The 72089-nt window shown below is 36.8% G+C and overlaps 1 protein-coding gene across 1 annotated transcript; it reads left to right on the top strand.

Annotated features, from left to right (window-relative positions):
• The first annotated feature begins 13530 nt into the window (after positions 1-13530).
• On the top strand, positions 13531-71304 carry CYLC1 (cylicin 1). The gene is made up of 6 exons (XM_043896473.1): positions 13531-13571; positions 33514-33567; positions 37880-37920; positions 39439-39557; positions 40827-42581; positions 71151-71304. The coding sequence occupies exons 1-6, from the start codon at positions 13555-13557 to the stop codon at positions 71181-71183; spliced, it is 2019 nt and encodes a 672-aa protein (XP_043752408.1). The 5' UTR covers positions 13531-13554; the 3' UTR covers positions 71184-71304.
• Positions 71305-72089: the final 785 nt, after the last annotated feature.

Genomic DNA, 72089 nt, shown 5'->3' with positions numbered 1-72089 from the left:
TTTCTAAAATGTGAAAATGCCTTAGTTCTAGATTTTTTGCTATATGTGAAAAATAAACTACAAGTATTTTTAGCTATGCTTACTTAGGTATTCTGTTCTAGCAGTTAGTTCAGTTCAGTTCAGTCTCTCAGTCATGCCTGACTCTTTGCGACCCCATGAATCACAGCATACCAGGCCTCCCTGTCCATCACCAACTCCTGGAGTTTACCCAAACTCATGTCCATTGAGTTGCTGATGCCATCCAGCCATCTCATCCTCTGTCATCCCCTTCTCCTCCTTCACCCAATACCTCCCAGCATCAGGGTTTTTTCCAAGGAGTCAACTCTTCGCATGAGGTGGCCAAAGTATTGGAGTTTCAGCCTCAGCATCAGTCCTTCCAATGAACACCCAGGACTGATCTCCTTTAGGATGGACTGGTTGGATCTCCTTGCAGTCCAAGGGACTCTCACGAATCTTCTCCAACACCACAGTTCAAAAGCATCAATTTTTTGGCGTTCAGCTTTCTTTATAGTCCAACTCTCACATCCATACATGACCACTGGAAAAACCATAGCCTTGATTAGATGGACCTTTGTTAAAGTAATGTCTCTGCTTTTTAATATGCTCTCTAGGTTGGTCATAACTTTCCTTCCAAGGAGTAAGTGTCTTTTAATTTCATGGCTGCAATCACCATCTGCAGTGATTTTGGAGCCCAAAAATAAAAAGTCTGACTCTGCTTCCACTGTTTCCCCATCTATTTGCCATGAAGTAATGGGACCAGATGCCTTGATCTTAGTTTTCTGAATGTTGAGCTTTAAGCCAACTTTTTCACTCTCTTCTTTCACTTTCATCAAGAGGCTTTTTAGTTCCTCTTCACTTTCTGCCATAAGGGTGATATCATCTGCACATCAAAATTCCCCAAGCCAGGCTTCAGCAATACGTGAACCATGAACTTCCAGATGCTCAAGCTGGTTTTAGAAAAGGCAGAGGAACCAGAGATCAAATTGCCAACATCTGCTGGATCATCAAAAAAGCAAGAGAGTTCCAGAAAAACATCTATTTCTGCTTTATTGACTAAGCCAAAGCCTTTGACTGTGTGGATCTAGCTGTTAAAGACATCATAATTCATGTGCTACACCAAGAAAGTTTCTGGGAGATTAAGTATAAGCATGAAAAATGTTTCTCATGTGCTTAGAATGTAGGAAATGCTTAGCATAATTCAACTATTACTATAAATGTGTGTAATTAGTGTTGCTGTTGTTCAGTCACTAAGCCATGTCCTACTGAAAGGTTGCTGCTACAAGCCATGAATGATGACAGGATTTTTGGCCTCTAGAGAAGAGGAATTTGATCTGGGGCCAGTGATAAGGCTTGATCACTCTGAGCTTTTTATGTAATAAAGCTTTGTTAAAGTATAAATGAGATAGAGAAAGCTTCTGACATAGACATCAGAAGGGGACAGAAAGAGTGCTCCCTGGCTAGTTTTCAGCAAGAAGCTATATACCTATTAGAACGCTGCTAGAGAAAGGAAGCACCTCAAAACTGAGAGAGCTGCACTAAGCCCCTCACCCACAACATGAAGTTGGAGATAGCAGCACAAGGTGAGTTATCCTGGGCCATAAAACAATTGACATGAATCTTGAAGAAAGGCAGATTTCCATGCAAATATATAATTCATCATCATGAGAAAAATGCATTGGTTAGCTCAAGGTTTGAGATAAATTTAAGTTCAGGTGGAACCAGGTGTCATCATGACACCAAATTTTAAAAGAAAAGAAAAAAAAGTCTGCCATTTGCAGTTTTATTTCCTCCTGCTACTTGGGGACCTCTGGCTTCCCTACCAAGGATATTAACACTCTCATTCCCCCCTTTCATTTAGGAGAATTATGTTGTCAAGGGAAAGGGGCAGCGTTCTCATTCCATTACTGCTTCTGAGCTGGTCAGGGGCATCATCCCTAAATTTTTGAGGCAGCATATTCTCCTTACCCTCATCTTGAGGGTCTCTGATCCAAGACCCCCAAGTAGTAGTTGGAGGAGGGTGTGGTACTCACAGGAGCCTGAACAACCATTTGTAACTTAAAAGCCTTCATGTGGCTAAAAATAAATCCAGGTACACAATTACAGATGCAGAGAAAAAACAGCAAAAACAGAACAATTAGCAAAGATAAAAGTCACATTATGTCCATAGATAAGGTATAAAGTGTTACAGTCCATTTTGGGATTGTTAGATGTCATCACATTAAGAAGAGGCATCATGTATGATTGTTGTTGGTGAAGGTAGTCGCAGAATTGGAAAAAGTCCTTTCCTTGAAGTGGAGACACCCACCTGCTGAGTCCCGGCAATTAATCCTATTGTGGAATGCAGCATAGGAATGAGTCCGGGAAAGAAAGTCGTTGTCTCAAGGGTCAAACAGCAGACTCAGGACTTTAGGAGTCAATAGAAGCAAGCCCACATAGATTATCAGGCCTAACTGAAAAGTAAAAAGTAAAAGCATAGAGAATACAGACATAAAATGGCATCCCTTAGTTTGAGTCAGGATGCACCCAGCAATCAATTTCTGGCACCCTGACAGTTGTGGGAGAAGAAAGAATAACCTGGTAGGTGCCTTCCCAGAGGGGCCCAAGAGATTGCCTCCCAGATCCCAATGTCTTTAGTAGGACCTTGGTTCCTGGCTCAAACAGCAATTTGTTTGACTCAGAGGCTGGGTCAGAAGTCACCTCCCTGAATTTCTGTAATGTCCCTGTTGAAAAGCTAAAAGTTGAGTTACATAGTTGGTCAATTCCAAGGATTTAGGAAAACACTGGTGTAAATCTTCAAGAATTTTTCATTGAGCATTTTCAGGAATTATCAATCAGCTGTTCTCAGACTGTAACTATCCTTTATCAGTAATCTTTGCTCCTCTTTTCTATATCTTTTTAATTTTTCCTCAGTATATTGTGATTTCTCCTGCTTCTGTTTTAAACTTTCTTTCCATATTATAGAATGAGCATATAAAGTCAAATAAGCGTATTTAGAATCAGCATAGATATTTATTCACTGCCCTTTGCTTAACTCTAGAGCTTGGGTCAGATTCACACGCTCCAATAGCTGAACATTCATTCCTGAGGTGAGAGACTTTGTTCCTGAAACCTGTCCAGCCATCACCACAGCATAACCAGTTTTCCATTTCCCATCCCAAACAAAAGAACTGCCATCTGTAAATATGTCAGAATTGTCTAATGGGGTATCCATTAAATCTATCTTCATTGCATAGTTTAAGGTTAGAAATTGAGAACAATCATGATAGGGTGTTTTATTTTCCCTCTCAGGAAGTAAAGTGGCAGGGTTTATTATTTTGGCAGGATTTAAATTTCCACAAACTTTTAGCTTAGTTATTGGTCCTTCTAACAACAATGACTAATATTTAAAAAGCTGACTGTCATCCAAATATTAACCTTAGAATATAAGATTTTATTCACATAATGAGAAGTCAGTACAGAAAGATTCCACCCATTAGTAAACTTAAGAGCTTTAGGCATTAGCAAAACAATAATAGCAATTACCCTTAAGGAATGTGGCAATGGCCATTTTTTTCACCCAGTAACAAACTAAACTCTGATCCTGTGGGCAAGCTCAAAGTGGGAGCCTACAAGAGAGCAATTTGAAGAGCCTTAACAGCCTTTTGAGTATCTGGAGACCAAACCAGGTTGTTGGTTTGGGCCTGCAGAGTTTCAGTCATAAGTTTATATAAAGGCCGAGCAAGTTCCCCATAGGAATCCGAATGTGGCAATAGCCTGTGATGCCCCCCAATCCTCTCAACTGTCTTAAAGTCATAGGTAGGGGATAATTTAGCGTAGGGTTAATTCTCTCAGGGCCTATGGCCCTCCTCCCTTCTAGAAAAGAAAGCAAATCAATGACTGAAAGTCAAATCAATGACTGAAATAATATTTGGCTTGTTCAGAAATTTCAGACAACAGAGTACAAGGATTAAGCGCCATGGGGTGTAAAGGAACCACTGCCTCATTTATTATTTGTAAATCTTGAACTAGTCTTCATTTATCATTTAACTTTTTTACACCCAAAATAGGAGTGCTGCATGGACTGTTAGAGGGAATCAATAGCCCTTGCTCCTTTAAATTCTCAATGGTGGGTTTTAATCCTTTCTTAACCTCTAGTTTCAGTGGATACTCCTTTTGATGTGGAAATAGGTGAGGGTCTTTGAGTTTAACAACAACATGAATAGCATTTGTGCTCAACCCAGTTTTTTCCATCAGCCCACACTCTAGGATTTATGTTTTGTTCAATTAATCAGAGAGACAGAGAGGGCTCCATGTTCATGAAAACAGAGGCATGGACCTTGCTCAGTATATCCCTCCCCAAAGGGGTGAAGGGGACTCTGGCATGATCAGAAACTCGTGTGAAAACAGCAAAGTCCTGGTTGCAGCTTAAAGGACAACTGAAATAATAACGTTTGGTTCATCCAGACAGTCCCATTACAGAAGTGTATCAGGGAGAAAGTGGACCAGGGGCTTCAGCAAGCATAGAGTAAGTTGCCCTGCTGTCTGAAAGGAAATTGACTGATTGGTCCCCAAAGTTATCAATATCCAGGGTTCCTCAGGTGTACTTAGGACAGGAGCTTATGTGGGGAGCCCCGGGCACCTTCAGTCCTGATTGTCTTGATAGTCCAACCCCCGGGGCCTACACCTTGGAGGGCAGTTTCCTCTCCAGTGTGGTCCTTTGCAGACCTGACATGGAGCTGGGGGGAGGCTTAGACACCTGAGAGCAATCCTGCTTGAGGTGCCCCTCCTTTCCACAGTAATAGCAAGTCCATCTCTTTTCACCTGGGTCCCTCTGGGCAGTTTTTCTGGCAGTTTCAAAGAAGATTTGAAAGTCATTGTTAGGGCTTTAGTCTTTCCTGGTCTTTTTCTGCCTTTTCTCCTCTTCCTTCCCTCCATAATAAACTGTCTGAGCCACTTGTAGTAGGTTATCTAAGACTGATTTGGTGCACATGTCTGTTAGCTTACAGTGGATATCTGGAGTCGACTGAGTGAGAAATCGATATTTTAAGATCATTCCTCCTTCTGCATTTTAGGGATCAATTTCAGTGACTCTGTGAAGGGCTTCTTGTAGTCTATCTAGGAATTTACCAGGAGCTTCCTTCTCTCCCTTTTGTTCTGTTTGTCAACTTGGCATAGCTTAAAGTTTTAGCATGCACCCGCTTGAGTCCTTCAAGAACACATCTGACAAAATGACCCTGGTCCCCATTTTCTTTTAGTCCCTGTCTGACTCTGCTGTAGGGACTGTCTGATTCCCAGAAGGGAAGGTGGCTATCTCACCCTCCCCCTTTTCTGCTGATTCATTACCAAGCTGTTCATCTTCAAAGGCAACAGTTTTTCCTCAAAACTCGAGTTTTTGAGTCAGGAGTTAGTGTCTATCTCAAGGCATACATTACATCTCTCCAAGTAAGGTCATAATGTAAAGTTAGTCATGTAAAGGCTTCTGTGTGCTTTTTGGGTCCTCTAAATAGTCTTGATTGCAATTGGGACTGTTTGAGTTTCTACCAAGACTGAGGCAATCCCTCCTGGAAATGTGGCCTGATTCTCAACCTGTTCAGTTGGGAGCCCTGGGTACAGGGGCATAGTAAGAGGACAGGAGGCAGCTGAAGATTTTGCACTCAAATATGAACCCTTAGGACATAAGTCTGGCATGTCTCAGAGAAAGAAAAAGAGTAGCATATGTGGCATTTCTACCCATTTCCCTTGTTTTCTACAGAACCAATCTAATTGTAAAACAGTATTATAATTAAGAGACATTTTAACTGTCCAGCATTCCTCATCTTCCAAAGGATACCATGGCCACTCAGTATCACAGAAAAAGATCAGGCATGTCTTTTTTAAACTCTGGAGATCAAAATTGTCCCTTTTTTTTTTTTTTAATACATCTATCTTAAAGGTAGTGGAACTGCTAGCTCCCATCTATAAGACAGAAAAAATGTGGCATGTATAGTCATGGATTTTTTTCTACCATAGGCATCTCTCCCAGCTCTAGATGGGGGTGGAGTTAGACCCTCTTTCCAGGTAACTTGCCCCGGAGGCAGGCAGCCAAGAGAGTGGCCTCTGGCCTGAGAGACATTCCTGGAGCTCCTAAACATGCTCTTGTAACTTTCAGTTCCTAGCAAGGTTCAGTTCAGTTCAGTTCAGCCACTCAGTCTTGTCTGATTCTTTACCACTGCATGAATCACAGCACGCCAGGCCTCCCTGTCCATCACAAACTCCCGGAGTTTATTCAAACTCATGTCCATCGGGTTGCTGATGCCAACCAGCCATCTCATCCTCTGTCGTCCCCTTCTGCTCCTGGCCCCAATCCCTCCCAGCATCAGGGTCTTTACCAATAAGTCAATTCTTCGCATGAGGTGGCCAAAGTACTGGAGTTTCAGCTTCAGCATCAGTCCTTCCAATGAACACCCAGGACTGACCTCCTTTAGGATGGACTGGTTGGATCTCCTTGCAGTCCAAGGGACTCTCAAGAGTCTTCTCAAACAGCACACTTCAAAAGCATCAATTCTTCAGTGCTCAGCTTTCTTCGCAGTCCAGCTCTCACATCCATACATGACCACTGGAAAAACCATAGCCTTGACTAGATGGACCTTTGTTGGCAAAGTAATGTCTCTGCTTTTTAATATGGTATCTAGGTTGGTCATAACTTTCCTTCCAAGGAACAAGTGTCTTTTAATTTCATGGCTGCAATCACCATCTGTAGTGGTTTTGCAGCCCCCCCCCCAAAAAAAAAATAAAGTCAGCCACTGTTTCTACTGTTTCCCCATCTATTTCCCATGAAGTGATGGGACCAGATGCCATGATCTTAGTTTTCTGAATGTTAAGCTTTAAGCCAACTTTTCCACTCTCCTCTTTCACTTTCATCAAGAGGCTTCTAAGTTCCTCTTCACTTTCTGCCATAAGGGTGGTGTCATCTGCATATCTGAGGTTATTGAGATTTCTCCTGGCAATCTTGATTCCAGCTTGTGCTTCTTCCAGCTCAGCGTTTCTCATGATGTACTCTACATATATGTTAAATAAGCAGGGTGACAATATATAGCCTTGACGTACTCCTTTTCCTATTTGGAACCAGTCTGTGGTTCCATGTCCAGTTCTAACTGTTGCTTCCTGACCTGCATACAGGTTTCTCAAGAGGCAAGTCAGGTGATCTGGTACTCCCATCTCTTTCAGAATTTTCCACAGTTTATTGTGATCCACACAGTGGAAGGCTTTGGCATAGTCAATAAAGCAGAAATAGATGTTTTTCTGGAACTCTCTTGCTTTTTCGATGATCCAACAGATGTTGACAATTTGATCTCTGGTTCCTCTGCTTTTTCTAAAACCAGCTTGAACATCTGGAAGTTCACAGTTCACATATTTCTGAAGCCTGGCTTGGAGAATTTTGAGCATTACTTTACTAGTGTGTGAGATGAGTGCAATTGAGCAGTAGTTTGAGCATTCTTTGGGATTGCTTTTCTTAGGGATTGGAATGAAAACGAACCTTTTCCAGTCCTGTGGCCACTGCTGGGTTTTCCAAATTTGCTGGCATATTGAGTGCAGCACTTTCACAGCTTCATCTTTCAGGATTTGAAATAACTCAACTGGAATTCCATCACCTCCACTAGCTTTGTTCGTAGTGATGCTTCCTGATGCCCACTTGACCTCACATTCCAGGATGTCTGGCTCTAGGTGAGTGATCACACCATCGTGATTATCTGGGTCGTGAAGATATTTTTTGTATAGTTCTTCTATGTATTCTTGCCACCTCTTCTTTATATCTTCTGCTTCTGTTAGGTCCATACCATTTTTGTCCTTTATCAAGCCCATCTTTGCATGAAATACCCCTTGGTATCTCTAATGCTTCACAAGACTAGCAGAAACTTTCTGTAAAAAATATGTGTTTGATTGCATGTATTCCTCTTCACAAAAACCACATATATACTGATATTCCCCTTTGCCTCTTTGGAGCAGTTTCTCAGAGTTATCTGAAGTGCTGTCCCCAGAGTTGCAGTCTTCATTTTATCTCCAATAAAACATAACTTTCAGCTCTCACATTGTGTATTTTTGACACTGGAAGAATTTATAAACTAGCATGGACTGTTAGAGCAGTTATTATTACATTCTGAAAAAAAGAAGGGGTAAAGTGGATAGGCAACCTATAAAGTCTATCACAGCATTTTTCAGTGGGGGAATAGATATCAAGGATATGAGAGGACTAGCAGAAAAATGTTTGAATGAATAGTTTGCATACACATACTCACCTACTGAAATATGGGAATTTCATATTTAGCATTTGTATTGATAAGAATAGCCATAAAAAGTAGTGCCTGGATATTGCCTTTTAAATTTTCTGATTCTGTTGCCTTTTTGATATGTCTCCATTTGAAAAATCACAATAAGTATGTAATGAATTTTGTCAATGATATTCAGTTGTCTTCTTAAAATTTAAACCCATTTTGTTGTTTGGGGTCTTACATATAAATATAACATTTAGTAAAGTTTTCTCATCAGCTTTTAGAAAATTGCCTTTTTTGAATAAGTTCTTCTGATTCTGTGATTCACAATTGTGTCTGTGGATGCATGTGTTTATAGTACTTTGAAAATGAGAATTTCTGAGCACATGTTTCAAATAAGACTATCTAAAGCTATAGAAGACCACAATAATTGCAACACAAACCTACTTTAGCTTCCCTGATAGCTCAGTTGGTAAAGAATCCACCTGCAATGCAGGAGATCCTGGCTCAATTCCTGGGTAAGGAAGATCCCCTGGAGAAGGCATAAGCCACCCACTCTAGTATTCTTGGGCTTCCCTTATGGCTTCAGCTGGTAAAGAATCCACCTGCAATGTGGAAGACCTGGGTTTGATCCCTGGGTTGGAAAAATCCCCTGGAGAAGGGAACGGCTACCCACTCCAGTATTCTGGCCTGGGGAATTCCATGGAATGTATAGTCCATGAGATGGCAGAGTCAGACACGACTGAAAGACTCACTTTCACCTACTTTAGTATTAAATGTCACTCAGGAGCTATAAAAATATCCACTTTTGTACTATTTAAGTTGTAACCTTTCAGCCCTTTACTTTACTAAACTCTTTCCTCCTCATACAGTCTCTTACACATCTATGCATTCAACAAATCTTTGGTGATCATCTACTCTGAAGCAACACTCTGCTAGGCACAGGCGATTAAATTATGAACAACAACAATAGCAAAAAAAAAAACAAAACAGACATAGCCAAAACTTAATGTAAGGCTTGGACTTCCCAGGTGGTGCTAGTGGTAAAGAACCTGCCTGGCAGTGCAGAAGGCACTGCAGGTTAGACCCTGGGTCCAGAAGATACCCTGGAGTAGGAAATGGCAACCCACTCCAGTATTTTTGCCTGGACGATTTCATGGACAGGGGAGCTTGGCAGGGTATAGTCTATGGGGTCACAAAGAGTCTGACACAACTGGACGCATGCATGCACACACACACACATATAGGCTTGCTTTTCATGTTTCAGGAAACATAAGATTGTTGGCTCATTTCACATAACACTTTACCCCTTTTAATTTGCTCCAAGTTTATTCAGATTATTGATTCACCTCAAGGTTTATTTTGATAAACCTTTAAGCGTTCATCTTCACTTGTAACATCCATGAGTAATTAAAATACAAGAGTTGATGGAAATATATCCAACTCTTTTTAACCTACTGGAGCTTCCTGGGTATGATAAGAATAGGTGGAAGAGACATTTCAGATTTTATTTTTTACCTTTAAGTTATAGTATTAACATTTATCTTCATTACATAGGTTTGCCAATCAGAATGTCTCATCAATATGAAATAGAGATATTACCTTATTGGGCTAATATTTTATATGCAAAGCATTCAAATTTCTTTGTTTTACATAGGATTTATCAACACAAGATTCAAACTAATTCCATTTTTGAAATGTGGAATATAGCTCTGGATGACTCTATTACTACCTTCCTACATCCTTAGTATTCTATGTCATGCCAGGTAAACCAGTTATTTGGTCCATCCCTATTACACATTGAGACCCTAGAGGAAATTTAATTAGCTTGTCCAAGGCTACCATATTAGTGACAAAGACCACCATTTGAACACTGGTCTCCTGAATCCCAATTTAATTTTTTTTTTTTTTTTAACTTCCGAGTTCTTGTGTGCAAAATCACTTCAGTTTTGTTTTACTTTATACGACCCTATGGGCTTCAACTTGCCAGGCTCTTCTGTCCATGGAATTCTCCAGGCAAGAATACTGGAGTGATTTGCTGTCCCCTCCTCCAGGAGATCATCCTGACCCAAGGGTTGAACCCACGTCTACCTGCATTGGTAGATGCGTTCTTTTCCATTTAAGCCACCTGGGAAGCTTTCATGTGTGTGCATGTGTGTATGCTCAGTTGTGTCCAACTCTTTGTGACCCCATAGACTGTAGTCCACCAGGTTCCTCTATCCATGGGATTTTCCAGGCAAGAATACTGGAGTGGGTTGCTGCTTCCCTCTCCAGGGGCTCCCAAGTACACCTCTTCAAAACATTTCCATCTTCATCACCAGGGTCAGCTGGAGATCCGTGCAAAGTGAAAATGCAGCATAGTCATAAATTCTGGCTCAAAATAAATGGCCAGCTTGGTGTATAAGTAGTAGATAACAGAACCTATGTTTACAGAACTTGAACATTTCAGTCTCAGCTTTTAAGTGACTCAGACTTTAATGATGCTTCCATAGTGAAAGAAAGCAACTGAGAGAGCCAACATTTCCTTACATAATAATAGTTCAAATTGTAGCATTCATTTTTTCATTCAATAAAAAATTTTGCATGCCATCACTGTGCTAGGCACTGGGGATACATAAGTAAATAAAATAGACAAAAAATCACTGTCTTCATGGACCTTATATTCTAGTGGTTGGAGATAAGCAATAAATAAGTTATAAAGAAGGTAATAAGTGCTATGGGAAAAAATAAGGAAATAGGGTGACAGGAAGGGTCAGAATAGAGGAGAAGGTAGATGAGATCTTTAGGTTCAGCTGAAGATGTGATCTCCTGACATTCTGCCTGTGAATGTTGTTAAAGAAAGAAACTGATAACTGAACAGGGTGGAGATTCCTTAAAAAACTGGAAACAGTACTGCCATATGACCCAGCAATCCCACTGCTGGGCATACACACTGAGGAAACCAAAAATGAAAGAGACACATGTAACCCATTCATCACAGCACTGTTTAAAATAGCTAGCACATGGAAGCAACATAGATGTCCATCAGCAGATGAATGGATAAGAAACTTGGGGTATAGATACACAATGGAATATTACTAAGCTTTTAAAAGAATGTGTTTGAATCAGTCCTAATGTGGTGGGTGAAACTGGAGTCTATTGTACAGAATGAAGTAAGTCAGTAAGGAAAACACCAATACAGTATATTAATGCATATATATGGAATTTAGAAAGATGGTAATGATGACCCTATGTTCGAGACAGCAAAAGAGACACAGATGTAAAGAACAGAATTTTGGACTCTGTTGGAGAAGATGAGGGTGGGATGATTTTAGAGAAAAACACTGAAACATTTATAGTACCATACGTGAAATAGATCGCCAGTCCAGGTTCGATGCGTGAGACAGGGTGCTCAGGACTGGTGCACTGGGATGACCCTGATGGATGTGATGGGGAGGGAGGTGGGAGGGGCTTTGGGGATGGGCGACACAATTACTCCCATGGCTTATTCATGTCAATGTTGGGCAAAAACCACTACAATATTATAAAGTAATTAGCCTCCAATTAAAATGAGGGGAAAAAAAATGTTTTTCATACTCTTTGGTACTATTTTAATAGGCATTTTACCTTTGCTTAATTTAAATATCTAAGAATAAACTATATTCAAGTATTTTTTTAGGATAATCTCTGCAAGCATATATATAGTTTTGGAGGAAAAGGAGCCTAAACATGCAGAAAATGTACACATTACAGTTGCTCTTTAGAGAGGAATATTCTTCTATTTTCCTTTCGGCCCATATATCTCTCATGCACACATACGTATACAGGTACACAGATTTGTGTGGACATATACATATTCAAAACTCATGTTAAAATAAACTGATATCAAGCAATTAGTTGTTTCTTAAGCAATCAGATTTATTTCTAGTTTAAATAATCTCCATACTGTTCTGCATAATGGTTCTATCAGTTTACATTCTCACCTAATGTGTAGGAGGGTTCCCTTTTCTGCCTATCCTTTCCAGCATTTATTGTTTGTAGATTTTTTTGATGACGGCCATTCTGACTGGTGTGAGGTGATACCTCACTGTAATTTTTATTTGCATTTCTTTAGTAATTAGTGAGGTTTAGCATCTTTTCATGTGTTTATTGGTCGTCTGTATGTCTTCTTTGGAGAAATGTGTGCCTAGATCTTTTGCCCACTTTTTGATTGAGCTGGTTTCTTTTCTTTCTGATTTTGGGTTGTTTGAGCTGCTTGTATATTTTGGAGATGAATCACTTGTCAGTTGTTCCATTTACAATTATTTTCTCCTATTCTAAGGATTGTCTTTTAATCTTGTTTGTCATTTCCTTTGCTGTGCAAAAACATTTCAGTTTAATTAGATTCCATTTGTTTGTTTTATTTTTATTTCCATTACTCTATGAGATGGGTCAAAGAATAAATCTGCCATATGACCCAGCAGTCCCACTACAGGGACTATACTCTGAGAAGGTCACAATTCTGAAAGACACAAGTACCCCGATATTCATTGCATCACCATTTACAGTAGCCAGAACATGAAAACAACCTAGATATCCATCTACAGATGAATGGATAAAGCAGAAGTGGTATATATATATATATATATGTATATATATATATATATATATATATGTATATATACAATGCAATATTATTCAACCATAAAAAATAATGAATTTGAGTCAGTTCCAGTGAGATGGATGAACCTAGAGCCTGTTATACAGAGTGAAGTCAGTCAGAAAGAGAAAAACAAATATTGTATATTAACACATGTATATGGAATTTCAGAAAATGTTATTGATGAACTTATTTGCAGGGAAGGAATGGAGACATAGATTTAGAGAATGCATCTGTTGATACAGTCGGGGAAGGAGAGAGTGGAACAAATGGAGAAAGTAGCACTGACATATATACACTACATGGAGCCCAGCCTGGAGTTCTGTGATGGCCTAGAGGGGTGGGATAGGGAGAAGTTTGGGAGGTTCAAGATGGAGGTGATATATGTATAATTATGGCTGATTTGTGTTGTTGTAGGGCAGAAATCAACACAAAACTGTAAAGCAATTTTACTCTAATTAAAAAAAAATAAAAATAGATTCAATCAATGAAAAACTGATTCTCTCAGTTCAAACTGTGAAACATTGTGTGTGAACACATCTAAAGTTATTGAATAGATTTCAGAAGTGCTTATGCACTGTAAAATGTAATTACTGTGTCTTATCCCTTTAAGTTCCTGCTGTTTACAATCTCTTTATGATGTCATCACTCAGCATTACCAGTTTGAACTTACAGTGCTAAAGTCCTGGCAACCTATAGGCAGGGGAAATGTCTCTTCCAAGACTGTAAGTCCTCTTTTCAATCATTTTTAGCATTTTTAACGGTTAGTATGCTCAATTTAGCTTCATATTTATATTTTAATATAAATAATGTTCCTCTAGTAGTAGCTATTTATAGATTAAAAGTTGTATTTTATTAGCATCATGCTCTAACCAACTGAGCTAACTGTCCATGACTGAAAGTTGTATTTTAAACAGAGGTACAAAATTTTCATTGACATCTTAAGTGTTTTACTTTGAAATTTAGCTAGTTCAGGCTCTTTCACAAAATACCTGCATGGCCTTGAGTATTTTAATCACTCTGAGTGTGTGTATATGTGTACTTATAACCATATCTTATTTTAGGGAGAAGGGAAGTAATTACTGTGTGTGAAGGCACTTTAAAATGAAAAGCAGAATAAAACATAATAAGACTCTATTATGGTACTCTGGTATACTTAATTTTATATGTAAAGAAGATTAGCCCATCCTGTTTTTCTGATAAAAAGGAAGACTTTATATTATTGCCAATTAAGACATTATAGTGAGTTGATTTAAACAAAAGCATTTCTTTAGGATTTAGTGGCTACATCATTCAGTGTTAGTCTATATTTTAAAAGCCAATCTCCTTTAAAAGAGTATTACTGACAGTAATACAAAAAATTATGATGATGTAAGCCATATTGACAGAGCTAACAGCTAATATCCATATGTATTAAGTTGAACCATATAAAACTATCAATATTCAGTCATTTTGACTTACAAAAATGGAAAATTCTGTGACACAACCTAATTTTAAAAGCATGTAAAAATCAGTAAGAAAGCTATAGTTAAGATGGAATAGGTAATTTGTAGGAAAAAAAAAGTCAAAGATCAGTAAAAATATGAAAAACTGCACAATTTCAACAATGAAAATAAAGTTTATAAAACCTTTGACTCAGAAATTCAAATTCTAAAAACTTAGAGATCTATTCCCTTTTAAAATGATGCATTTCTATAATGTTTGGATTTTTTTCAAAAAGTATGTATTACTTTTAGAATCAGAAAATGCAACATAGTTTGGGAAAAAAAAAAAAAAGGAAAAAAATGATTTTATCTAGAAATCAACGATTTAGTTCCCTAGTGCTTTTAAAATGTATTTCTAGTTTGATGTTGCCTCTTACATCACAAAGGGCTCAGATTATGTCACTACTGGACATTATTATCTCTTTTAAACACAGTGTTATAAGTAAATCCCTCTCTAGTGAGAAGTATTTTCTCCCATAACCCCTCATAAAACAGAACTCAGAGGTACTGTAGGTTTGTTTCCTCAATGCCATTTCCAAATATTTTCTTTTCTCTATTCCTTAAAACAAGCTAGCTTGGAATCTCATGCCATCAGATCATGTCACCTGATAGCTTTCCCTACTATATTCATCTGCTGATTCCATTATTGCTCCACTTCATTTTGCCATGATTTTCTTATGTGGCCTACTATCATGCTGTATAGTACTATAAACTGTACTCTTGTCAATTCCTTGTGATTTATCTGTTGTTGTTCAGCCACTCAGTCATGACTGACTCTTTGTGACACCATGAACTGCAGCACATCAGGCTTCCCTGTCCTTCAACATATCCCAGAGCTTGCTCAAACTCATGTCCATTGAATCGGTGATATCATACAACCATTTCAACCTCTGTCATCCCCTTCTACTTCTGCCTTCAATCTCTCCCAGCATTAGGGTCTTTTCCAATGAGTCAGTCCTCCACATCACGTGGCCAAGGTATTGGAGTTTTAGCTTCAGTATCAGTCCTTCCAATGAATATTCAGGATTGATTTCTTTTAGAATTGAGTGATTTGATCTTGGAGTCTAAGGGACTCTCAAGAGTCTTCTCCAACACCACAGTTCAGAGGCATCAATTCTTCCATGCTCAGCCTTCTTTATGGTCCAAATCTCACATCTGTGCATGACTACTGGAAAAACCATAGCTTTGACTAGATGGATCTTTGTCATCAAAGTAATGCCCCTGCTTTTTAATATGCTGTCTAGGTTTTCAATGATTTTTTTTTTTCTCCAAGGAGCAAGTGTCTTTTAATTTCATGGCTGCAGTCACCATCTGCAGTTATTTTGGTGCCCAAGAAAATAAAGTATGGCACTATTTCCAATGCTTCTCCATTTATTTGTCATGAAGTGATGATACTGGATGCTATTATCTTCATTTTTTTGAATGTTGAGTTTTCAGCCAGCTTTTGCACTCTCCATTTTCACTTTCATTAAGAGACTCTTTAGTTCCCCTTCACTTTCTGCCATAAGGCTGGTGACATCTGCATATCTGAGGTTACTGAAATTTCTCCCAGCAATCTTGATTCCAGCTTGTGCTTCATTTAGCCTGACATTTCACTTGATGTACTTAGCATATAGTTGGCAATTTGATCTCTGGTCTAAAACCAGCTTGAACATCTGGAAGTTCTTGGCTTTTATATACTGTTGAAGCCTAGCTTGGAGAATTTTGAGCATTAATTTGCTAGTGTGTGAAATGAGAGTGATTGTGGGGTAGCTTGAACATTCTTTGTCATTGCCTTTGTTTGGATTGGAGTAAAAACTGACCTTTTCCAGTCTTGTGATCACTGCTGAGTTTTCCATATTTGCTGGCATATTGAGTGCAGCACTTTCACAGCATCATCTTTGAGGATTTCACATAGATCACCTGGCATTTCACCGACTCCACTAGCTTTGTTTGTAGTGATGCTTCTTAAGGCCCACTTGACTGTGGACTCCAGGATGTCTGGCTCTAGGTGAGTGATCACACCATTGTGATTATCTGGGTCATGAAGATCTTTTTTGTACAGTTGTTCTGTGTATTCTTGCCACCACTTCTTGATATCTTCTGCTTCTGTTAGGCCCATACTGTTTCTGTATTTTATTGTGCCTTTCTTTGTTTGAAATGCTTCCTTGTTATCTCTAGTTTTCTTGAGGACATCTCTAGTCTTTCCACTCTTTTGTTTTCCTCTATTTCTTTCCATTGTTCACTTAAAAAGGCTTTTTACAACCCCCATGTATATGTGTCCTTTTCTCCTTTGCCTTTTGCTTCTTTTCTTTTCTCAGCTATTTGTAAGGGCATCCTAAGACAACCATTTTGCCTTTTTGCATTTCTTTCTTGGGGATGGTTTTGATCACTGCCTCCTACAATGTTACAAGCCTCCATCCATAGCTTTTCAAGCTCTCTGTCTATCAGGTCTAATCCCTTGAATCTATATGTAACTTCCACTGTTTAATCATATGGAACTTGTTTTAGGTCATACCTGAATGACCTATTGTTTTTTTTCCTACTTTCTTCAATTGAAATCTGATTTTGATACTAAGGAGTTCATGATCTGAGCCACAGTCAGCTCCCAGTCTTTTTGCAGACTGTATAGAACTTCTCCATCTTTGGCTGCAAAGAATATAGTCAATCTGATTTTGGTATTGACCATCTGGTGATGTCCATGTGTAGAGTCGTCTCTTGTGTTATTGGAAGAGGGTGTTTGCTATGACCAGTGTGTTCTCTTGGCAAAACTCTGTTAGCCTTTGCCCTGCTTCATTTTGTACTCCAAGGCCAAACTTGCTCATTACTCCAGGTATCTCTTGACTTCCTACTTTTGCATTCCAGTCAGCTATGATGAAAATTACATCTTTTTTTGGTGTTAGTTCTAGAAGGTCTTGTAGGTCTTCATAGAACCATTTAACTTGAGCTTCTTTGGCATTAGTGGTCGGGGCAAAGACTTGGATTACTATGATATTGAATGGTTTGCCTTAGAAACAGAGATCATTCTGTTGTTTTTGACATTGCTCCCAAGTATTACATTTTTGACTCTTTTGTTGACTATGAGGTCTACTGCATTTCTTCTAAGGGATTCTTTTCCACAGTAGTAGATGTAAAGGTCATCTGAATTAAATTCATGCATCCCAGCCCACTTTAGTTCACTGATTCCTAAAATGTCAACATTCACTTTTGCCATCTCCTGTTTGACCACCTCCAATTTACCTTGACTCATGGACTTAACATTCCAGGTTTCTATGCATTATTGTTCTTACAGCCTTGGACTTTACTTTCACTACCAGACACATCCACAACTGGGCATTGTTTCCACTTTGACTCAGCCTATTCATTCCTTCTGTAGCTATTTCTCCACTCTTCTCCAGTAGCATATTGGGCACGTACCAATCTGAGGAGTTTGAAATGCTTGAGGCCCACTTGACTGTGGACTCCAGGATGTCTGGCTCTAGGTGAGTGATCACACCATCGTGATTATCTGGGTCATGAAGATCTTTTTTGTACAGTTGTTCTGTGTATTCTTGCCACCACTTCTTGATATCTTCTGCTTCTGTTAGGCCCATACTGTTTCTGTATTTTATTTACAGAACAAAACATTGTATTTACAAAACATCTGTATTTACAAAACATCTTTCAGTTTTGTATCCTTTTGATTTTTCATACTGTTCAGGGGGTTCTCAAGGCAAGAATGTTGAAGTGGTTTGCCATTCCTTTCTCCAGTGGACCATTTTTTGTTAGAACTCTCCATCATGACTCATCTGTCTTAGGTAGCCCTGCACGCCATGGCTCATAGTTTCATTGCGTCATACAAGGCTGTGATGCATGTGATCAGTTTGGTTGGTTTTCTGTAATTGTCCTATTCATTCTGTTTGTCCTATGATGGATAAGGATAAGAAGCTTGTGGAAGCTTCCTGATGCTAGGTACTGGCTGTGGGCAAACTGGGTTTTGCTCTGATAGGTGGGGCCTTGCTCAGTAAATCTTTAATCCAATTATCTACTGATGTGGTGCTGTGTTCCCTCCCTGTACTTTGGCCTGAGGCAAAACTATGGCAGGAGTAATGGCAGTAATGGTGACCTCTTTCAAAGGACTTATGCCAGCACCCTGTGGCTCCCAGGACTGTTGAAGTCAGTGCCCCTAACCCTGCAGCATGCCACTGTTGAGCCCTGCCTTCACCAGAGACTCCTGGACACTCACAGGGAAGTCTGTCTCAGTCTCTTGTGGGGTCACTGCTCCTTTCTCCTGGGTCCTGGTGTGCACAAGATTTTGTGCCATCCAAAAATTTGTTTCCCCAATCCTGTGGACGTTCTGTAGTCAAATCCCACTGGCCTTCAAATTCCCTGGGAGTTCACAGTCCCTTCGCCAGATCTCCAGGTTGGGAAATCTGTTGTGGGCCACAGAACTTTTGCAACACTGCAAGAATTTCTTTGGTATTACTTTTCTCCAGCTTGTGAGTCCTCTGCTCTGTGGCTCTATGATGGGGCTAATGGCGACCTCCTCCAAGAGGAGCCCAGGTCTGCTGCAGTCAGAGACCCTGTCCCTGTGGCAGGCCACTACTGACCCGTGCCTCTGCAGGAAACACTCAAACACTCAAAGGCAGGTCTGGCTCAGTCTCCCGTGGGGTCCCTGGGTCCTGTGCACACAAGGCTTTATTTGCACCCTTCAAGCATCTCTGGCCTGTATAAGGTTTGATTCTAAATTAAATTTTGCCCTCCTACCATCTTGTTCGGGCTTCTTCTTTGCCCTTGGATGTGGGATATCATATTTTGGTTGGATCTAACTTTTTCCTGACCATGGTTGTTCAGCAGCTAATTTCAATTTTGGAGTTCTCCCAGGAAAAGGTGAGTGCACATCCTTCTTCTCTGCCATCTTTAATGTCCAATTATCTTGCCTTTCATCTAATTTCAGTGGCTCACTTCCATACATATCCCACCAAAACCTCACTTTCTAGCATTTCACTCTTCGACCACTGCCTCGGGTAACTTTAATAACCCCACTCCAACAATGTTTCCACCCCTCCAAAACCTACCATTGATTTACAGTCTTTGAACTGTCACTCATCAATCCCTTCTCCATGGCTTTACTAATATTCTTACCCATTATAAATTCTTACCTATCTTAGATTCTTACAAGCTCATGGTGAATCAGCACAAATGTTTCCCTGCATAAATCCTCAATTCCATTTCCCCACTCTCCTTTAGACATCTCTTCCAGCAAAAACCCTAATTTTAGTTAAATCTGATTCTCCTATTACTCCATAATGGTTGGTGGCGCTTTTGCAACTGAACATGACTAAGGAAAAACATGTAGCCATGATGATTGGCTTCAATTCATGTTTATGATGACGAACTGCAAGTGTACTGTTAATGGTACCTGGCAATAATATTAAACTTCTATCATCTATTCATAGCTCTCATATTCTTGAAGATGAGTGTTCCCCACTTTTCCCTCTCTTCTCAAATCTATAATAGCTACACTCTACCCTGCTCTCAGCTAGGGGAAAATTTCACCATCATCACTACTGAATATACTAATCTACAGTCATCTTACAACCCTATTTTCTGCCTTCTCTTCTATTATAGCAAATGCCCTTTTCTTGCTCATGCCTGAGTATAATTTGAAGTGTGACAATTTCTTAGGGCAGTCAAAACAAATTACCACAAATCAAGTGGCTTAATTGTCTCACACTTCTGGAAGCTTTAAGTCCAAAGTTAAGGTGTCAGCAGATTTGGCTCCTTGAGGCTCTGAGGGAGGCCTATGTCTCTACCCTAGGTTACAGCAATTGCTGGCAGTCATTGGTGTTCTTTGCTTTATAGATGCATCACTTCAATCTGCCTCCAACATCATAGAATTCACTCTCCCTGTGTGTGTGCCAAGTTTCCCCTTTTCATAATGACACCAGTCATTGTAGTAGGCCCCACTATAATCCAGAATTATCTCATCTTAAATTGACTACACCTGTAAAAGACACTATTTTCAAATAAGGTGAAATTCACAGGTACCAACTGGTAAGACTTGTGTGTATCTTTATAAGAAGCACAAATCAACTCACAACACTGGCTGCTGGATTTTCTCCACTAAAAGTATAGCTCCTATAGTTAACTCTTCTTCTGTATCCTCATTGTCTTTCTTTTTATTACAGAATTCTGCTGATATGATTAACATGTAACATTGTTTAAGTTTAAGGTGTACAATGTGATGGTTTGTTATGCATGTATATTGTAACATAGGATTAGTTAATACTTCCATCACATCACAAAATTACTATTTCTTTTTGTGGTGACAACATGGTCTACTCTCATACCAAATTTCAAGTATATAATATAGCATTGTTAACTATAGTCAACACACTGTACAATAAATACCCAGAAATTACCCATATTTTAACTGAACGTCTGAACACTTTGAATGGCATCTCTGCATTTCCCCCTGCCTCTCAGTTTGTTCTTTAAGTATGGCTTCTTTAGAATCCATTTATAAGTGAGATTGTACTGTATATGTCTTTCACTGACTTACTTCACTTATCATAATGCCCTCAAAGTCCTTCCATGTTGTCATAAATGCCATAACTTCCTTCTTTATCATGGCTAATTAGATAAATGATTGAGAGATGATAGATAAGTCTCACATCTCTTCAAGTGTGATTCCATTTCCTTTAGATATATGTCCAGGAGTAGAGTTGCTACAAAATATGGTAGTTTTGTTTTTAATTTTTGAAGAAACTCCCTCTTGTTGCCCACAGTGGCTGTACCAATTGACATCTGTACCAAGAGTGCCCAAATTTCCTTTTATCCACAGCCTCACCAATACTTGTCTCTACTCTTTTTGATAAGAGCCATTCTAACAGATATGAGATGATATCACATTCTAGTTTTGATATTAGTTACCCTGATTATTATGTTGGGCATCTTTTCATATACCTGTTCGCCATTGTTATAAATACTTTGACAAAATGTCTCTAGTTTCTTTGCTCATTTTAAAAAAAATAGGGTTGTTTGGATTATTTCTGCTGATGAGCTGTATCAGTGTCTCATATATTTTAAATATTAACCCTTTATCAGATAGACAATTTGAATACATGTTGTCTCATTCCCTAGTTTTTATTTTTAATTTTTCAATTTTTTTTATTTTTTTAGTATTGTTTCTTTTGCTGTAAAAAAGCTTTTCAGCTTATTCATTTCTCTTTTTGTTAGCCTGTACTTCCTTGGTGTCATATAAAAAAAAATCAGGGACAAGAGAATATCAAAAAGCTTTTTTCCTGTTTTCTTCTAGGAGCTGAACAGTTTTAGCTTCTATGTTGAAGTCACTAATCCATTTCAAACTTATTTTTTGAGTTGTGTAAGATAGGAGTCCACTTTCATTCTTTTCCATGTGGATATCCAGTTTTCAAAGAAACATTTATTGAAGAGCTATCTTTTCCCCATTTTGTTCTCTTGGTACTTCTGGGTTCTCTATTCTGTTATAATAGTCTCTCTATATATATATAACATATATATATATATATATATATATATATTACATAACTATATATATATATATATATTTATGCAAGTACATTCTAGTTTTTAAGAGTAGTTTACAATCAGGAACTGTGAGTCTTCAGCATTGTTCTTTCTCAAGAATTCTTTGGTATTCATAGTCTTTTGTGGTTTTGTACAAATTTTAGATTTGTGTTTTCAATTTTTGTGAAAAACACCATTGACATTTTCATAAAGATTGCATTTAAACTATAGATGGCTTTTGGTTGGTAGTCTAGATATTTTAACAATATTATTCTTCTGATTCATGAACTTGAAATGTCTTTCCATTTATTTGTATCTTCTATATTTTCTTCCATCAAAATCTTATAGCTTTTAGTGTGTAGCTATTTAACTTATTTGGCTAAATATATTTATAAGGATTTTGTTACTTTTAACTCTTGCAAATTGGATAGTTTTCTTTATTTTTTAGATATTTTGGTTTTAGTGTATTAAAGCGCAACTGATTTCTATATGTTTTGTATACTGCAACTTTACTGAATTTGCTGATTAGTTCTAATAGCTTTTGGTAGAATCTTCAGGACTTTCTATATTCAAGATCACATATCTGCAAACAGAAATAATTTGACTTATTCCTAATTTAGATGTCGTGTGTTTATTTTCTTGCCTAATTGTTCTGGTTAAGGTTTCCTCTACTATGTTGACTAACAGTGGCAAGAGTGGTCACACTTGTTCCTGATCACAGAGGAAAAGCTTTCAACATTTAAACATTCAGTGTAATGTAAAATGAGTGTTTGTCATTGATGGCCTTTATTACATTGAGGTACATTTCTTCTATAGCCAATTTGTTGACAGCATTGTTTCTATATGGAAAAATTTTATATTTTATCAATGCTTTTTCTGTGCCTATTGAGATAATTATGTGATTCTCAGTTTTCATTCTATTAATATAGAGTGTCACATTTACAGATTTGTAATCATACTGTATAATATTTGTAATATCATAGTGGTTGGAAAAGATGTCTGATATGATTTCAATCTTCTTAAATTTTCTAAAATTTGTTCTTTGACATATGATCTTTTGTGGAGACTGTTCTGTGTGCTCTTGAGAGGAATATATATCCTGCTGTTATTGGATGGACTATTATGTATAAGTTTGTTAGGCCCACTCGGTATAAAATATATTCCAAATTTAATTGTTCCTTATTGATTTTATGTCTGGAGGATCTATCTATTGTTGCAAGTGGGTATTGAAGTCCCGAAATATTATTGTATTGGTGTATATTTTTACCTTAAGACCTGTTAGTATCTGCTTAATATATTTAGGTATTCTAATCTTTGCTGAATAGATATTTATCATTGACATATCTTCTTATGAATTGATCTCTTTATCATCACAGAAGGACCTTCTTTTTCTCTGATTATGGTTTCTGGACTAATGTGTATTTCTTATGATGAAAGCTCTCTTTTGATTTTCACTTGTATGGAATATATTTTTTCATCACTTCATTTTGAATCTATATGTGATCTTAAAACTGAAGTGACTCTCGTGTGCATATCATATAGTTATGTCTTGTTTTTACATTCATTCAGTCACTCTATGTATTTTATTTGGAGAATTTAATCCATTTACTTTTAGAGTAATTATTGATAAATAAGAACTTACTGATGTCATATTATTCTTTCTGACAGTTTTATAGTTCCCTTGTTTCTTTCTTCCTTCATCTCTTGCTGACTTCCTTTGTGAATTGATTAATATCATACTAAGTTGTTTTTATTTCCCATTTCCTTTATCTTTTGTGTATCTACTATAAGTTTTTGCCTTGCAGTTACCATCAGTTTAAAAAACTCTTATTAATGCAATACTTTATTTTTCACTGATAAATACTTAACTTCAATTAAGTTAACATATAATCATATTACAGTATTAAAGTATCCTGAATTTGACTATATACTCCAAGTGTGTTGAATATATTCATATCTTTTCATATTACTAGTTATTATCCTTTAATTTCACCTTGAAGAACTTTCATTTCTTGTAAGAAACATCTAATGGTGATGAGCTCTGTAAGGTTTTTTTGGTATGAGATTTTTTTTTCCCATTTATTTATGAAGGAAAACTTTTGTTAGATAGAATGATCTTTGTTGGCAGGGTGTTTTTTTTTTCTTTTTTCCAACTGGAAGTTAATTGCTTTACTATATTGTGGCGTGGTTTTTGCCATATAATGACGTGAAACAGCCACAGGTGTACATGTGTCCCCCCATCTTGAACTTCCTTCCGCATCCCATCCCTCTGGGTTGTCCCAGTGCATCTGCTTTGAGTGCCCTGCTTCATGCATCAAACTTTCACTGGTTATCTATTTTATATATGGTAATATACATGTTTGAACACTATTCTCTCAAATCATTCCACCCCTTCCTTCTCTGACATGGTCCAAGTCTGTTCTTTATGTCTGTGTCTCTTTTTCTGTCTTGCATACAGGGTTGTCCTTATTGTCTTTCTAAATTCCATATATGTGCATTAATATACTGTATTGATGTTTCTCTTTCTGACTTACTCTGAATAATAGGCTCCAGGTTCATCCACCTCATTAGAACTGACTCAAGTGTGCTGTTTGTTATATCTGAATAATATTCCTTTTGTTCTTTCAGCCCTTTGAATAGATCATCTTACTCTCCTGAATTGTAAGATTTCTGACTTCAATAATTCATGAATTGTTTCTTTTGATGGTATCCCATGATCACATAGGATTTCTTCAGTCTTTTTCATTTGTTTTCTTTGTTCTATTGTGACTCAATAATTTCAAAAGTCCTGTTTTTCCATTCTTAGGATTTTTCTTCTATTTGATCTATTCTACTTGGTGCTCTGCTGTGTATTGCATTTTTATTTAATTCACCATATTCTTCAGCTTGAGAATTAGTTGTTTTTTTTGTTTGTTTGTTTTGTTTTTTGTGATTTCCACCTCTTTGTTAAACTGCTAAATTCATTAGTGTATTGTTTCCCTAATTTCAGTGAATTGTCTTTCTGTGCTTTCTTGTAGCTTATTGAACTCTCTTAAAACAGCTGTTTTGAATTCTTTATGAGATAAATCATAAATCTCTATGTCTTTGTGATTGGTTGCTGGAGGATAATTATGATACTTTTGTGGTATCATGTTTCTTTGATTTTTCACGTTTTTTGAAGTCTTGCATTACTGGCTTCACATTTGAAGAAGCAGTGACTTCCTCCATTCTTTGAGAGAGAAATACCTTCCATCAGACCTGCTTGGGATTCTGGGGTTTTCTCAGACCCTCTATGGATATTTCTGCTCCATGCTTCTTGATCCCTTTTGCAGCAGAATTCTTAAGCTTGTAACCATCTTTTGATCTTACCATGTACAAGGCCCACTGATGACAGTCTCCATTTTACTTTCCTAGTGGCAGAACCAAAGCTAATGTTTGTGGTCTCTCCTTGGCCCACAGATTCATGCCAGCTTTCTGTGCATGTTCACTGTCTTTCAAAGCTCACCCTTACCATCATTAAAAATACAAAGGAAACTATAAGTAAGGTGAAAAGACAGCCGTCAGATTGGGAGAAAATAATAGCAAATGAAGAAACAGACAAAGGATTAATCTCAAAAATATACAAGCAACTCCTGAAGCTCAATTCCAGAAAAATAAATGACCCAATCAAAAAATGGGCCAAAGAACTAAACAGACATTTCTCCAAAGAAGACATACAGATGGCTAACAAACACATGAAAAGGTGCTCAACATCACTCATTATTAGAGAAATGCAAATCAAAACCACAATGAGGTACCATTACACGCCAGTCAGGATGGCTGCTATCCAAAAGACTACAAGCAATAAATGCTGGAGAGGGTGTGGAGAAAAGGGAACCCTCTTACACTGTTGGTGGGAATGCAAACTAGTACAGCCACTATGGAAAACAGTGTGGAGATTCCTTAAAAAACTGGAAATAGAACTGCCATATGACCCAGCAATCCCACTTTTGGGCATACACACTGAGGAAACCAGATCTGAAAGAGACACGTGCACCCCAATGTTCATTGCAGCACTGTTTATAATAGCCAGGACATGGAAGCAACCTAGATGCCCATCAGCAGATGAATGGATAAGGAAGCTGTGGTACATATACACCATGGAATATTACTCAGCTGTCAAAAAGAATTCATTTGAATCAGTCCTAATGAGATGGATGAAACTGGAGCCCATTATACAGAGTGAAGTAAGCCAGAAAGATAAAGAACATTACAGCATACTAACACATATATATGGAATTTAGAAAGATGGTAATGATAACCCTATATGCAAAACAGAAAAAGAGACACAGAAATACAGAACAGACTTTTGAACTCTGTGGGAGAATGTGAGGGTGGGATGTTTCAAAAGAACAGCATGTATACTATCTATGGTGAAACAGATCCCCAGCCCAGGTGGGATGCATGAGACAAGTGCTCGGGCCTGGTGCACTGGGAAGACCCAGAGGAGTCGGGTGAAGAGGGAGGTGGGAGGGGGGATCGGGATGGGGAATAAGTGTAAATCTATGGCTGATTCATATCAATGTATGACAAAACCCACTGAAATGTTGTGAAGTAATTAGCCTCCAACTAATAAAAAAATTAAAAAAAATAAATAAAAAAAATATGTACAAGGAACCAGCCACAGGGTGGGAATATGTATGGATAAAGCACATGATATTTTGGGGGTGCCTGTGGGCCATCTGGGGGTATCCCTGAGCAAGTCATCTCCAGCAGCTTGTGGGTAGGCTTCGTGATGTAGTTTGCAACACTATAGGATTTATTTCCCTTTAATGCCCTCAGAGGGTCATATCTGCTGCTCCCTCAGCTTCTTGCTTCCACCCATGCTGCTTATGACTCAGTACTTTAGAGGTGGTGACAGAGAAATGATCCTTTTTGACAGCATCAGACACTGCAGAGGAAGCTGGATGCTCACTCACACAACCTTACTGTCTCTCAAGGGAGAAATCACAGGCCAAGGAGATTTCTTTTAGCAGTATACTGTGCTACCTTAAGGGAGGGATGATGTCTATAAAATCAAGTATTCTCTGACCCTCTCCAAGCACCCAAATTTATATTTTTTGCTCTCATTATAACCTATCATCATTTTCCTGGAAATTTGGACTTCCACAAAGGCTGTCTTATCTGTGGGAGATCATCTAAAGCAATGTTCTCCGGGGAATCCTGGACCATAGTTGAGAGGGGTTGAGGCTAGTTCTTGGACCACAGCTGGAAACAACGCCTATCATCAGCCTGCTTTCTTCTTCACTAACCCCGTTGTTTCCCTCTTTATAAGAACTCTGGTGGCTATATCTAGTGTCTTCCTGGGTAATCTAGAATAATTTCCTGTTCACAAGGTTTTAATTTAGTCACACGTGCAAAGTCCTTTTTGCCATGTAAAACAACATTCATACGTTTCAGAGATTTGGATATGAATACTCTGAGGAGTCGTTTATCAACTTTTCACAGTGATCAATATTAATTAGCTGAATGAACAGATTAGTGAAAATCACATAATATTTTCTTGTTCAAATTTGAAGGATGGACTCATTCAGTTACTAGGGGATACAACTGCAAGAATAGGAATGAGTGAAAACAAGTGGAACAAAAACAATAGGACAAGAAGGAAGTAATTTTATAAAAGGTAGATTTGAAGTAAGGTATATATAAACTGAAAAAGAATAAAGAATTTTGAGGGAAAAATTTCACTTCAGAAAAACCTAAGTGAGTAAATAATTATACAGTTATATGAAATGATATAGTATCTTTGAAAGTATATTTTAAACAGCAACAATTTTAAACAGAAAGCATAATAAGCATATTAATTATTACTGTTATTACTATTGTCATGACTATACTATTTCTCTCAAGATATTGAAAGAACAAATGTGTCTTTTCTTCTATTCATTTTTTTTACATTTCCATTACTGAAAAAAGAAAGAGTATTAGAGTTAATAATAATTGGATAACAGAAGCCAAATCTGTCATTCTATTCCATTATGGTTATAGATTTTTGTGTCATGTTTAAGAAATGTTTACGCCACTATCACTAAGATAGTCTCCTTTGTTACCTCCTGGAAACTTTACTCTTTTACCTTTCACCTTTGGGTCTACTTTACATCTAGGATTGATTTTAGTGTGTAATGTGAGATCAGGTCAAGAAACACTTTTTTTTCCCCCCTTGAAGATATCCAATTGATTAGTATTGTTTATTGAAAATCTAATTTTTCCTCAATATATAACAACTTTGGGAGAATTCATATGACCATATCTATATAGGTCTCTTATTTTTTAACTCCTTAATCTGTATTATAGGTTATTTGTCTTCAGGCTGATACTTGTTGTTGTTGCTCAGTTGCTCAGTCATGTATGACTCTGTGATCCCATGGATTGCAGCATGCCAAGCTTCCCTGTCCTTCACCATCTCCCAGAGCTTGCTCAAACTCACGTCCACTGAGTCAGTAATGCCATCCAACCATCTCATCCTCTGTCATCCCCTTCTTCTTCTGACTTCTATCTTTCCCAGAATCAGGGTCTTTTCCAATGAGTTGGCTCTTTGCATCAAGTGCCAAAAGTATTGGAGATTCAGCTTCAGCATCAGTCCTTCCATCCCTGATAGCTCAGTTGTTAAAGAATTCACCTGCAATTCAAGAGACCCTGGTTCAATTCCTGGGTTGGGAAGATCTGCTGGAGAAGTAATAGGCTACCCATTCCAGTATTTTGGGGCTTCCTTTGTGGTTCAGCTGGCAAAGAGTCCTCCTGCAATGAGGGAGACCTGGGTTCAATCTCTGGGTTGGGAAGATCCCCTGGAGAAGGAAAAGGCAACCCACTCCAGTATTCTGACCTGGAGAATTCCATAGGCTGTATAGTCCATTGGGTCACAAAGAGTTGGATGTGAATATTCAGGGTTGATTTCCTTTAGGATTGACTGGTTTGATCTCCTTGCAGCCCAAGGACTCTCAATAGTCTTCTCCAACACCACAGTTCAAATGTGTCAGTTCTTTGGCGCTCAGCTCTCTTTATGCTCAACTCTCACATTCATACATGACCACTGGAAAAACCGTAGCTTTGACTATATGGACATTTGTTTGCAAAGTAATGTCTCTTCTTTTTAATATGCTGTTTAAGTTTGTCATGGTTTTTCTTCCAAGAACAAGTGTCTTTTAAATTCATGGCTACAGTCACTGTCACAGTGATTCTGGAGCCCAAGAAAATAAAATGTCTCACTGTTTCCATTATTTCCCCCCATCTATTTGCCATGAAGGGATAAGACCAGATGCCATGATCTTCGTTTTTTGAATGTTGACTTTTAAGCCAGCACTTTAACGCTCCTCTTTCACCTTCATCAAGATGCTCTTTAATTCCTCTTCACTTTCTGCCATAAGGGTGGTGCCATCTGCATACATGAGGTTATTGATATTTCTCCTGGAAATCTTGATTCCAGCTTGTGCTTCATCCAGCCAGGCATTTCACGTGATATACTCTGCATGTAATTCAAATAAGCAATGTGACAATACACAGCCTCATTGTACTCCTTTCCCAAATTTGAATCAGTGCATTGTTCCATATCAGGTTCCATTTGTTGCTTCTTGACCTGCATACATCATCTTAATTGCTCTCACTTTGTAATAAATGATATTTGGTAACATATATCAATATATAACATTGATATTTTGTAATACATATCCTTCACATTGATTATCTTTCAAATTGTCTTGTATAATCTTGGCTCTTATTTTCATATAAAATTTAAAATTATCTAGTCAGTTATCACAAAAAGTCAGAGCAAATCTTATTGGGATTACATTGAATCAGTGTATCAATTTGGGAAGAATTGTCACATTTATAGCATTGAACCTTCTGAATACAGTATATAGCTCTATTTACTTATATTTTCTTTAATTTATCTTAACATTGATTTGTACCCTTCAGTGTAGAGGCATTGCACATATATTTTCGAATTTATTTTGAGTATTTTGTACTTATACTATATGTCATTAACATAAGTACAAAATGCTTAAAACCACATGCAGGTATGACCTAAATCAAATCCCTTACGATTATACACTGGAAGTGACAAATAGATTCAAAGAATTAGATCTGATAGACAGAGTGCCTGAAGAATTACGGATAGAGGTTCATGACATTGTACAGGAGATAGTGATCAAGGTCATCCTCAAGAAAAATAAATGCAAAAAAGGCAAAATAGTTGTCTGAGGAGGCCCTACAAATAGCTGTGAAAAGAAGAGGAGCTAAAGGCAAAGGAGAAAAGGAAAGATATTTCTATTTGAACTCAGAGTTCCAAAGAATAGTAAGGAAAGATAATAAAGACTTCCTCAATGATCAATGCAAAGAAACAGAAGAAAACAGTAGAATGAGAAAGGCTAGAGATCTCTTCAAAAAAATTAGAGATACCAAGGGAACATTTCACTCGAAGATAGTCACAATAAAGGACAGAAGCGGCATGGACCTAACAGAAGCAGAAGATATTAAGAAGAGGTGGAAAGAATCCACAGAAGAACTATACAAAAAAAATATCTTCATGACCTAGATAACCACGATTGTATGATCACTCACCTAGAGCTAGACATCCTGGAATGTGAAGTGAAATAAGCTTTAAGAAGCATCCCTATGAACAAAACTAGTGGAGGTGATGGCATTCTAGTTGAGCTATTTCAAATCCTAAGAGATGATGTTGTTAAAGTGCTGCACTCAGTATGCCAGCAAATTTGGAAAATTCAGCAGTGGTCAAAGGACTGGAAAAGTTTAGTTTTCATTTCAATCCCAAAGAAGGGAAATGCCAAAGAATGTTCAAACTACCACACAATTGTACTCATTCCACGTGCTAGCAAATAATGCTCAGAATTCTCCATTCAGGCTTCAACAGTACGTGAACCAAGAATTTCCAGATGTTCAAGCAGAAATTTAAAAAGGCATAGGAACCAGAGATCAAATTGTCAACATCCGTTGGATCATAGAAAAAGCAAGAGAGTTTCATAAAAACATCTACTTCTGCTTTATTGATTATGCCAAAGTCTTTGACTGTGTAGATCACAACAAACTGTGGAAAATTTTTCAAGAGGTGGGAATACCAGACCACCTTACATGCCTCCTGAGAAATCTGTATGAAGGTCAAGAAGCAACAGTTAGAACTGGACATGGAACAACAGACTGGTTCCAAATTGGGAAAGGAGTACATCAAGGCTGTATATTGTCACACTGCTTATTTAACATATATGCAGAGTTCAGTTCAGATCAGTCCCTCAGTCGTGCCCGACTCTTTGTGACCCCATGAACTGCATCACACCAGGCCTTCCTGTCCATCACCAACTCCTGGTGTTTACTCAAACTCATATGCATTGAGTCGGTGATGCCATCCAACCATCTCATCCTTGGTCGTCCCCTTTTCCTCCTGCCTTCAACCTTTCCCAGCATCAGAGTCTTTTCAAATAAGTCAGTTCTTCGCATCAGGTAGCCAAAGTATTGGCGTTTCAGCTTCAGCATCAGTCCTTCCAATGAACACCCATGACTGATCTCCTTTAGGATGGACTGTTTGGATCTCCTTGCAGTCCAAGGGACTCTCAAGAGTCTTCCCCAACACCGCAGTTCAAAAGCATCAATTCTTGGTGCTCTGTCTTCTTTATAGTCCAACTCTCACATACATACATGACTACTGGAGAGCCATAGCTTTGACTAGACAGGTCTTTGTTGGCAAAGTAATGTCTCTGCTTTTTAATATGCTGTCTAGGTTGATCATACATTTTCTTCCAAGGAGCAAGCTTCTTTTAATTTCATAGCTGCAGTCACCATCAGCAGTGATTTTGGAGCCCAAAAAAATAAAGTCTGTCACTGTTTTCACTGTTTCCTCATCTACTTGCCATGAAGTGATGAGACCACATGTCATGATGCAGAGTGCATCATGTGCAATATCAGGCTGAATGAAGCACAAGCTGGAGTCAAGGTTGCTAGGAGAAATATCAATAACTTCAGATACATAGATGACCCCACCCTTGTGGCAGAAAGTAAAGAGGAACCAAAAAGCTTCTTGAGGAAAGTGGAAGGGTGAAAAAGCTGGCTTAAAACTCAACAGGGAGGGAGGTGGAAAGGGGGTTCAGGATGGGGAACATATGTACACCCATGGAGGATTCAAGTCAATGTATGGCAAAGCCAATACAACATTGTAAAGTAAAATAATAAATAAATAAATTTTTAAAAAATGGAAGAGGAGGAAAAAAAAAAACTCAACATTAAAAAAACTAAGATCCTAGGATCCAGTCCCATCACTCCATGGCAAACAGATGGAGAAACAATGGAAACAATGATAGACTTTATTTTTCTTCGGCTCTAAAGTTACTGCAACTGGTGGCTGCAGCCATGAAATTAAAATACACTTGCTCCTTGGAAGAAAAGCTATGACCAACCTAGACAGCATATGAAAAACCAAAGACATTACTTTGCATAAAAAGTGCATCTAGTCAAAGCTATGGTTTTTCCAGTAGTCACGTGTGGATGTGAGAGTTGGACTATAAAGGAAGCTGAATGCCAAAGAATTGATACTTTTGAACTGTGGTCTTGGAGAAGACTCTTGAGAGTCTTGAACTGTAAACAGATCAAACCAGTCAGTCATAAATAAATCAGTCCTGATATTCATTGGAAAGAATGATGCTGAAGCTGAAGCCCCAATACTTTGGCCACCTGATGTGAAGAACTGACTCATTGGAAAGAACTCTAATGCTGGGAAAGGTTGAAGGTGGGATGAGAAGGTGACAACAGAGAATGAGATGGTTGGATGGTATCACTGACTTGATGGACCTGAATTTGAGCAAGTTCTGCGAGTTTGTGAGGAACAGGGAAGCCTGGCGTGCTACAGTCCATGGGTCACAAGGAGTCGGACACAGCTGAGTGATTGAACTGAACTGACAAATTGTATTATTAAAATATTTTCTACTTGCTTTGTTGTATATATAAATATAATTGATTTTCACATTTAATCTTATATCTATTTTGTTAAATTAGCTTATTAATTCTAATTGTGTGTCTATAGGTATTATGGATTTTCTACATATACATGCTGTCTGTAAATACTAACAGTTTTATTTCTTTTTTCCCCTATTCTTAGACGTTTTGTTTATATTTTTTCTTGTCTTATTGCACTAGCTAGAACGTCCAGTAAAATATTACATTGAAGTTGTGCTAGCAGATATCCTTTTGTTGTTCCTGAGCTTAAGGGGAATGTTTCTGATGCTTCAGCACTGAGTATTCGTATTTTCTCTAGTTTTCTGTAAATATCCTTTATCAGGTTAAGGAAGTTTCTTTCCAATTTTTATTTGCTAAAATTTTACCATGAATTTGTTAGACTGCATATTGAAATGTTCATATAATTTTCCCTTCTTTATTTTGATGTGTTAATGTGGTGAATTTCAAATGTTAAACTAACCTGAATTAAATCCTGTTTGATTGTGATAGAGTATCCTTTCTACGTATTGAATTAGATTGAATGTTTAAGGACTGGGGTATTTATATTTATGAGGGATATAAGTCTGTGATGTTTTTCTATTAATGACTTCATCAGATTTTGGTATCAAGGTTATGTTATTTTCATAGAATAAATTGATAAGTCCTTCTTTTTCTGTTCTTTGGAAGATTTTTTGAATAATTGTTACTTTCTCTTCCTTAGGTGTTTGGGAGACTTAATCAATGAAGACATCTACACCTGGAATTCTCTATGTAGGTAAGTTTTTAATGATCAAACAATGTCTTTAGTATACAACAGTAATCCATATTTTCTACTTAACCCTTGTTTCAGATTTGATATGTTTTCTTTTTAAAGGAATTTGCCTATTTCATCTAAATTTTGAATATATTAGCATAAAACTTTTGCTTCTTTAATTTCTTTCTGATGATAATTTTATTATTTTTTCCTCTTATATATGTTGACTTTATTTTGCTGTTCTGTTTTTAGCTTCTTAAACTAGATACTTAAAGCATTGACTTTTCAGCTATTCTTCTTTTCTAATTTACAAATTTAAAATTATAAAGTTTTAAATAGGTTTTTACATCCCACAAATATTTCAATACTGTATTTACCTTATGCTATTCAAAAGGTTTTAAAAATATTTTCTAGCTTCCATTGTAATTTATTCTTTGATCCATAGATTGTATTTTTAATTTCCAATTGTTTAGGTATTTTTTTTTAGTTTTTATTGTTGACTTCTAGCTTTATTCAACTGTAAGTAGCAAACATATGCCATATGATTTAGTACTTTGATACTTGAGATTTGCTTGTTGCCTAGTCTATGGTCACTTTTGTTAAATGTTCCATGTGAACTTGAAAGAAATGTATAGTATTGTGCAGTTATTTGGTGTAATGTCTTTATATTTTGCCAAGTTTTGTCAACTTTTCTATATCTCTACTCTATATTCTTTTCCTCTTGTTCTATTAATCATTTAAATAAATATGCTAAAGTTCCCAACTATAATTGTCAGTTTGCACATTACTTTTTCTTTTATAAATTATAGTTTTATGGTTTTTAGAGCTATGTCAGTGGGTACATGCCTATTTAGAATTATTACATCTTTCTGTTGGATTAACCCCTTTACCATTATAAAATATTCCTATTTATTTTTATGTATCTTAAATTTAACTTTGACATTAGTTTAGCTCCATGAGCTTATTATCCATTAAGGTACACAGTGTATCCCTTTACCGTTAAAAAAAGAAACAAACAATAAAACATCATGTTCTCTTACATTTTAGGTTTATTTATTATAATCCAGTGACAAATTCATGGTTTAAGTGGTGCACTTAGTCCATATACTTTTCTGTGGTAAGAAAATTAAACATGAGGACTACTCACCAAATTTTTAAGTGTAAAACACAGTATTGTTAATTATAGGCCCAATGTTACGCAGAAAAACTATATAACTTGTTGATTTTAGTCCATTTGCTTTTTTAAAGTTTATTATTTATTTATTTATTTTTGGCAGCACTGGGTCTTTCTTGACCTTCCCTGGTAGCTCAGTTGGTAAAGAATCTGCCTACAATGCAGGAGACTCTGGTTTGATTCCTGGGTCAGGAAGATCCCCTGGAGAAGGGACAGGTTACCCACTCCAGTATTCTTGGGTTTCCCTGGTGGCTCAGAGGGTAAAGAATTCACTGCATTGTTGCTGCTTGCAGGCATTTCTCTAGCTGTGGTGAGCGGGAGCTACTCTTGTTAGGCATGAGCTTCTCACTGCAGTAGCTTCTCGTTACAGAGCACAGGATCTAGGTTCACAGGCTTCAGTAGTTGTGGCAAACAAACTCAGCAGTTGAGGCTCGCAGGCTTAGTTGTTCTGCAGCATGTGGAAACTTCCCAGACCAGGGATCAAACCTGCGTCTCCTGCTTTGGCAGACAAATTCTTACTCAATGCACACCAGGGAAGTCCCCAGTCCATTTGCTTTTAATGTAACCGCTTTATGTTTGGATTTATATCTATCATTTTAGTTTTATTATTTGTCCCATGTTTTTGTTCATTTATCCTTTATTGCTTTCCCTTATATTAATCAAACATTTTAATTGCATTTCCTTCTCTATTATTTTATTTATACACTTTTCATTATTCTTTAGTGGTTATGTTTTAATTTATAGAGGTATATAACAAATTAGTATCTTTACAACTCCCAGAGAATCAAGCTTCTTATAACACCTTAACTCCAATTATTTCACCAATCTTTATTACCACTATAAATTTTGTGTTTAAATTTATAATTTTTATTTTAAACTCACCAGATTATCATTATTATGTGTAAATACTTAATATTCATGTTCTGCACCCAAATATGTGCTCTCTTATGCTCTTTATTTTATCTTAAGTATGTATTATCTTAGGTCATTTCCTTCTACCTCAAGAATTCTTTTTTTTTTAACCTAAGAATTCTTACTTGCATTTGTTTTAGTACTTTCTGCTAGCTATACAACTTTCACAATTTTTTTTATTTTAATATAAAAACAATGTTTTTATTTCACACTCACTTTTGAAAAATATTTGTGCTGTGATAAAATTCTTAAATTGTCAGGGTTTTTTTTTTTTCTTTTTAGAACTAAATAAAAAATAAAAAAAGAACTAAATATTCCTTCCATTCTCTTCTGACTTCTGTCACTAATTTTCCCCTTTATTTCAAAATATAGGTTCAGATCACCTATGTAACAAAACTGTATGCACACAATCATTTATTGCACTAAAATGTACTCTTTGAAATGAATAAAAATTCTCAGGATTTTAACTATATTAAAGCCCTAATGATTTGAGACTGAGGCCACTTGTATACAAGGCAGTGTGTGCTAAGTCACTTTAGTAGTGTCCAACTCTTTGTGACCCTATGGGCCATAGCTTGCAAGGCTCCTCTATCCATGGAATTCTCCAGGCAAAAATACTGGCAAAAATCTTCCCAACCCAGAGATCAAACCCACATCTCTTTCATGTCTTGAATTGGCAGGCAGGTTCTATACCACTTAGGAAGCCCATATACAAGGTAGACATGTTGTGATATTTGACTCTTTTCCCATTTCTCATTGTTTCTTGATTGCCTTTTCTAGTGTTTTCCAAAATGAGATGCACATGCAAGATAATCAGTTGGAATGTGTGAACAGGGTATTACAGCTTCAATTTATGTATTTTATTTCATCTCTTAAAATTTTCTATCTTAATGCATAATTTATAAGGTATATTGTTACAGTAGAATTTGAACTATCCACACATCATCTATATTGAATCGTGTTCAAAAGAAAGTTTGAAAAGGATTACTTTAGACTGTAGCAAAGAAGTCAAAATCAATACAGGTGCAAAGTATTTTTCCCAGAATGTGAAGGCAGTGATCCAGCCAGCATTTCTAACTTTTAAACTATACAATTTCCAGGATCCCAGGCCATTTAACCTTCTAGCTATGCTATAGAATAAATGTGGTTTCAATACAGATGAATAGACCATTGATCTATTTTTTTTTTTTTTGAAAAAGCAAACATCACAAGCTTGGACTATTTCAGAAATCTATGAAGTTTTCTTTTTCAAGACCATTAATTCATACATAGAACTGAGTGTGATTCATAACTAGAACTGAGTGTCCAAATAACCTGTGAGAGTTTTTAAATAGACTTGATCAAGCCACATCGAGACTCTGGGTTGCAAAGAGTTTGACACAACCGAAGTGACTTAGCACACAGAAGTACAATCTCAGAATTAGCAATGGTCACATTCTACTGTTCCTGCTAATTAATAAGGAAGCAATACTTAAATAAAATACAATTTTAAAAAGATAAAAAATTTAAAATCAAAAACAAATTATACACGTGTATATTCGATAGACAACACAATCATTACAAAATTAAATGAGTACTTTCCAAATGGAAAATACCATGGACCAATTTTCCCATGTGTAGGAGCAACTCAAAATACAGATCAACAGTTATATGTTCCCCTCTCACACATCATTAGTGTTTTAATTTAATTTAAGTACTAAAAATATTAAAAAGTGGTAGGTTGTCTTCAAAATTTATGTAGTGAATTTAGAAGATATATGGTTCATACTGATTTAGATGTTTTCATTAGAAAATTGCAGGGGAACTAATTCTATTTATTGCTCTATATAATTAAATAAGATATTTTACATGTTATAGAATTTTTCAAATTAGTGGATTTTTTTACTAAGTTAAATTTGTCATTAGTAAGTTTATTTAGATATGTGCATAAGATTATATTTCCTTCTATTTACCAAGTTTTTAAAATTAATTTATTTACTTTAATTGGAGTGTTTTTATTTCAGTTTTGATCTATAGTCTATTTTTATTCAAGTTTCTGATGAGAAATACAGTCATATACATCTATAACTTGATTTAGAGGAAGGTAATTGTGGATTACAGGTAGAGAGTCTTAGATAACGGAATTCAGAGAACACATCAGATTTCTGACAGCATTACTATTAAAGGCATCTTAGTAATAATAGTCATTATTATTATTATTATTAGACATAGTACAAATTCAATTAAAACATTTTCTTTTTTAAACAGGCAAGAAATAAACATCAAAACATATGATAATTCCATACCAAGTAAGAATTTAAATTATATTTGAAAATAATTTTAGGGAAAATGACTAATGTCTTCCATTCAATGTGATAAAGCATAAAAAATCCTTGAGTTTTTGTTAAAATCTAAGAGAAGCATGAATATTGGTATGTGTGTCTGTGTGTTTAAAGTATTCCTGTAGTCAGAAAGAAGAAAGTTGACAGTTCATGTGTTGAACAGCTAAAACTTTAGGAAATTTCTTAATATATTGAGTTGAAATTCACCTGCAATGCTACAACTTTTATCCATTGATTCTAGTTATTCCCTCAGGAAGCAGAGAAGTCTCTGACATTGTAATTAAGAGCATGGACTCTGGAGCCAAACTATCTGTGCTTGAATCTTAACTCTTCTGCTAAATTTATGATTTGGGGGCAAGTAATTTAACCTCTCTAGGTGCTTTATTTTTCTACATCTGTAAAATGGAGTCAATCATAAATTATATTAACTAATTCAAAGTGTTGCAATGACTAAGAGTTGATATATATAAAGTGCTTAAAACACAGTCCAGCATATAGCAAGTGCTATATATATGTTGGCAGTTGCAGCTATCTTATTACTACTATTACTACTACTCTTTTATGTAACAGCTCTTTAAATATTTGAGTATAATGATCACATCTCTTGTTAATCTCCAGAAGAACTATCTAGACTATCCCACTTTTCTACTTTTGATAGCTTCCAGATAGCTTGATCCTCCTGATCACTCTATTCTGGATGCCCTCAAATGTGTGCATGCCCCTTCTTTAAATAAGAGTGTCAGAACTGAATGTAGCATTTGGGCCTGTGGCCCTAATTTTTATGGCTTGGGATGTCATTGAGGACAGAGGAGAAGTAACATAAACACTTAATCAATTGAGACTTTCAACTGACGCTCTGTTAATAGCTATTATGGGGACTATAGAAGAAGTCATATGCTCTGCAATCTGAACAAAATGACATGAAGGTAGTGGAGATAATGGAGATGTTTGGAAGGAAACAGTTTCTTTATTTTCCATTCCTATTGTTTGGTTGTATTACTGTAACTATTATTTTCATTATATTTTAAATTGGAGGATAACTGCTTTACAATGTTTTGTTAGTTTCTGCTGCACAGCAACATGAATCAGCTATAAATATTCATACATCTCCTCCCTATTGAGCCTCCCTTCCACTCCCCCATCCCACCCCTTCTGTCATCACAGAGCACTGAGCTGAGCTCCCTGTGTTATACAGGAGCTTCCCATTAGCTATCTATTTTACACAGGGTAGTGCATATGTTGGTTTAATCTAGAAAGTAAAATTACAAATGTCATTTTAAACTTAATTTGGTTCTAAATGAAATAATCGATTTTTATTTTCCCTTAACTGGCATGCAAATAAACTACAAACTCTAGGCCGGGGGACTGTATTTTGAGTTATAATTTAGTTTAAATTAAACTATATTCCTTGCTCAGGAATATTTCAGGACTGATGAAAGTCTGGCTATTAGCTGCAAAATTGTTTGTTATCCTCTCTCATTTCAGTCATTGAATCAAGCAAAAAATTATGGAATCAACAATATTTCACTATAGCATTTCCCAAACCATCCCAGCCAGGTGGAAAAAAGAGATTAAGACCTTCAGAAATACAAATCACAGCTCCTGTGAGTATTGACAAGATCATTTTTAATTAAATATAATGTTACAATACATACATACAAATAAAATAATTTGAATTTTGATACCTTTAGGAGGCAAATATTTTAGGTGTATAATTTCCTGTATAGCAGATTGTCTCCAGCTGTTTCTGATTGAACTTATATGTGTTTCTCCATTTCAAAGGCATTTTAAAGCTCATAGGCTAGGTAAGCTGGAGAATCTAATACTGAAACTGGTGGGATCTCTCAGGAAATGTTTGCCAGCTGCAAAAGCATGTAAAATTTGAGTCTTAGAATAGGAGCCAATCTTGAGGTTTCAGGGCCTTTACATTTTCTTTAATCTAGAATTCAAATACCAGATACTTGGAGATTCAAGTTTTCTATTTTTTTTTTTTATAAAGTGGAGTTATCCTTTCAACTAACCAAAAGAAAAGTTAGCTTACAGAGGTCACCCATAGTGATAGCAAAATATGTTTTAAAAGCATCTCCCAAAGCAGAGCTATAGTCAATGCATTTATTCAAGGGCCATTTATTTACATCTATAGAGATCCAAGTTTCATGCTTCTCTTCATGGTCTTCCTTTCATTCCATATAACAATGGAAGAAATATAAGAAGTAAATGTAAAATTAGTCTATGTGGTCACTATGACAACCAGCCTTGACAAATGTTTGGACAGAAGTAAAAATATATATATAATTATAATAATACGCTACTGCTACACTAATTAATGCAGATAAGACACTTGTTTTATTTTATGTATTTGTTTTCAGCAGTGCTTCACAGCAGAGATCTTAGGTTTTCAATTTGGTAAGAAAATCTTGAAAGTAGATGTAGAAATCAGGCTAACCCTGAAGCCTACAGAATTGTAAACTATCATAAGAATTATCATGACAAACTTCAAGAGTATCAGCTTATTTTTTTATCTATTTTGGGGCAGAAGGGTATGCAAAATGTTTCAAAATATCTCTCCCATGTAAGAGTTCTAAAGGAATTTATTATCTATTGTGAGGCCAGGTCCTGAAATGTCATGAATCATTGTGGACCCCTTCTTATCCTAATATGAATCACTGAGGATATTCTGAGGTTCCTCTTAAATTCATTTTATTTCTAAAGTGGAATTTTTTCACATACACATACAAACACACAGAGAATGTTGAAAAAGAAACAAGACACAATCTAAATAGATGGTCATCGAAAAGCTAGACTATTTGTTTCAATATAAAAAAGATAAAACTCATTAAAAAACTTATCACTATTCAAACCATTTTTTTCAGAGACATGACAAAAGAAATGTAGATGAACTTCAGAAGCCAGCTCATATATGGATAAGGCATTCTTTAAGGAAAAAAATTCAAAGTCCATCTATTAATTTAACCATCAGGAGACAGGCCTCATTCAGACATATAACCCATTCTAAAAAGGCAGAATCTAAAAAGTGCAAAGATGACAAAAAAGGAACAACTTTGAAGAAAATTTCCAAGAAAGACACAGGCCCACATGAAATAGATGAGAAACCTAAAAGAGGAAGTAAAGCAGATAAAACTCCATCAAAATCATCACATGAAAGTCAACTATATAAGAAGTTAAAGTCCAAATCAGAAGCAAACCCAGAATCCAAAGATTCTATACAAGTTTCAATAAAGCATCCAAAAAAAGATAAGAGATATTCAAAAGATTCCAAGGAGATGGATTTTGAATCCATAAGTACAAAGAAGTACTCTAAGAGCTCAAATAATAATTCTGATGCCATATCAGAGACTTTCTCAAAAAATAGTTCAAATGTGGGTTTAATGATGCATTTAGGGGAGTCAGATGCTGAATCCATGGAATTTGATATGTGGTTAAAGAATTATTCACAGAATAATTCAAAGAAGCCCACAAAGAAGGATGCAAAAAAAGATGCAAAGGGGAAGGGCTCTGATGCTGAATCTGTAGATTCAAAAGATGCAAAGAAAGATGCAAAGAAAGATAAGAAGGGTGCAGCTAAAGACACCAAGAAGGATGCAAAGAAGGATGCAGAGTCTACTGATGCAGAATCTGGAGACTCAAAAGATGCAAAGAAAGGCAAGAAAGAGTCAAAGAAAGATGACAAGAAAAAGGATGCCAAGAAGGATGCTGCATCTGATGCAGAATCTGGAGACTCAAAGGATGCAAAGAAAGATTCGAAAAAGGGCAAGAAAGATGATAAGAAAGATGATAAGAAAAAGGATGCCAAGAAAGATGCAGAGTCTACTGATGCAGAATCTGGAGACTCAAAGGATGCAAAGAAAGATTCGAAAAAGGGCAAGAAAGATTCAAAGAAGGATGATAAGAAAAAGGATGCCAAGAAAGATGCAGAGTCTACCGATGCAGAATCTGGAGACTCAAAGGATGAAAAGAAAGATTCAAAAAAGGGCAAGAAAGATTCAAAGAAAGATGATAAGAAAAAGGATGCCAAGAAGGATGCTGTGTCTACTGATGCTGATTCTGAATCTGAAGGGGATGCAAAAAAGGGTGGAAAAGATTCAAAGAAAGATAAGAAAGATTTAAAGAAAGATGACAAAAAGAAGTCTGCAATGAAATCTGAAGAGTCTACTGAAACTGAGTCTGACTGGGAGTCAAAGAAGGTTAAACGAGAATCAAAGAAAGATGCCAAAAAGAGTGCAAAGAAGGACACAGAGTCTAGTGATGCTGAATCTGATGTGTCTTCCAAAAGAGACCTAAAGAAGACTGAAATGTTCAAAAGTTCAGATGCTGAATCTGAAGAGTCTCTATTTAAACCTGGGCCTAAAAAGAGAGTTGATGAATCAGATGCCACATCTACAGATTCAAAGAAGGATGCAGTGGAACTAAAAAGAGGAATCAAAATGCCATCCCGGAGGACTACATTCAAAGAAAAAGGAAAAAAAATAGGTACAGGTAGAGTTCCTCCATCAAGAGAAAGAGCACCACTACCTCCTTGTGAGCCTTTATTGCCATCACCTAGAGTCAAACGTCTCTGTCGGTGCCAGATGCCTCCTCCACCTCCAAAGCCAAGATACGCTCCTTTGGTATGTTTGCTCCTGTTTTATTTTTTAGAGAAAATTTGATTAAAAATGAAAGATATATTTTAAATTTTGAATTCATATTTTCTCTGAAGATTAGTTCTCTTTTACTGGAATATTGACAAGTTTGAGACTCACAGATGAGAAAAGATAGAGTACTTCCATAGGACCCAAAAGGGATGCAAAGCAAATGTCAAAAAGTTAAGAATAGTATTTAGACTGGAGCAGAGAGAACTGGCTTGGTATTTAAGAAATTATTTATAATTATTTGTAAAAAGGATCATATTACAGATGTGGTTAACTGCCCTATACTTATGAAAGAACAGAAAGGAAAATAGCTAAAATTTCTAAGGGGCATATTTTAGTAGTATATAAAGACATTTCCTAGGAAGTGCTGAATATGGTAAAAGCTCAACCAAATTCAGATACAGCAAGATAGAAATATACTAGGATTCAGATATGCAAAAAAGCATATTTAATTATTTAATTTTTTAACAGTATCTTTATGAGTTGTCACTAGTACTGATAATCAGCGGTGGGAAACAGTATTTTCAAGGTTGATCCAATCTCTTTGGATCTGTAAATTTAAAGTTTTCTATTTTTCTCCTACAGAGGATCTCCCTTTCAATCCCCCTTCCTTTAAAACCTGGCTGTAAAGGGAAGCTTAGTTACACATTTCACTTTGGATGGAAGGTCTGCTCTTCCCATTCTTGTCCTCCCTTGTTGGCTCTCTGATTTTTAGTTGAGGTGTGATTCATTTGCATTGTTTCTGGGCATCAGTCTGTGTTTCCTCTGCTTTTCCACAGTGTTAATTGACTATTCTCAGCATGGTAGGTCTCATGCTGTCTGTCCTGCTAACTTCAGAACATCTGTAGGTATGTCTGGGTCTTGACCTTATATTTAATTAATTTTCCCCCACCCTTTCTCCTCTTCCTCTCTGTCCCCCTATTCTTGTTCTTATATCTCAAAGGGCTTCCATTTCCTCTTATGAATGGTGGGAATCTCACTTTACCTTGTATTCCAAGTTTTTTTTCTATCCTTGGTTTATTTATAATAAAACTTTTTGTATTGACTTCCATTTGTTCTTCACATATTTTACATTTGTGGGAGAGATGAGTGAATCCCTATTATCTCTTTCAAAAAGGCTGATTTTAAGTCCATTTTTCTCCTGGCAGACTCAAAATGTCTGCTTTGTGACAAAGCTGATTAATGACCCCATTGTTTAGGGCTCAGTCTAAGTCAACGGGGCAGATAACCAGTAAAGCAACAAAATTTGTAAGGAATGAAAATATATTGGTGTATAATTTTTTTTTCCGCCGCCACCCTCTAATTGGTGTATAATTTTAAGGTAATTGAGAAAAGAGACCCTCGAAAAGCTGAACTCTTTTACAAAAGCAGTTTTTATGAAAAATATGTAAAATACAAGAAAGTAATACTACAAAATCCTTGAATCTGAGGATTAATTTTAATTGTAAAAAAAAAAAAAACTTTCAGGATATGTTCTGGCCTTGCATATATTCATACCATCACTGTAATAAGCTTAAATTTGTATAGCTACCATGTAATCAGGCTCTTCCATCCCTACCACTTTACTAAAAGTGCTCTTTTCAGGATTACCAAATACCTTCTTGTAGCCACACATACTGAGCTCTCTTCTCTCCTCATGTTATTCTATAATCCAGCAGCATTTAAACCAACCTCTTCTTCTTTTAAAAAATACTTACTTTACTTGAGTCTATCCCATCCTGTTCTTTCTACTTACTGGAAGCTTTTCACCCCCTTTATTATATCTTACGCTTCCTCACCTTTAACGTTAGAATGATCTAAGTCTTGGTCCTGGACCTTCTCTCTAAAATTCTCCTTTGGTGAGTTCATCCAATTCAATAGTTTTAAATGTCATTTACGTATTGATAACTGCAAATGTAATATAGCCAACTTTGGTCTTTCCAATGAGTTCCAAGTTCTAAACACCACTTGGAAGTTTCAGTGTAGTCTACTGGACATCTCAAATTTAACATATATGAATAACACTCTTAACCCATCTCAAAACCTAGTCCTTCCCAATATTCTCCATCTTAGTAAATGGCACTGCCATCCACCCATTTAATCTTTTAAAATCTGGGTATCATCTATGATTCTGCTCTTTACCTCATCCCTCATATGTGATCAATCACTAAAACTTGTATACCTTACGTCCAAAATATATCCTGAATCAGTCCACTTCTTCCATCTCAATTACTACTACCTAAATAGTCCCAATATTCATCATAATCTTTGCTGAAGTACTGCAAGAGTCTTGCTGCCTCTACTGTCCACTGCTTAAAACACTAATGGTTTCCCATTACATTCATAATAAACTCAGACTTCTTACCCTGGCTTTCAATGCTTACATTATCCAGCCTCTATCTATTTTCTACCCTCATCTTGAACCAGTTTCCCATTTTATTTTTTGACCTACCCAAACTAGGGTATTTTTGCTTCTCATATACATTAAGATTGCTCTCTTGGCAAGCTTTTGCATATACTGTTCCGTCTGCTTGGAATTCTTCTCCCCAGTTTTTGCATGACTAGTCCTTTTCATCATTTGTTTTTTCAACTTAAATATTATCATTTTGGAGAAGCCTTCCCTGATTTACTATATCTTATGTTATCCCCTCCCACAACAACTGTCCAGTTACTCTTCTAACCCAGAATCCTACTTTATTTTTCTTCATAGAATATTTCTATTGTTGTTGTTGTTCAGTTGCTACATCATGTTTGACTTTTTTTCAACCCTATGGGGCTATAGTCCACCAAATTCCTCTGTCCATTGGACTTCCCAGGCAAGAATACTGGAGTGGATTGCCATTTCATTTTCCAAGGGGCCTTCTCCACCCAGAGATCAAACCCACACTTGCATCAGCAGGTGGATTCTTTACCACTGAGCCACCAGGGAAACCCCTTCATAGAATTATGTATCTTAATATAAAATGTTATGTTTATTCATTTGTTTGCTAGTTACATTAACCATTAGAATTTAGGCTCCATGCAACAGTGAACCTGATCTTTTTTTTTTTTTCTTCATTTCTGTATCCACAGTTCAAAAAGTGTCACCTGGCCTATATTTGATTGGTTAAGAATTTGACATCTCTAAAGGAGCTGCAGATCATATCATATCTGACATCCATTTTCCTAAGTATTTCTTTTCTAGCAACATTAGACTAAAATGAACAAATAAGACATTTTAGAAGGAAAGAAGTCACAATAGTGCAAGTTACATTCTAAATTGACATCTGAATAGAAAATATATATAACCTCACTTTTGTGTGGGAAATTAATGATTAGATAGAGTTAATGATTCTTAAGTCTTTTTTTGTATGAGCTTGAAAAACCATGTCCTTAGTCCTCCCACCAGAGTCCTTCTGATTCTTATAGCAGCACATAAATAAGGCTAGTACCTTGTTTCAGGGTCAACATTATTCCTGTATTAAAATAATTCACATTGAAATTATGCTTGTGAAGATTGGCATGCTCCTCAAGATTGAATGAAGAATTATTTTTGTTCCATTTAATGGAAGTAGAAAACTAAGTTTAGAGTGTTTGTTTTCCATTCTAATTTTTTTCTATTTTTTATTTAGATATAATTGGCATACACTGATATTTTAGTTTCATGTCTACAACATAAGATTTGATATTTTTATATATTTAGAAATAATCATGACAATAGCATATTCAACTCTATCACTGTGCACAGCTACAAACTATTTTTGTGTGATGAAAAATTTTAAAAAGTATTCTATTAACATTGTCAAATATGCATACAGTATTATTAACTGTAGTTGCCCTCCTTTACATTATATTTCCATGACATTTTTTTTATAGCTGCAAGTTTGTACTTGTTAACTCCTTTGAACCGTTTTGTCCACCGCCCACCCTCCCCACATCTGACAACAACCAATCTGTTCTCTGTAATTCAATTTTGTTTTTCTTTCTAAATTTTCTGCATATGATATCACACAATATTTTATTATTATTTTTTTTAATTTTTACTGGAGTATAGTTAATTTACAATGTTGTTGGTTTCCAGTGTACAGCAAAGAAAATCACTTGTACATGTCCATCAGATCTGTTCAATTGCTTAGTCATGTCCAACTCTTTGTGATTCATGGATGGCAGCAAGCCAGTCCATGGGGTCTTTGTCCATCACCCACTCCCAGAGCTTGCTCAAACTCATGTCCATTGAGTTGGTAATGCAACCCAACCATCTAATTCTCGGTCATCCCCTTCTCTTCCTGCTTTCTATCTATCCCAGCATCAGGGTCTTTTCTAATGAGTCAGTTCTTCACATCAGGTGGCCAAAATATTGGAGCTTCAACTTCAACATCATTTCTTCCAATGAATATTCAGGACTGATTTCCTTTAGGAAAACTGATTTGATCTCCTTTCAGTCCAAGGGATACTCACGAGTCTTCTCCAACACCACAGTGCAAAAGCATCACTTCTTTGGTGCTCAGCTTTCTTTATGGTCCAACTCTCACATCCCTACATGACTACTGAAAAAAACATAGCTTTGACTATATGGACATTTGTTGACAAAGTAATGTCTCTGCTTTTTAATATGATGTCTAGGATGGTCATAGATTTTCTTCCAAGGTGCAAGGGTCTTTTAATTTCATGCTGCAGTCACCATCTTCAGTGATTTTGGAGCCGAAGAAAATAAAGTCTGTCACTGTTTCCATTGTTTCCCCATCTGTTTGCCATGAAGTGATGGGACCTAATGCCATGATCATCTTTTTTTGAATGTTGACTTTTAAGCCAGCTTTTTCACTCTCTCAATTTCATCAAGAGGCTCTTAGTTCCTCTTCACTTTCTGCCATAAGTGTGGTGTCATCTGCATATCTGAGGTTATTGATATTTCCCCTGGCAATCTTGATTTTGGCCTGTGCTTCATGCGACTGGCATTTTGCATGGAGTATTCTGCATATGAGTTAAATAAACAGGATAACAATATACAGCCTTGACATGTTCCTTTCTCAATTTGGAACCATCCTATTGTTCTATGTACAGTTCTAACCGTTGCTTCTTGACCTGCATACAGACTTCTCAGGAGGCAGGTAAGGTGGTCTGGCATTCTCATATCCATAAGAATTCCCCCAGTTTGTTGTGATCCACACAGTCAAAGTTTTAGCATAGTCAGTGAAGCAGAGCAGATGTTTTTCTGGAATTCTCTTGCTTTTTCTATGATCCAACAGATGTTGGCAATGTGATCTTTGGTTCCTCTGCCTTTTGTAAATCCAGCTTGGACATCTGGAAGTTATTGATTCACATACTGTTGAATTTACACAGTGTTGCATAATTTTGAGCATTACTTTGCTATTGTGTGAGGTGAGTGCAATTGTGCAGTTCTTTGAGCATTCTTTGGCATTGCTTTTCTTTGGGATTGGAATGAAAACTGACATTTCCCAGTCCTGTGACCACTGCTGAGTTTTCCAAATTTGCTGGCACATTCAGTGTAGCACTTTAACAACATCATCTTTTAGAATTTGAAATAGCTCAACTGGAATTCCATCACCTCCACTAGTTTTGTTCGTAGTGTTGCTTCCTAAGGCCCATTTGACTTCACATTCCAGGATGTCTGGCTTTAGGTGAGTGATCACACCATCGTCGTTATCTGGGTCATGAAGATCTTTTTTGTATAGTTCTTCTGTGTATTCTTTCCACCTCTTCTTAATATCTTCTGCTTCTGTTAGGTCCATGCCGTTTCTATCCTTTATTGTGCCCATCTTTGCATAAAATATTCTCTTGCTATCTCTAAGGATACATGGTATACATGTACATATATTCACTTTTTTATAGATTCCTTTCCCATATAGGTTGTGACAGAGTATTGAAGTCCCTGGCCTGCACAATAGGTCCTTATTAGGCATCTGTATTATATATAGTACTGTGTATATGTCTATCCTAATCTCCCAATTTATCCCCCCCTTTCTATTATCCCTCTGGTAGGCATAAATATATTTTATACATCTGTGACTCTATTTCTGTTCAGGAAATGGGTTCATTTGTACCATTTTTTTTTAACTCTACATATAAGTGATAACATATATTTGTCCTCTTTCTGACTTACCTCACTCAGTATGACAATCTATAAGTCCATTTATGTTGTTGCAAATGGTAGTATTTTGTTATTTTTAATAGTTTGGTAATATTCCATTGTATATATGTACAACATTTTTAACAATTTATTTTTAATTGTAGGATGATTGCCTTACAATGTTGTGTTGGTATCTGCCACACATCAATATAAATCATCCATAGGTACACATATATTCCCTCCCTCTTTAACCTCCACCCTCCTCCCACCCTATCCCACACCTCTAGCTCATCACAGAGCACTAGGTTGAGCTCCCTGTGTCATAGCAAATGCCCACTGGATATTTATATATGGTAATGTATATGTTTCCATGCTACTCTCTCAGTTTGTCCCACCCTCTCCTTCCCCCACTGTGTCCACAAGTCTATTCTCTATGTTTATGTCTCTAATTCTGCCCTAGATATAGCTTCATTAGTACCATTTTTCTAGATTCCATATATACACATTATTATGTGATATTTGCTTTTTTTCTGACTTACTTCACTCTTTATAACAGGCTTTAGGTTCATCCACCTCACTAGAACTGATGCAAATGTGTTCCTTTTTATGGCTGAGTAATATTCCACTGTATATATGTACCATTACTTCTTCATCTTATCATCTGCCAATAGGTATCTATGTTGCTTCCATGTCCTGGCTATTGTAAATAGTGTTTCAGTGAATACTGAGATACTTGTGCCTTTTAAAGTTGTGATTTTCTCAGGATATATGCCCAATAGTGGGATTACTGAATCACATGCTAGTTTTATTCCTAGTTATATTGTTTTTGTTTTTAAAGAAATCTCTATACTGTTCTCCATAGTGGCTGTATCAATTTACATTCACACCAACAGGGCAAGAGCATTCCCTTTTCTCCACATTCTCTCTAGCATTTATCACTTGTAAATTTTTTGATGATGGCCACTCTGACCAGTGTGAGGTGGTACTTCATTACAATTTTGATTAGCATTTCTCTAATAATAAGAGATGTTGAGCAGTTTTTCATGTGTTTATTAGCTATCTGTATGTCTTCTTTGGAGAAATGTTTGTTTAGGTATTCTGCCCATTTTTGATTGGGTTGTTTGTTTTTCTGATGTTGAGCTGCCTGAGCTCCTTGCATATTTGGAGATTAACCTTTTGTCAGTTGGTTGCAAAGAGTCAGACACAAATGAGTGGCTTCAATTCTCACTTTCACTTGCAATTATTTCTCTCATTCTGAGGGTCATCGTTTCATCTAGTTTATGTTTTTCTTTGCTATGCAAAAGCTTTTAAGTTTAATTAGATCCCATTTGCTTATTTTTGTTATTATTTCCATTACTCTAGGAGGTGAGTCATAGAGGAACTTACTATGATTTATGTCAGAGAGCATTCTGCCTATACTGTCCCCTAAGAGTTTTAAAGTATCTGATCTTATATTTATGTCTTTAACCCATTTGAGTTTATTTTTGTGTATGATTTTATAGAATTTTCTAATTTTATTCTTTTACATGTAACTGTCCATTTTTCCCAGAAATACTTACTGAAGATGCTGTCTTTTCTCCATTGTATATCCTTGCCTTCTTTGTCCTAGATTAGTTGACCATAGGTGTGTGGGTTTATTTCTATGCTTTTTATCCAGTTCCTTGGATGTATATTTCAATTTCAGTGCCAGTACCGTACTATTTTGATGACTGTAGCTTTGTAGAATAGCCTAAAATCAGGGAGTCTCATTCCTCAAGCTCTGCTTTTCTTTTGCAAAATTGCTTTGGCTATTTGGGGTCTCTTTTTGTTTCCATACAAATTGTAAGTTTTTTTTTGGGGGGGGGGTTCTACTTCTGGGGAAAATTTCATTGGTAATTTGACAGGGATTGCTTTAAGTAGGATAATTTTTGATGATAGCGATTATTCCAATCCAAGAACATAATATATATCATCATCTGTTTGTGTTGTCTTTGATTTCTTTAATCAGCATCTTATAGTTTCTGGACTACAGGTATTTTGCCTCCTTAGGTGGGTATATTTCTAGGTATTTCACTATTCTTTTTGATGCAATGGCAAATTTAATTATTTCTTTAATTTCTCTGTCAGACATTTAATTGTTAGTGAACAGATATACAAGAAATTTCTGTGTATTTATTTTGTATCATAGCTTTATCAAATTCACTGATGAGCTATACTAGTTATTTTAGGATTTTCTATGTATATAAATTCAATATCAATATTGTCTTTTTCTGATTGACTTATTTTACTAGCATAAGTCCCTCAATTTCCATTCATGTTGCTGTATATTGCAAGATTTTCTTTTTATGGCTAAATAATATTCCACTTTTTATATATTCCACAACTTCTTTATTTATTCAACCATTGGTGAATACTCATTTTTCCATGTCTCAGATATTATAACCAATGTGGAAATGAACATGAGGGTGCATATATCTTTTGGAGTTATTGTTTTGTTTTTGGTTTTTTTTTTCTGGTAAATACCCAGAATTGGGATTGCTGGGTCATAGGCAATTTTATTTTTTATTTTCTGAAAGACATCCATATTATTTTCCCTAGAGACCGCACCAATTTGCATCACTACCAACAGTATACAAGGGTTCTCATTTCTCCACATCATCATCAACCCTTATTTCTTGTCTTTTTGATAATAGCCAATCTAAAAACTGTGAGGCATTGTTGTTTTGATTTGAAATTCCCTGATGACTAGTGATCTTGAACATCTTTTCAAGTACCTGTTGGTCATGAATGTGTCATCCTTAGGAAAATGGCTATCCAGATCTTTTTTCCAATATTTTTAATCAATTTATTTTAATTGGAAGATAAATTCTTTACAATGTTGTGCTGGGTTTTGCCATACATCAATATGAATCACCCATGGGTGAACATGTGTTTCCCTATCCTGAACCCACTCCCTCCTCCTGTCCCATGCCATCCCTCCAGGTTGTCCCAGAGCACCAACTTTGAGTGCCCTGCTTCATCCATCAAACTTGCACTGGTCATATATTTTCCATATAGTAATATATATGTTTCAATGCTATATTCTCTCAAATCATCCCACCCTCGCTTTTCCCACATAGTCCAAAAGTTTGTTCATTACTTCTGTGTCTCTTTTCTGCTCTGCATATAGTATCATCATTACTGATTCTAAATTCCATATATATGCATTAATACACTGTATTAGTGTTTCTCTTTTTGGCTTACTTCACCCTGTATAATAGGCTCCAGTTTCATTCACCACATTAGAACTGATACAAAAGTATCTATCACTGACTTGATGGACATGAGTTTAAGTATAAACTCTGGGAGTTGGTGATGGACAGGGAGGCCTGTCATGCTGCGATTCATGGGGTCGCAAAGAGTCTGACAAGACTGAGTGACTGAACTGAACTGAACTGAATATTCCATTGTGTATATGCACCACAACTTCCTTATCCATTCATCTCCTAATGGATATCTAGGTTTCTTCCATGTCCAAGCTATTGTAAAAAGTGCTGCAATGAACACTGGGGTGTGTGTGTCTCTTTCAATTATGGTTTCCTTAGTGTGTGTGCCCAGAAGTGAGATTGCTGGCTCACATGGCAGTTCTATTTTCAGTTTTTAAAGGAATCTCCACACTGTTCTCCATAGGGGCTAGATCAGTTTGCATTCCCATCACCAGTGTAAGAGGGTTCACTTTTCTCCACACCCTCTCTAGCGTTTCTCTTTTATAGATTTTCTCATGGTGGCCATTCTGACCAGCATGAGATGATAACTCATTGTGGTTTTGGTTTGCATTTCTCCAATAATGAATGATATTGAGCATCTATTCATGTGCTTTTGTTTGCCATCAGTTCAGTTCAGTCGCTCAGTCGTGTCTGACTGTTCGCGACCCCATGAATCACAGCATGACAGGCCTCCCTGTCCATCACAAATTCCCGGAGTTTACTCAAACCCATGTCCATCGAGTCGGTGAAGCCATCCAGCCATCTCATCCTCTGTCTCCCCCTTCTCCTCCTGCCGCCAATCCCTCCCAGCATCAGGGTCTTTTCCAATAAGTCAACTCTTCGCATGAGGTGGCCAAAGTACTGGAGATTCAGCTTCAGCATCAGTCCTTCCAAAGAAAACCCAGGACTGACCTCTTTAGGATGGACTGGTTGGATCTCCTTGCAGTCCAAGGGATTCTCAAGAGTCTTCTCCAACACTGCAGTTCAAAAGCATCAACTTTCAGTGTGCAGGTTTCTTCACAGTCCAATTCTCACATCCATACATGACCACTGGAAAAACCATAGCCTTGACTAGATGGACCTTTGTTGGCAAAGAAATGTCTCTGCTTTTAAATATGCTATCTACGTTGGTCATAACTTTCCTTCGAAGGAGTAAGCCTCTTTTAGTTTCATGGTTGCAGTCGTCATCCACAGTCATTTTGGAACCCAAAAAAATAAAGTCTGACACTGTTTCCACTGTCTCCCCATCTATTTCCCATGAGGTGATGGGACCAGATGCCATGATCTTAGTTTTCTGAATGTTAAGCTTTAAGCCAACTTTTCCACTCTCTTCTTTCACTTTCATTAAGAGGCTTTTTAGTTCCTCTTCACTCTCTTCCATAAGGGTGGTGTCATCTGCATATCTGAGTTTATTGATATTTCTCCTGGCAATCTTGATTCCAGCTTATGCTTCTTCCAGCCCAGCATTTCTCATGATGTACTCTGCATATAAGTTAAATAAGCAGGGTGACAATATACAGCCTTGACGTACTCCTTTTCCTATCGGGAACCAGTCTGTTGTTTCATGTCCAGTTCTAACTGTTGCTTCCTGACCTGCATACAGGTTTCTCAAGAGGCAGGTCAGGTGGTCTGGTATTCCCATCTCATTCAGAATTTTCCACAGTTTATTGTGATCCACACAGTCAAAGGCTTTGGCGTAGTCAATAAAGCAGAAATAGATGTTTTTCTGGAACTCTCTTGCTTTTACAATGATCCAGTGGATATTGACAATTTGATCTCTGGTTCCTCTGCCTTTTCTAAAACCAGCTTGAACATCTGGAAGTTCTCAGTTCACGTATTGCTGAAGCCTGGCTTGCAGAATTTTGAGCATTACTTTACTACTATGTGAGATGAGTGCAATTGTGCAGTAGTTTCAGCATTCTTTGGGATTGCCTTTCTTAGGGATTAGAATGAAAACGGACCTTTTCCAGTCCTGTGGCCACTGCTGAGTTTTCCAAATTTGCTGGCATATTGAGTGAAGCACTTTAACATAATCATCTTTCAGGATTTGAAGTAGCTAAACTGGAATTCCATCACATCCACTAGCTTTGTTTATAGTGATGCTTTCTAAGGCCCACTTGACTTCACATTCCAGGATGTCTAGCTCTAGGTGAGTGGTCACACCATTGGGATTATCTGGCTTGTGAAGATCTTTTTTGTAGAGTTCTTCTGTGTTTTCTTGCCACCTCTTCTTAATATCTTCTGTTTCTGTTAGGTCCATACCATTTCTGTCCTTTATCGAACCCATCTTTGCCTGAAATGTTCCCTTGGTATCTCTAATTTTCTTGAAGAGATCTCTAGTCTTTCCCATTCTATTGTTTTCCTCTATTTCCTTGCATTGATCGCTGAGGAAGGCTTTCTTACCTCTCCTGGCTATTCTTTGGAACTCTGCATTCAAATGGGAATATCGTTCCTTTTCTCCATTGTTTTTCACTTCTCTTCTTTTCACAGCTATTTGTAAGGCCTCCTCAGACAACCATTTTGCCTTTTTGCATTTCTTTTCCATGAGGATGGTCTTGATCCCTGTCTCCTGTACAATGTCATGAACCTCCATCCATAGTTCATCAGGCTCTCTGTCTATCAGATCTAGTCCCTTAAATCTATATCTCTCTTCCACTGTATAGTCATAAAGGATGTGATTTAGGTCATACCTGAATGGTTTAGTGGTTTTCCCTGCTTTCTTCAGTTTAAGTCTGAATTTGGCAATAAGGAGTTCATGATCTGAGCCACAGTCAGCTCCCGGTCTTGTTTTTGCTGACTGTGTAGAGCTTCTCCATCTTTGGCTGTAAAGAATATAATCAATCTGATTTCTGTGTTGACCATCTGGTGATGTCCATGTGTAGAGTCTTCTCTTGTGTTTTTGGAAGAGGATGTTTGCTATGACCAGTGAGTTCTCTTGGCAAAATTGTGCTAGCCTTTGCCCTGCTTCATTCTGTACTCCATGGCCAAATTTCCCTGTTATTTCAGGAGTTTCTTGACTTCCTACTTTTACATTCAAGTCCCCTATAATGAAAAGGACATCTTTTTTGGGTGTTAGTTCTAAAAGGTCTTGTAGGTCTTCCTAGAACCATTCAACTTCAGCTTCTTCAGCATTACTGGTTGGGGCAAGGGTTGGATTACTGTGATATTGAATGGTTTGCCTTAGAAAAGAACAGAGATCATTCTGTCGTTTTTGAGATTGCATCCAAGTACTGCATTTCAGACTCTCTTGTTGACCATGATGGCTACTCCATTTCTTCTAAGAGATTCCTGCCCACAGTAGTAGTTACAATGGTCATCTGAGTTAAATTCACCCATTCCAGTCCATTTTAGTTCTCTGATTCCTAGAATGTCGACATTCACTCTTGCCATCTCCTGTTTGACCTCTTCCAATTTGCCTTGATTCATGGACCTCACATTCCAGGTTGCTATGCAATATTGCTCTTTACAGCATTGGACCTTGCTTCTATCACCAGTCACATCCACAACTGGGTGTTATTTTTGCTTTGGCTCCATCCCTTCATTCTTTCTGGAGTTATTTCTCCTCTGAACTCCTGTAGCATATTGGGCACCTACGGACCTGGGGAGTTCCCCTTTAGTATCCTATCATTTTGTCTTTTCATACTGTTCATGGGGTTCTCAAGGCAAGAATACTGTAGTGGTTTGCCATTCCCTTCTCCAGTGGACCACATTCTGTCAGACCTCTCCACCATGACCCGACCGTCTTGGGTGGCCCCACATGGCATGGCTTAGTTTCATTGAGCTAGACACGACTGTGGTCCTATGATCAGATTGGCTAGTTTTCTGTGATTATGGTTTTAGTATGTCTGCCGTCTGATGCCCTCTCACAACTATTGTCTTACTTGGGTTTCTCTTAACTCGGATGTGGGATATCTCTTCACAGCTGCTCCAGCAAAGCACAGCCGCTGTTCCTTACCTTGGACTAGGGGTAGCTCCTCTCGGCCACCACCCCTGGCCTCAGGTGTGTGGTAGCTCCTCTCAGCCCTCTTGCGCCCTGCAGCCGCCGCTCCTCGGAGGTGGGGTGGCTCCTCTCGGCTGCCTGTCGCAGCCTGGCGCTCTCAGTCCCTACCCCTGACTTTGGGCAAGGGGTAGCTTCTCACGGCCACACTTCTGCATTGTCTGTCGCAGCTGGCATAGGTATGTCTTTTTTGGAGAAATTTTTGTTTTGTTCTTTGGCCCAATTTTTGATTGGGTTGTTCGTTTTTCTGGCATTGAGCTGCATGAACTGCTTATATATTTTGGAAATTAATTATTTGTCAATTGTTTCATTTGCTATTTTCTCCCATCCTGAAGGCTGCCTTTTCATGTTTCCTACAGTTTGTGCATAAGCTTTTAAGTTTAATAAGGTCCCACTTGTTTGTTTTTATTTCCTTTATTCTGGGAGGTGGATCATAGAGGATCTTGCTGTGATTTATGTTAGAGAGTGTTCTGCCTATGTTTTCCTCTAGGAGTTTTATGGTTTCTGGTCTTACGTTTAGATCTTTAATCCATTTTGAGTTTATTTTTGTGTAAGGTGTTAGAAAGTGTTCAAGTTTCATTCTTTTACAGATGGTTGACTGGTTGTCCCAGCACCACTTGTTAAAGAGTTTGATTTTTTCTCCATTGTGTTTTTTAGCCTCCTTTGTCAAATATAAGGTAGCGATATGTCCATGGAATTATCTACGGACTTTCTATTTTGTTCCATTGATCTACGTTTATGTCTTTGCACCAGTACCATACCGCCTTGATGACTGTAGCTTTGTAGTATAGTCTGAGATCAGGAAGGATGACTTCTCCAGTTCCATTCCTCTTTCTCAAGATTGCTTTGGTTTTCCATGTTTTTTTGCATTTCCATACAAATTGTGGAATTATTTGTTCTAGTTATTTGAAAAATACCATTGGTAACTTGATAGAGATTGTGTTGAATTTATAGATTGCCTTTGGGAGTACACTAATTTTCACTATATTTATTCTTCCAATCCATGAGCATGGTATATTTTTCCATCTATTTGTGTCATCTTTAATTTCTTTCATCAGTGTTTTATAGTTTTCTGTATACAAGTCTTTTGTTTCCTTAGGTACATTTACTCCAAAGTATTTTATTCTTTTCGTTGCAATGGTGAATGGGATTGTTTCCTAATTTCTCTTTCTGTTTTTTCATCAATAGTTTATAGGAATGCAAAGGATTTCTGTGTGTTAACTTTATATCCTGCAACTTTACTATATTTGTTGATTAGCTCTAGTAATTTTCTGGTGGTATCTTTAGGGTTTTCTATGTAGAGTATCATGTCACCTGCAAACAGTGAGAGTTTTACTTCTTCTTTTCCTATCTAGATTACATTTATTTCTTTTTCTTCTCTTGTTGCTGTGGCTAGGAATTAAAAACTATGTTGAATAGCAGTGGTGACAGTGGGCACCCATGTTCTGTTCCTGATTTTAGAGGAAATGGTTTCAATTTTTCACCATTGAGGATAGTGTTTGCTGCAGGTTTGTTGTATAAGTTTTTTATTATGTTGAGATATGTTCCTTCTATGCCTGCTTTCTGGAGAGTTTCTATCATAAATGGGTGTTGAATTTTGTCAAAGGCTTTCTCTGCATCTATTGGGATAATCATATGGTTTTTATCTTTCAATTTGTTAATATGGTGTATCACATTGATTGATTTGCAAATATTGAAGAATCCTTGCATCCCTGGGATAAAGCCCACTTGGTCACCATATATGGTCTTTTTAATATGTTTTTGGGCTCTGTTTGCTAGAATTTTGTTGAGGATTTTTGCATCTATGTTCATCGGTGATATTGGCTTGCAGTTTTCTTTTCTTTTTTTTTTTTTTTTTGCGACATCTTTGTCTGGTTTTGTTATTAGGGTGATGGTAGCTTCATACAATGAGTTTAGGAGTTGATCTTACTCTGCAATTTTCTGGAAGAGTTTAAATATGATAGATGTCAGTTTTTCCTCTAGTTTTTTGGTAGAATTCACCTCTGAAGCCATCTGGTCCTGGGCTTTTGTTTCTTGGAAGATTTTTTATTACAGTTTCAGTTTCCATGTTTGTGATGGGTCTGTTCAGATTTTTATTTCTTCCTGGTTCAGTTTTGGAAGGTTCTTCTTTTCTGAGAATTTGTCTATTTCTTCCAAACAGTCCATTTTATTGGCATATATTTGCTCACAGTAGTCACTTATGTTCCTTCATATTTCTGTTTGTCTGTTGTTATTTCTTCATTTCCATTTCAAATTTTATGAACTTGATTCTTCTCCCTTTTTTCTTGATGAGTTGGCTAACAGTTTGTCTATTTTGTTTATCTTCTCAAACAACAAAATTTTAGTTTTGTTGTTCTTTGCTATAGTCTCCTTTGTTTCTTTCTCATTTATTTCTGCTCTGATTCTTATGATTTCTTTCCTTCTATTAACTTTGAGTTCTTTTTCTTCTTCTTTTTTTAGCTGTTTTAGGTAAAAATTTGGATTGTATATTTAATGATTCCCTTGTTTCTTGAAGTAGGCTTGTATTGCTATGGATCTCTGTCTTAGCATTGCTTTTACTGAATCCCATACGTTTTCAGTTGTCATTTTTTTAAATGTTCATTTGTTTCTATGCATGTTTTGATTTCCTTTTTGATTTCTTCCATGATCTGCTAGTTATTTAGATGTATGTGATTTAGCCTCCATATGTTTGTGTTTTTAATACATTTTTGTTCCCTGTAGTTGACATCTAATCTTAGCACATTGCAATTAGAAAAGATACTTGAAATGATCATGTTTGTTAAATTTACCAAGGCTGATTTATGGCCTAGGATGTGATCTACCCTGGAGAATGTTCCATGTGCACTTGAGAAAAGTTGAAATCCATTGTTTTGGGGTGATATGCCTTGTAGATATCAATTAGGTCTAACTGGTCCATTGTATCATTTAAAGCTTATGTTACATTGCTAAGTTTCTATTTTGTTGATCTATCCATAGGTGTGTGTACAGTGTTGAAGTCCCCCTCTATTATTGTATTACTGTTAATTCCCCCTTTCATATTTGTTGGCATTTGCCTTATGTATTTGGTGCTCCTATGTTGGATGCATATATATATTTATAATTGCTATATTTTCTTCTTGGATTGATACTTTGGTCATTATAGAGGGTGCTCTTTGTCTCTTATCACTGTCTTTATTTCAAAGTCTACTTTATCTGATATGGGTATTCCTACTCCTGCTTTCTTTTGGTCTCCATTTGCATAAAATATCTTTTTCCAGCCTCTCACTTTCAGTATGCATGTGTCCCTAGGTTTGAGGTGGGTCTGTTTTAGACAGCATATAGAGGGGTTTTGTTTTTGTATCCATTCATTCATCCAGTCTTTGTCTTTCTGTTGGAACATTCAGTCCATTTACATTTAAGGTAATTATTGATAAGTGTGATCCCCTTACCATTTACTTTTTTTGTTTTGGTCTCTTTTTTATAAGACTCTTTTGTGTTTCTGAGTAGAGAATATCCTTTAGCATTTGTTGAGGTGCTTGTTTGGTGTACTGAATTCTCTCAGTTTTGCTTGTCTGTACAGCTTTTGATTTCTCCTTCATATCTGAATGAGATCTTGGCTTGGTAGAGTAGTCTTGGTTGTAGGTTTTTCTCTTTCTTCACTTTAAGTATGTCCAACCATTCCCTTCTGGCTTTACCCTTGCTGCTTTTAATATTTGCTCTTTGTTTTCAATTTTTGTAAGTTTGATTAATACATGTTTTGGGGTGTTTCACCTTGGGTTTATCCTGTTTGAAGTTGTCGGGGTTCTTGGACTTGGGTGACTATTTCCTTCACCATTTTAGGGAAGTTTTCAACTAGTATCCCCTCAAGTATTTTTTTCATGCCTTATCGTTTTGTCTTCTTCTTCTAGGACACCTATGATTTGAATGTTGGGGCATTTAACATTGTCCTCGAGGTCTCTGAGATTGTCCTCCTTTCTTTTAATTCTTTTTCTTTCCTCCTCTCTGCTTCATTTATTTCTACCATTCTATCTTCCACCTCACTTATCTTCTCTTCTGCCTCAGTCATTCTACTGTTGGTTCACTCCATAGTGCTTTTAATCTCAGTTATTGTATTGTTCAATATTGATTGACTCCTCTATATTTCTTTTAGGTCTTGTAAATATTTCTTGCATCTTCTCAATTCTTGTCTGTTGTCTATTTACCTGTAACTCCATTTTGTTTTTAAGATTTTGGATCATATTTACTATCATTATTCTGAATTATTTTTCAGGTAGACTCCCTGTTTCCTCCTTTTCTGTTTGATACAGTGGGTTTTCATCATGTTCCTTCACCTGATGAATATTTCTCTGCCTTTTCACCTTGTTTAGATTGCTGTGTTTGGGGTGCCCTTTCTGCAGGTTGGAAGTTCATGGTTCCTGTTTATTGTGGAGACTGCTCCCTGAAGATGGGGTTGGACCAGTGGTTTGTAAAGGTTTCCTGGTTGGGAGAACTCATGTCTCTGTTCTGGTTGGTGGAGCTGGATCCACTCTCTGGCTTGCAATGAAGTGTCCAGTAGAGGGTTTTGGACAGTCTATGGGCTTGGCATCTCTTTGGGCAGCCTGTCTTTTAATATTCATGGTTGTGTTCCTATTTTGCTGGAGAATTAGTGTGGTTTGTCTTGCAGTGGAACTTGTTGACTCTTGGGTGGAGCTTGGTTTCAGTGTAGGTATGGAAACTTTTGGGTGATCTCTTGTCTATTAATATTCCCTGGAGTCAGGAGTTCTATGATGTTCTAAAGTGTTGGAGTCAAGCCTCCTGCCTCTAGCTTTTGGTCCTTCTCTAAAAGTAGCCTCAAGACTTCAACATACTTATTCTATGTAAAATCAGCCAAATTACAAATTGAAGTTAAACAGATAGGAATTATTGAATTATAAAACTGGCTTAAAAATATACTTTATTCCTAAAACTCGTGTTGCTTCATGATAAAATAAGGCACATAAATGTCTTTCTTATTCCAAACGTGTTTCTTCATTTCCAGAATAAGGAATCAAACTAGATGAACTATAAAATGTAACTGTAGACAGCACAGGAGGAAGAGCTTGGTGTTCCCTACTGGTGGTTTAAAGATGTAGGCAATATGCCTGCCCATAATTGGATTAGAATAGAGATCAGTCAGTCAGTCAGTTCAGTCGCTTTGTGACCCTTCTGTATCTCTACATAATGTATTTATATAGTTTTTTCTCAGTTTTATATATTTTCCATTGGCTCGCTTCCAAAATGGATGAAGATTTTATTCATCTTCTCTTTTTCTAATATGATTCTTTGTTTTTAGTTAATTTGTTAATTACACTTATAACTTGAAACATTGTATTTGTAACTTCATTTTTTCCTAGTGCTCTTAATTTTTTCTCTTCAGTTCTCCTTTCTTGTTCTCTTACTCTAGTTTTTCTATTAAAAGCATTCTTTTAGGGATGTCCTGAAATAATCTTTTACCAAATACTATGGCCTTATCTCCATCCTCATTACCTTGTGACTTCTTGCTTTCATTGGAATGTCTCCTCCCTTAACTAGTTTGAATTTCTACACTTACTGTTCTCTTTTATCCTTCCTAATTACTATGTATCTATATTCATGTCTGTCACTTATTCTTCATCCCATGTCCAACTCAGTGTTTTTCCTATGGTTCATTTTTGGGGTTAACCTTGAAGAGACTGTTATAAGCCATAAAATATATATTATTTCCAGCAAGTTAATTTTTCTGCCCCTAGTTATCAGTACTAGCAACCACTCCTCAGTTCAGTACAGTTCAGTTGCTCTGTCGTGTCTGACTCTTTAAAACACCATGCACTGAAGCACTCCAGGCTTCCCTGTCCATCACCAATTCCGAGAACTTACTCAAAATCATCGAGCTGGTGATGCCATCCAACCTTCTCATCCTCTACCATCCCTTTCACCTCTTGCCTTCAGTCTTTCCTGGCATCAGGGTGTTTTCCAGTGAGTCAGTTCTTCACATCAGGTGTCCAAAGTACTGGAGCATCAGTCCTTGCAATGAATATTCAGGACTGATTCCCTTTAAGATTGACTGGCTTGATCTTGCAGTCCAAAGGACTCTGAAGAGTCTTCTAAAACACCACAGTTCAAAGGCATCAATTCTTTGGTGCTCAGCTTTCTTTATGGTCCAACTCTCACATCCACACTTGACTCCTTGAAAAACCATAGCTTTGACTAGTTGGTCTGTTGTTGGTAAAGTAATGCCTCTGCTTTTTAACATGCTGTCTAGATTGGTTATAACTTTTCTTCCAAGGAGCAAGCGTCTTTTAATTTCATGCTGCAGCCACCATCTGCAGTGATTTTGGAACCCGAAAAAAATCAAGTCCTTCACTGTTTCTATTGTTTCCCTATCTATTTGTCGTGAAGTGATGGGACCGGATGCCATGATCTTAGTTTTCTGAATGTTAAGTTTTAAGCCAGCTTTTTCACTCTCCTCTTTCACTTTCATCAAGAGACTCTTTAGGTCTTCACTTTACGCCATAAGGTTGGTGTCATCTGCATATCTGAGGTTACTGATATTTCTCCAGGCTATCTTGATTCCAGCTTCTGCTTCATCCAGCCCCAGAATTTGGCATGATGTACACTGCATGCAAGTTAAATAAGCAGGGTGACAATATACAATAAGTGTACAATATACAGGAGTGACAATATACAGGTATCAGTTCAGTTCAGTTCAGTCGCTCACTTGTGTCTGACTCTTCACAACATCATGAACCACAGCACATAAGGCCTCCCTGTCCATCACCAACTCCAAGAGTCCACCCAAACCCATTTTCATTGAGTCAGTGATGCTATCCAACCATGTCATCTTCTGTCATCCCCTCCTCCTCCTGCCACCAATCCCTCCCTGCATCAGGGTCTTTTCAAATGAGTCAGCTCTTCGCATCAGGTGGCCAAAATATTGGAGTTTCAGCTTCAACATCAGTTCTTCCAATGAACACCCAGGACTGATCTCCATTAGGATGGACTGGTTGAATCTCCTTGCAGTCCATGGGACTCTCAAGAGTCTTTTCCAACACTACAGTTCAAAAGCATCAATTCTTTGGTGCTCAGCTTTCTTTATAGTCCAACTCTCACATCCATACATGACCACTGGAAAAAGCATAGCCTTGAGTAGATGGACCTTTGTTGGCAAGGTAATGTCTCTGCTTTTTAATATGCTGTCTAGGGTGGTCATAATTTTCCTTCCAAGGAGTAAGTGTCTTTTAATTTCATGGTTGCAATCACCATCTGCAGTGATTTTGGAGCCCAGAAAAATAAAATCAATCAGTTTCCTCCGTTTCCCCATCTATTTGCCATGAAGTGGTGGTACTGGATGCCATGATCTTAGTTTGCTGAATGTTGAGCTTTAAGCCAACTTTTTCACTCTCCTCTTTCATCAAGAGGCTTTTTTGTTCTTCTTCACTTTCTGCCATAAGGGTGGTGTCATCTGCATATCTGAGGTTATTGATATTTCTCCCAGAAATCTTGATTCCATCTTGTGCTTCCTCCAGCCCAGCGTTTCTCATGATGTACTCTACATATAAGTTAAATAAGCAGGGTGACAATATACAGCCTTGATGTACCCCTTTTCCTATTTGGAGCAAGTCTGTTGTTCCATGTCCAGTTCGAACTGTTGCTTCCTGACCTGCACACAGGTTTCTCAAGAGGCAGGTCAGGTGGTCTGGTATTCCCGTCTCTTTCAGAATTTTCCACAGTTTATTGTGATCCACACAGTCAAAGGCTTTGACATAGTCAATAACATGGAAATAGATGTTCTTTTCTGAAACTCTCTTGCTTTTTCAATGATCCAGCAGATGTTTGCAATTTGATCTCTGGTTCCTCTCCCTTTTCTAAAACCAGCTTAAACATCTGGAAGTTCATGGTTCACATATTGCTGAAGCCTGGCTTGGAGAATTTTAAGCATCACTTTACTAACGTGTGAGAGGAGTGCAATTGTGCAAATATACAGGTATAGTAACAGGCAAATTTGGCCTTGGAATACAAAATTAGGCAGGGCAAAGACTAACAGAATTTTGACAAGAGAACTCACTGCTCATAGCAAACACTGTTTCCCAAAAACACATGCAACCACTCATAAATATATGAATTAAATAAATAGATACACTTTTTTGCATATTTGAATCCTACTATATTATATTTCTATCTTCCACTGTACTTAGAAGCATTCATCTATTTTATGTGTTTAATTTTCACCTTTCTGTGTGTATTTCCAAATCTGTGTCCCTAGACTATTTTCTCATCCATACTCTTGTAGGCTATCTCCTTTCATTCAACTTCTAAGTTGAAAGAAACACAAAAACTAGACTTGAGACTTAGCTCCACCACTAAATAGGAGTTATTTTGTGCTTTTGGTTAAGTCGTCCACCAAGAAAATAGCAGTGTAAGGAAGTTAATACATATATTTGACTGATGAACTTTCAGATGTTGCCAGAGCAATCTCTGGTTTTGTTATCAGTTACATTAAAATTTTATATTTAGAATGATTTATATTTGAATTCTAAATATATTTAGGAAAATTCGGTATTCATTAGAATCATCCATCTTCATTTTTTGTTTCATCAGTCAACAAATATTTCTTGAACAAATATTCTGTGCTGAACACTGAGCTAAAGAAAGCAGATACACAGATACATGTCTACTTCTGTCGTAAAACATAAGATCTTTCCCCAGGAAATGAAAATGCCTGCAACACATCTTTCATTTGTCCCCTTTCTTGAAGCTCCCCTTCATGGATAACAACCTTGTCATGACAAGAGAACTTGCATAACTCAGTGAATCTATGAGTCATGCCATGCAGAGCCACCCAAGATGGACAGGTCAGAGTGAAGAGTTCTGATAAAACATGGCCCACTTATGGAAAGAATACTAGAGTAGTTTGCCGTTTCTACTCTAGTTTGACAAACTACTCTAGTATTGTTTCCACAAGAACCCCATGAACAGTATGAAAAGGCAAAAAGATATGACACCAGAAGATGAGTCCTCCAAGTCAGAAGACATCCAATACGCTACTGGGGAAGAGTGAAGGGCAGTTACTAATAGCTTCAGAAATAATGAAGTGGGTGGGCCAAAGAAGAAATGATGCTCTGCTGTGACTTTTTTTGATGGTGAAAGGAAAGCCTGGTGCTGTAAAGAAAAATATTGCATAGGAACCTGGGATGTTAGATCCATGAACCAAGATAAATTGAACGTGGTAAAGCAGGAAGTGGCAAGAGTGAACTTTGCCATCTTAGGAATCAGTGAATTAAAATGGACAGAATTGAGTGAACTTAATTCAGATGACCATTATATCTACTGCTGTGGGAAAGAATCCCTTAGAAGAAATAGAGTACCCTCAAAGTCAACAAACTAGTCTAAGATAGCATATTTGGATGTGATCTCAAAAATGAAAGAATGATCTTGGTTTGTTTCCAAGGCAAAACATTTATTATCATAGTAATACAAGTTGATGCCCCAATCACTGATGCTGAAGAAACTGAAGCTGACTGGTTCTCTGAAGACCTACAAGAACTAAACTTCTAGACAAACTTCTAGAACTAACACCAAAAAAAAAGGGGGTGTCATTTTCTTCACAGGATAACAGAATGTAAAACTAGGAAGTCAAGAGATATCTGGAGTAACAGGCAAGGTTGTCCTTGGAGTACAGAATGAAGCAAGGCAAATGTTAACAGTTTTGTCAAAAGAACATATTGGTCATAGCAAACACCCTCTTCCAAAAACACAAGAGATAATTATACATGGACATCACCAAATGGTCAATACCAGTATCAGACTGATTTTGTTCTTAGCAGCCAAAGATGGAGAAGCTCTATACAGTCACCGAAAACAAGGCCGGGAGCTGACTGTGACTCAGAGCATGAGCTCCTTGTTGCAAAATTCAGGCTTAAATTGAAGAAAGTAGGGAAAACCACTAGGCCAATCATGTATGATCTAAGTCAAAAAATTTATACAGTGGATGTGATAAATTGGTTCAAGGAATTAGATCTGGTAGACAGAGTGCCTGAGGAACTATGGATGGATGTTCATAGCATTGTATATGAGACAGTGACCAAAACCATCCCAAAGGTAAAAAAAATTGCAAGAAGGCCAAATGGTTGTCTGAGGAGGCTTGACAAACAGTGGGGAAAGAAGAGAAATGAAAGGCAAAGGAGAAAGGGAAAGATATACCCAACTGAATTCAAATTTCCAGAGTATAACAAGGAGAGATAAGAAGGGCTTTTAAATAAACAATGCAAAAAAATAGAGGAAAACAATAGAATGGGATACTAGAAAACTCTTCAAGAAATTTGGAGATATCAAGGGAACATTTCAGACAAAGACGGGCACGATAAAGGACAGAAACTGTATGGACCTAACCAAAGCAGAAGAGATTAAGAAGTGTTGGCAAGAATGCACAGAAGAACTATACCAAAAAATTGTATTAATGATACAGATAATGATGATGGCGTGGTAACTCACCTAGATCCAGACATCGTTGAGTGTGAAGTCACGTGGGCCTTAGGAAGCATTACTACGAACAAAGCTAGTGGAGGTGATGGATTTCCAGCTGACTCATTTAAAATCCTAAAAGAATGCGATTAAAGTGCTGTACTCAATATGTCAGCAAATTTGGAAGACTCATCAGTGTCCACAGGACTTGAAAAGGTCAGTTTTTATTGCAATCCCAAAGAAGGGCAATGCCAAAGAGTAATCAAACTACTGTACAAATGCACTCATTTCACATGCTAACATGGTTATCCTCAAAATTCTCCAGGCCAGGCTTCAATAAGACATGATCAAAGAAGTTCCAGATGTACAAGCTGGGTTTAGAAAAGAGAGGAATTGGAGATCAAATTGCTAACATTCAATGGATCATTGAGAAAGCAAGAGAGTTCCAGAAAAACATCTCCTTCTGCTTCATTGACCATGCTAAAGACTTTGACAGTGTGGGTCATGAGAAACTATGAAAATTCTTAAAGGCATGGGAATATCAGACCACCTTACCTGTCTTCTGAAAAGCTTGTATGCAGGTCAAGATGCAACAGAAAAAAACAGGAAGAGTACCACAAGGCTGTATGTCATCACCCTACTTCTTTCAAATTCTAAAAGATGATGCAATTAAAGTGCTGCCCTCAATATGTCAGCAAATTTGGAAACTTCAGCAGTGGCCACAGAACTGGAAAAGGTCAATTTTCATTCCTATCCCAAAGAAGAGAAATGCCAAATAATGTTCAAACTACTGTACAGTTGCACTCATTTCACATGCTAGCAAGGTTATGCTAAACATCCTTCAAGCTAGGCATCAATAGAACATGATCCAAGAACTTCCAGATACAAAGTACATTATGCGAAATGTCAGGCTGGATGAGTTACAAGCTGGAATCAAGATTACCAGGAGAAATATCAACAACCTCAGGTACACAGATGACACCACCCTAATGGCAGAAAGTGAAGAGGACCTAAAGATCCTCTTAATGATGATGAAAGAAGAGACTGAGAAAACTGGCTTAAAACTCAAAATTAGAAACCTAAATCATGGCATCCAATACCATCATCATGGTAAATGGAAGGGGAAAAAGTGAAGCAGTAACAGATTTTATTTTCTTGGGCTCCAAAATCACTTCAGATGGTTACTAAAATCATGAAATTAAAAGATGCTTGCTCCTTGGAAGGAAAGTTATGACAAACCTGGACAGCATATTAAAAAACAAGAACATCACTTTGCCAACAAAGGACCCTATAGTCAAAGCTATGGTTTACACAGTAGTCATCTATAGATGTGAGATTTGAGTCATAAAAATGGCTGAGTGCTGAATAATTGATGCTTTCTAACTGTGGTGCCAGAGAAGACTCTTGAGAGTCCCTTGGACTGCAAGGAGATCAAAAGAGTAAATCCTAAAGGAAATCAACTCTAAATATTCATTGGAAAGGCTGATGCTGAAGTTGAAGTTCCAATAATACTTTGGCCACCTGAAGCAAAGAGCTGACTCCTTGGAAAAGACCCTGATGCTAGGAAAAATTGAGGGCAAGAGAAGAAGGGGGCAACAGAGGATGAGAATGTTAGATAGAACCACCAACTCAATGGACATGAATCTGAGCAAACTCCAGGAGATAGTGAAGGACAGAGGAGCCTGACATGCTGCAGCCAATAGGGTCACAAAGAGTCAGACACAATTTAGCAACTGAACAACAATAATCTTGAAGATAGTCTTCCTCGAGAATTGTTGTTCCTTAGTCACTAAGTCATGTCCAACTTTAATTCATGTACAATCCCATGGACTGTAGCCCTGCAGGTTCCTCTGTCCATGGGATTTCCCAGGCAAGAATACTGGTATAAGTTGCCATTTCCTTCTCCAGGGGATCTTCCTGACCCAAGGACTGAACTTCTGTCTCCTGCTTGGCTGGCAGATTCTTTACCACTGAGCCAACTGGGAAGTTCCCTGAGAATAGAAACAGTCAAAATACCACACAAATTTTCCATCTTTATGTTCTTTGCTCATGTACTTTATTCTTGAGAACTGGAATTGGATGTCTTTGGAAAAGTATTTGATAAATTTCAGCACTTACTTAAGATGAAAACACCAATTTAAAAAGGAATAGAGAATTCCCTTATCTTGATAATAGCTATCTATCAAAGACTGAAAGGAAACAGTAAATTCTCAAGACACATTTTCTTGAAAATCAAGAATAAGATTATAATTCATTAGAAACATCTTTATTATCTTTCTTTCACAGCCCTTCTTGGATCCTGTTGACTCAGTATATATCTAAAATCTGACTGCTTGTGAACCACATTGCTACCAGCCTGGCCCTCATCACTATTATCTATCTCCTTTATTACTGCAGTAGCCTCCTAATATATCTCTTGCTTCTAATCTTTCCTTTTCATATCCTCAACATGGATGCAATTTATTGAACATCATCTAATTGATAAGGTTTATTAAAATGTATACTTAGAATTAACAAAGTTAAATTAAACCTAATGAAACAAAATAAGAACAACAACAAACTCTAGTACTTAATTTCACTCAGAATGAATGTCAAAATGCTTACAATTGCCAATAAGATCCTAGATAATCTGACTTGCTATTCTCTCTGATCTCACCTTTTCATCAGTCTGATAAAACCACACTGGTATCCTTCCATACATCCCAGGAGTAGGACTTTGCACAGATCCACTCTTCAAGCTAGAATCTTATTTCCTCAGATTTCCATGTGGTTAATTCTCTCTTCAAATATTTGCTCAAATATCAATTTTTCAATGAGGTTAATTTAATCATACAATTTAAAATTGCAACAATCCCCACTACTGCATACTAGTCCTCACCTCATCTACATTTTTTCCTATGAAATTTGTTACCTTCCACTATGTAATTTACTTATTTATTATGTTTATTTTGTGTATCCTTTGGTAAAACATAAGCTCTGTGAAGATAAAAACTCTTTGCTTATATGTACAAGAGAGTGACTGGCACTCAATATTAATTTAATAAATCAATTAATTTGTCATTTATTAGAAATTAGCAAGAAATGAATGAACGAATTGCTGGGCATTTTTAAAACTCCAGATGGTACTAGATAGTATGAAATTTTAGTCTGCCCAGTTTATGAATTAACTTACTCATTCACCCATTCAGTTAGGGTAAAAAAGTGATATATGAACTGGGTCATGAAAGATAAAAAAAGATTTTTAAAGGGCAAAGGCGATGGGAGAAGTTTCTATTCAAGAATACTCAGCTAGTTAATACCAGAACCAGTCTATGAAATTGCGTCATGAAACGGAATATGAGTATGACATTGAAAGATGATATTAACTGAAGGAAGAAACAAAATTTCCAGACCAGGATGCAGATAAAGTGGTTGATGGGAGTGACACAGAGTTGGCAACAGGCATAGTAATCATAATGCAAGGCTAAGGGGCATAAAAGCAGCAATAGAAAATTGTGATACCTCTACTACAGCTTCAGTTTTCTTTTTAAGAAATACTAAACTATAAATAAATGGAAGATAAACAAAGTACTGATTTGTTCCATGATGATTCTTTGATTTAAAATATATATATATATAGTTTCAAGATATTTCTTTTTACCTGTTATATAACGGTGTTGATACACTGCTTCTTTGCTCTGCTCTAAGTGTGCAACTAATCTACCCTTTCCCCTCACTCACCATTAGTTTTGATGTCTTCTTGCTGAAGTCTGACTGTCAAGAATAAGCTCTAATTCCATGATCTGCCTTCCTTTAGCAAAGTTCCATTTTCTGAACATTCCCAAAACTCTTTTATGTATGGAAAAAATTCTACTACTACTCTCTGAATTGTGAATAAATGAATAAATACACCACTATCCCTGAAGCCTCAATAGTTCCAAGTAAGATACACAGATATATGTATATCTATGTATCTATACCATTAATTCACTGCTGATGGCAAAAGAGGAACAACACAAACTGGTTAAATTTCTTCTAGACCTATATGGTACTATGTAGGAAGAGTCACAAATGGGATGGTACTATTTGATTCAGTAATCCCATTAGTAAAAATGTATCACAACAAAAACAAGTCAGCAGAAGGAAAAAATAACTCTGGGCATAAGGATGATAATTGCAATACTGTCTATAAGACAAAAATTTTGGAATTAAACTAAATGTAGAAAATTAGAAGATTGGCTTACTGAAATATAAAACATCGTATTTATTCATTGAAATACTAGTTGTGAGACCTTGAGTTTAGAGGGTAAAGTTTATACTATAATACTAAGGGAGAACGTAGAGGAAAATACTATAGATTTGCAACTATGTGTAATTTGCAACTACTCTACAAACAATAGACAGTGATGTGCAAATGTGAAAACACTTGTATTAATGTGGTGAAATTTAGAGAGACTACCAGTATTTTAAATGTATTTTTGTGTTTTTATATTATCAATTTTTGAAGTCCTTGTCCATTAAAGTAGTTGTGTTCATAATGTAACATTGCTTAGGACTTGGTTCCTACACAAATGGTGGTGTTTGGACTAGTATTCAGTATTTCACATCTTTAAATGAACATTAGGATCATGCAGAGAAATTATTAAACATGCCATTGCTGACTCCATCTCAGGCTTTTACTTGGTAACTCTGGGGTGGGATGTAGGGATCTACATTTTTAATAAGAAAATGTAAAAATCATATCCAAGTTTGCTTCCAATTGTGTGTTTCATTGTGGTCTTTAACACACCAGGAACTCTCTATAATTACTAGCTTTTTCTTAATCCTACTATTTATTTTAATCTTTTTTCTACTTTATTCCTCAGCCTGAAGCAAAATGGATCCATAAACTGCTTTAAAGAACAACTGAGCACTTCATTTCACAGAATGGCCTTACCACAGTTAACAATAGCTACTCTCAAATGAGCATTTCTACTTCTGTGGAACTGTAATAAATAAAAACAAGTCTTCTGTGAGCACCAGGAGTTGATTTTTTACACATAATTTATAAAGGTGATGTATAGAGGTGTGATTTATTTACTAAAAGCCTGACCTACTCAAGACAAAGTTTTGCAGCATTTTACATCACTTCACTTTGGAAGCTACTTCTGTGTTCAGGTTGTAACAGCAATCTTCTTTGGGATTCTCTTGTGTGTTCTGTTAAATTTCTGTTTTACTTTATATTTAGAAAAAGCAAAGAAAATGGAAGGAACCAGATCTTTCACACCATTAAAATAATCAGAGATATATGTAGATCATAATCCCCACCACCAACCTACATAAACAAAATTCCAAATGCAATCATTTATCTTTAGAAATTAGTTCTTTAGTTTATTATTTTATTTAATGATACACTGCAAGTGACCATAGGAGGATAAAACATGCTTATCAATCATTATACAAATTCCTATGAATATGCTTTTCATATTCCTTCTGGAGAGAGGAAATGGATGTGGAAGGAAAGATACATGCATGTATCCATGCATGCATATAGACATACATACAAAGAGACAATCTGTTCAGGCTGCTATAATAAAAATACCATGAACTGAGTAGCTCATGCCAAGGTGGGCACAATAAAAGACAGAAATGGTATGGACCTAACAGAAACAGAAGAGATTAAGAAGAGGTGTCAAGAATACACAGAAGAACTATTTAAAAAAAATCTTAATGAACTGGATAACCACAATGGTCTGACCAGTTACCTACAGACTGACATCCTGGAGTGTGAAGCCAAGTGGGCCTTAGGAAGCATCACTACAAAG

Source organism: Cervus elaphus, chromosome X (assembly GCF_910594005.1).
Source record: "Cervus elaphus chromosome X, mCerEla1.1, whole genome shotgun sequence".
Classification (NCBI taxonomy): domain Eukaryota; kingdom Metazoa; phylum Chordata; class Mammalia; order Artiodactyla; family Cervidae; genus Cervus; species Cervus elaphus.
This window is presented reverse-complemented; position numbering and strand designations above follow the sequence as displayed.

Coding starts and splice junctions, on each gene's coding strand:
- CYLC1 (XM_043896473.1), top strand. Junction 33,568..37,879: donor ACCTGGAATTCTCTATGTAG/GTAAGTTTTTAA, acceptor TTTTTTAAACAG/GCAAGAAATAAACATCAAAA. Junction 42,582..71,150: donor AGCCAAGATACGCTCCTTTG/GTATGTTTGCTC, acceptor TTTATTCCTCAG/CCTGAAGCAAAATGGATCCA.